The sequence below is a fragment of the Salmo salar genome, chromosome 03 (assembly GCF_965601325.2).
Source record: "Salmo salar chromosome 03, fSalSal1, whole genome shotgun sequence".
Classification (NCBI taxonomy): domain Eukaryota; kingdom Metazoa; phylum Chordata; class Actinopteri; order Salmoniformes; family Salmonidae; genus Salmo; species Salmo salar.
Genome location: NC_138293.1, coordinates 92,677,090 through 92,742,500, shown reverse-complemented (window position 1 = coordinate 92,742,500; position 65,411 = coordinate 92,677,090). Strand labels below are relative to the sequence as shown.

The 65,411-nt window shown below is 43.1% G+C and overlaps 1 protein-coding gene across 2 annotated transcripts; it reads right to left on the bottom strand.

The window, feature by feature from the left end:
* Positions 1–31,407: 31,407 nt before the first annotated feature.
* LOC106595797 (uncharacterized) lies at positions 31,408–64,852 on the bottom strand. Of its 2 annotated transcripts, XM_082972878.1 has the most exons (16): positions 64,717–64,852; positions 63,942–64,040; positions 57,102–57,218; positions 55,705–55,789; positions 55,350–55,578; positions 53,100–54,888; positions 52,635–52,808; positions 50,699–50,872; positions 49,443–49,616; positions 47,735–47,908; positions 46,481–46,654; positions 44,090–44,263; positions 41,387–41,560; positions 38,060–38,233; positions 32,492–32,538; positions 31,408–32,073 (listed from the first exon to the last, which is right to left on the bottom strand). In XM_082972878.1, exons 2-16 carry the CDS (start codon positions 64,022–64,024, stop codon positions 31,523–31,525), a joined length of 4,293 nt encoding a protein of 1,430 aa, XP_082829004.1. In that variant the 5' UTR covers positions 64,025–64,040; positions 64,717–64,852; the 3' UTR covers positions 31,408–31,522. The 2 variants fall into 2 exon arrangements, with proteins under 2 accessions (XP_082829004.1, XP_082829005.1); XM_082972879.1 differs by lacking the exon at positions 41,387–41,560.
* Positions 64,853–65,411: the final 559 nt, after the last annotated feature.

Sequence of the window (65,411 nt, the reverse complement as noted above, 5' to 3'; positions counted from 1 at the left end):
TGTGTGTGTCAGTGTGTGTGTTTCCAGTGTGTGTGTGATTTTCCAGTGTGTGTCCAGTGTGTTTGTCCAGTGTGTGTGTGTGTGTCCAGTGTGTGTGTGTGTGTCCAGTGTGTGTGTGTGTGTGTGTGTGTGTGTCCAGTGTGTGTGTGTGTGTGTCCAGTGTGTGTGTGTGTGTCCAGTGTGTCTGTGTGTCCAGTGTGTCCAGTGTGTGTGTGTGTGTGTGTCCAGCGTCCAGTGTGTGTAAGTGTTTGTCCACTGTGTGTGTCCTGTGTGTGTGTGTGTCCAGTGTGTGTGTGTGTGCGTGTGTCCAGTGTGTGTGTGTGTGTCCAGTGTGTGTGTCCAGTGTGTGTGTGTGTCCAGTGTGTGTCCTGTGTGTGTCCAGTGTGTCCAGTGTGTGTGTGTGTGTGTGTCCAGTGTGTGTGTGTGTGTGTGTGTGTCCAGTGTGTGTGTGTGTGTGTGTGTGTCCAGTGTGTGTGTCCAGTGTGTGTGTGTGTGTCCAGTGTGTGTGTGTATCCAGTGTGTGTGTATCCAGTGTGTGTGTGTGTGTGTCCTGTGTGTGTGTAAGTGTTTGTCCACTGTGTGTGTGTGTGTGTGTCCAGTGTGTGTGTGTGTGTCCAGTGTGTGTGTCCAGTGTGTGTGTGTCCAGTGTCCTGTGTGTGTCCAGTGTGTGTGTGTGTGTGTGTGTGTGTGTCCAGTGTGTGTCCAGCGTCCATTGTGTGTAAGTGTTTGTCCACTGTGTGTGTCCAGTGTGTGTGTCCTGTGTGTGTGTGTGTCCAGTGTGTGTGTGTCCAGTGTGTGTGTCCAGTGTGTGTGTGTGTGTCCAGTGTGTGTGTGTGTGTGTGTGTGTGTGTGTGTGTGTGTGTGTGTGTGTGTCTGTCCAGTGTGTGTGTGTGTGTCCAGTGTGTTTGTCCTGTGTGTTTGTGTGTCCAGTTTTTGTGTGTGTGTGTGTTTGTGTGTGTGAGTGTCCAGTGTGTGTGTCTGTCCAGTGTGTGTGTGTGTCCAGTGTGTGTGTCCAGTGTGTGTGTGTGTGTCCAGTGTGTGTGTCCAGTGTGTGTGTCCAGCGTCCATTGTGTGTAAGTGTTTGTCCACTGTGTGTGTCCAATGTGTGTGTGTCCAGTGTGTGTGTGTCCAATGTCTGTGTGTGTGTGTCCAATGTGTGTGTGTGTGTGTGTGTCTCCAGCGTGTCCAGTGTGTCCCGTGTGTCCAGTGTGTCCCATGTGTCCCGTGTGTGTGTGTCCAGTGTGTGTGTGTGTCCAGTGTGTGTGTGTGTCCCCAGTGTGTGTGTCCCGTGTGTGTGTCCCGTGTGTGTGTGTCCAGTGTGTGTGTGTGTGTCCAGTGTGTGTGTGTGAGGGTCCAGTGTGTGTGTGTGTCCAGTGTGTGTGTGTGTCCAGTGTGTGTGAGGGTCCAGTGTGTGTGTCCAGTGTGTGTGTGTGTCCAGTGTGTGTGTGTCCAGTGTGTGTGTGTCCAGTGTGTGTGTGTCCAATGTGTGTGTGTCCAATGTGTGTGTGTGTGTGTGTGTGTGTGTGCAATGTGTGTGTGTGTGTGTGTGTGTCCAATATGTGTGTGTGTGTGTGTGTGTCCAGTGTGTGTGTGTCCCCAGTGTGTGTGTGTGTGTGTCCCGTGTGTGTGTGTCCAGTGTGTGTGTGTGTCCAGTGTGTGTGTGTGTCCAGTGTGTGTGTGTGTCAAGTGTGTGTGTGTGTCCAATGTGTGTGTGTGTGTGTCCAATGTGTGTGTGTGTGTGTGTGTGTGTGTCCAGTGTGTGTGTGTCCCGTGTGTGTGTGTCCCGTGTGTCTGTGTCCAGTGTGTGTGTGTCCCGTGTGTGTGTGTCCAGTGTGTGTGTGTGTGTGTCCAGTGTGTGTGTGTGTGTGTCCAGTGGTGTGTGTGTGTCCAGTGTGTGTGTGTGTGTCCAGTGTGTGTGTGTGTGTCCAGTGTGTGTGTGTGTGTCCAGTGTGTGTGTGTGTCCAGTGTGTGTGTGTGTGTGTGTTCAATGTGTGTGTGTCCAATGTGTGTGTGTCCAATGTGTGTCCAATGTGTGTGTGTGTGTGTGTGTGTCCAATGTGTGTGTGTGTGTGTCCAATGTGTGTGTGTGTGTGTGTGTGTGTGTGTGTGTGTGTGTGTGTGTGTGTGTGTGTGTGTGTGTGTGTGTCCAATGTGTGTGTCCAGTGTGTGTGTGTGTCCAATGTGTGTGTGTCCAATGTGTGTGTGTCCAATGTGTGTGTGTCCAATGTGTGTGTCCAATGTGTGTGTGTGTGTGTGTGTGTGTGTCCAATGTGTGTGTGTGTGTGTGTGTCCAATGTGTGTGTGTGTGTGTGTGTGTGTGTGTGTCCAATGTGTGCGTGTCCAATGTGTGTGTGTGAGTGTTGTGTGAGTGTCTGTTTTTCCAGTGTGTGTGTGATTTTCCAGTGTGTGTGTGTGTGTGTCCAGTGTGTGTGTCCAGTGTGTGTGTGTGTGTGTGTGTGTCCAGTGTCCAATGGGTGTGTGTGTCCAGTGTGTGTGTGTGTGTGTGTGTGTCCAGTGTCCAATGTGTGTGTGTGTCCAGTGTGTTGTGTGTATGTCCAGTGTGTGTGTGTGTGTGTCAGTGTGTGTATGTCCAGTGTGTGTGTGTGTGTGTCAGTGTGTGTGTTTCCAGTGTGTGTGTGATTTTCCAGTGTGTGTCCAGTGTGTTTGTCCAGTGTGTGTGTGTGTGTCCAGTGTGTGTGTGTGTGTCCAGTGTGTGTGTGTGTGTGTGTGTGTGTGTCCAGTGTGTGTGTGTGTGTGTCCAGTGTGTGTGTGTGTGTCCAGTGTGTCTGTGTGTCCAGTGTGTCCAGTGTGTGTGTGTGTGTGTGTCCAGCGTCCAGTGTGTGTAAGTGTTTGTCCACTGTGTGTGTCCTGTGTGTGTGTGTGTCCAGTGTGTGTGTGTGTGCGTGTGTCCAGTGTGTGTGTGTGTGTCCAGTGTGTGTGTCCAGTGTGTGTGTGTGTCCAGTGTGTGTCCTGTGTGTGTCCAGTGTGTCCAGTGTGTGTGTGTGTGTGTGTCCAGTGTGTGTGTGTGTGTGTGTGTGTGTGTCCAGTGTGTGTGTGTGTGTGTGTGTGTCCAGTGTGTGTGTCCAGTGTGTGTGTGTGTGTCCAGTGTGTGTGTGTATCCAGTGTGTGTGTATCCAGTGTGTGTGTGTGTGTGTCCTGTGTGTGTGTAAGTGTTTGTCCACTGTGTGTGTGTGTGTGTCCAGTGTGTGTGTGTGTGTCCAGTGTGTGTGTCCAGTGTGTGTGTGTCCAGTGTCCTGTGTGTGTCCAGTGTGTGTGTGTGTGTGTGTGTGTGTGTCCAGTGTGTGTCCAGCGTCCATTGTGTGTAAGTGTTTGTCCACTGTGTGTGTCCAGTGTGTGTGTCCTGTGTGTGTGTGTGTCCAGTGTGTGTGTGTCCAGTGTGTGTGTCCAGTGTGTGTGTGTGTGTCCAGTGTGTGTGTGTGTGTGTGTGTGTGTGTGTGTGTGTGTGTGTGTCTGTCCAGTGTGTGTGTGTGTGTCCAGTGTGTTTGTCCTGTGTGATTGTGTGTCCAGTTTTTGTGTGTGTGTGTGTTTGTGTGTGTGAGTGTCCAGTGTGTGTGTCTGTCCAGTGTGTGTGTGTGTCCAGTGTGTGTGTCCAGTGTGTGTGTGTGTGTCCAGTGTGTGTGTCCAGTGTGTGTGTCCAGCGTCCATTGTGTGTAAGTGTTTGTCCACTGTGTGTGTCCAGTGTGTGTGTGTGTGTGTGTGTCCAGTGTGTGTGTGTGTGTCCAGTGTGTGTGTCCAGCGTCCATTGTGTGTAAGTGTTTGTCCACTGTGTGTGTCCAGTGTGTGTGTCCTGTGTGTGTGTGTGTCCAGTGTGTGTGTGTCCAGTGTGTGTGTCCAGTGTGTGTGTGTGTGTCCAGTGTGTGTATGTGTGTCCAGTGTGTGTGTGTGTGTGTGTGTGTGTGTGTGTGTGTGTGTGTGTGTGTGTGTGTGTGTGTGTGTCCAGTGTGTTTGTCCTGTGTGTTTGTGTGTCCAGTTTTTGTGTGTGTGTGTGTTTGTGTGTGTGAGTGTCCAGTGTGTGTGTCTGTCCAGTGTGTGTGTGTGTGTCCAGTGTGTGTGTCCAGTGTGTGTGTGTGTGTCCAGTGTGTGTGTCCAGTGTGTGTGTCCAGCGTCCATTGTGTGTAAGTGTTTGTCCACTGTGTGTGTCCAGTGTGTGTGTGTGTGTGTGTGTGTGTGTGTCCAGTGTGTGTGTGTGTGTCCAGTGTGTGTGTCCAGCGTCCATTGTGTGTAAGTGTTTGTCCACTGTGTGTGTCCAGTGTGTGTGTGTGTGTGTGTGTGTGTGTGTCCAGTGTGTGTGTGTGTGTCCAGTGTGTGTGTCCAGTGTGTGTGTGTGTCCAGTGTGTGTCCTGTGTGTGTCCAGTGTGTGTGTGTGTGTCCAGTGTGTGTGTCTAGTGTGTTTGTCCAGTGTGTGTGTGTGTGTCCAGTGTGTGTGTCCAGTGTGTGTGTGTGTGTGTCCAGTGTGTGTCCTGTGTGTGTCCAGTGTGTGTGTGTGTGTGTCCAGCGTCCAGTGTGTGTGTGTAAGTGTTTGTTCACTGTGTGTATCCAGTGTGTGTGTCCTGTGTGGGGGTGTGTCCAGTGTGTGTGTGTGTGTGTGTGTGTCCAGTGTGTGTGTGTCCAGTGTGTGTGTGTGTGTCCAGTGTGTCTGTGTGTCCAGTGTGTCCAGTGTGTCCAGTGTGTGTGTGTGTGTGTCCAGCGTCCAGTGTGTGTAAGTGTTTGTCCACTGTGTGTGTCCTGTGTGTGTGTGTGTCCAGTGTGTGTGTGTGTGCGTGTGTCCAGTGTGTGTGTGTGTGTCCAGTGTGTGTGTCCAGTGTGTGTGTGTGTCCAGTGTGTGTCCTGTGTGTGTCCAGTGTGTCCAGTGTGTGTATGTGTGTGTCCAGTGTGTGTGTGTGTGTGTGTGTGTGTCCAGTGTGTGTGTGTGTGTGTGTGTGTCCAGTGTGTGTGTGTGTGTGTGTGTGTCCAGTGTGTGTGTCCAGTGTGTGTGTGTGTGTCCAGTGTGTGTGTGTATCCAGTGTGTGTGTATCCAGTGTGTGTGTGTGTGTGTCCTGTGTGTGTGTAAGTGTTTGTCCACTGTGTGTGTGTGTGTGTCCAGTGTGTGTGTGTGTGTCCAGTGTGTGTGTCCAGTGTGTGTGTGTCCAGTGTCCTGTGTGTGTCCAGTGTGTGTGTGTGTGTGTGTGTCCAGTGTGTGTCCAGCGTCCATTGTGTGTAAGTGTTTGTCCACTGTGTGTGTCCAGTGTGTGTGTCCTGTGTGTGTGTGTGTCCAGTGTGTGTGTGTCCAGTGTGTGTGTCCAGTGTGTGTGTGTGTGTCCAGTGTGTGTGTGTGTGTGTGTGTGTGTGTGTGTGTGTGTGTGTGTGTCTGTCCAGTGTGTGTGTGTGTGTCCAGTGTGTTTGTCCTGTGTGTTTGTGTGTCCAGTTTTTGTGTGTGTGTGTGTTTGTGTGTGTGAGTGTCCAGTGTGTGTGTCTGTCCAGTGTGTGTGTGTGTCCAGTGTGTGTGTCCAGTGTGTGTGTGTGTGTCCAGTGTGTGTGTCCAGTGTGTGTGTCCAGCGTCCATTGTGTGTAAGTGTTTGTCCACTGTGTGTGTCCAGTGTGTGTGTGTGTGTGTGTGTCCAGTGTGTGTGTGTGTGTCCAGTGTGTGTGTCCAGCGTCCATTGTGTGTAAGTGTTTGTCCACTGTGTGTGTCCAGTGTGTGTGTCCTGTGTGTGTGTGTGTCCAGTGTGTGTGTGTCCAGTGTGTGTGTGTCCAGTGTGTGTGTGTGTGTCCAGTGTGTGTGTGTGTGTCCAGTGTGTGTGTGTGTGTGTGTGTGTGTGTGTGTGTGTGTGTGTGTGTGTGTGTGTGTGTGTGTGTGTGTGTGTGTGTGTGTGTGTGTGTGTGTGTGCCAGTGTGTTTGTCCTGTGTGTTTGTGTGTCCAGTTTTTGTGTGTGTGTGTGTTTGTGTGTGTGAGTGTCCAGTGTGTGTGTCTGTCCAGTGTGTGTGTGTGTGTCCAGTGTGTGTGTCCAGTGTGTGTGTGTGTGTCCAGTGTGTGTGTCCAGTGTGTGTGTCCAGCGTCCATTGTGTGTAAGTGTTTGTCCACTGTGTGTGTCCAGTGTGTGTGTGTGTGTGTGTGTGTGTGTGTCCAGTGTGTGTGTGTGTGTCCAGTGTGTGTGTCCAGCGTCCATTGTGTGTAAGTGTTTGTCCACTGTGTGTGTCCAGTGTGTGTGTGTGTGTGTGTGTGTGTGTGTGTCCAGTGTGTGTGTGTGTGTCCAGTGTGTGTGTCCAGTGTGTGTGTGTGTCCAGTGTGTGTCCTGTGTGTGTCCAGTGTGTGTGTGTGTGTCCAGTGTGTGTGTCTAGTGTGTTTGTCCAGTGTGTGTGTGTGTGTGTGTGTGTCCAGTGTGTGTGTCCAGTGTGTGTGTGTGTGTCCAGTGTGTGTCCTGTGTGTGTCCAGTGTGTGTGTGTGTGTGTCCAGCGTCCAGTGTGTGTGTGTAAGTGTTTGTTCACTGTGTGTATCCAGTGTGTGTGTCCTGTGTGGGGGTGTGTCCAGTGTGTGTGTGTGTGTGTGTGTGTGTCCAGTGTGTGTGTGTCCAGTGTGTGTGTGTGTGTCCAGTGTGTCTGTGTGTCCAGTGTGTCCAGTGTGTCCAGTGTGTGTGTGTGTGTGTCCAGCGTCCAGTGTGTGTAAGTGTTTGTCCACTGTGTGTGTCCTGTGTGTGTGTGTGTCCAGTGTGTGTGTGTGTGCGTGTGTCCAGTGTGTGTGTGTGTGTCCAGTGTGTGTGTCCAGTGTGTGTGTGTGTCCAGTGTGTGTCCTGTGTGTGTCCAGTGTGTCCAGTGTGTGTATGTGTGTGTCCAGTGTGTGTGTGTGTGTGTGTGTGTCCAGTGTGTGTGTGTGTGTGTGTGTGTCCAGTGTGTGTGTCCAGTGTGTGTGTGTGTGTGTCCAGTGTGTGTGTGTATCCAGTGTGTGTGTATCCAGTGTGTGTGTGTGTGTGTCCTGTGTGTGTGTAAGTGTTTGTCCACTGTGTGTGTGTGTGTGTCCAGTGTGTGTGTGTGTGTCCAGTGTGTGTGTCCAGTGTGTGTGTGTCCAGTGTCCTGTGTGTGTCCAGTGTGTGTGTGTGTGTGTGTGTGTGTGTGTCCAGTGTGTGTGTCCAGCGTCCATTGTGTGTAAGTGTTTGTCCACTGTGTGTGTCCAGTGTGTGTGTCCTGTGTGTGTGTGTGTCCAGTGTGTGTGTGTCCAGTGTGTGTGTCCAGTGTGTGTGTGTGTGTCCAGTGTGTGTGTGTGTGTCCAGTGTGTGTGTGTGTGTCCAGTGTGTGTGTGTGTGTGTCTGTCCAGTGTGTGTGTGTGTGTCCAGTGTGTTTGTCCTGTGTGTTTGTTTGTCCAGTTTTTGTGTGTGTGTGTGTTTGTGTGTGTGAGTGTCCAGTGTGTGTGTCTGTCCAGTGTGTGTGTGTGTGTCCAGTGTGTGTGTCCAGTGTGTGTGTGTGTGTGTGTCCAGTGTGTGTGTCCAGTGTGTGTGTCCAGCGTCCATTGTGTGTAAGTGTTTGTCCACTGTGTGTGTCCAGTGTGTGTGTGTGTGTGTGTGTGTGTGTGTGTGTGTGTGTGTCCAGTGTGTGTGTGTGTGTCCAGTGTGTGTGTCCAGCGTCCATTGTGTGTAAGTGTTTGTCCACTGTGTGTGTCCAGTGTGTGTGTCCTGTGTGTGTGTGTGTGTCCAGTGTGTGTGTGTCCAGTGTGTGTGTGTGTGTGTGTCCAGTGTGTGTGTGTGTGTCCAGTGTGTGTGTGTGTGTGTGTGTGTGTGTGTGTGTGTGTGTGTGTGTGTGTGTGTGTGTGTGTGTCTGTCCAGTGTGTGTGTGTGTGTCCAGTGTGTTTGTCCTGTGTGTTTGTGTGTCCAGTTTTTGTGTGTGTGTGTGTTTGTGTGTGTGAGTGTCCAGTGTGTGTGTCTGTCCAGTGTGTGTGTGTGTGTCCAGTGTGTGTGTCCAGTGTGTGTGTGTGTGTCCAGTGTGTGTGTCCAGTGTGTGTGTCCAGCGTCCATTGTGTGTAAGTGTTTGTCCACTGTGTGTGTCCAGTGTGTGTGTGTGTGTGTGTGTGTGTGTGTGTGTCCAGTGTGTGTGTGTGTGTCCAGTGTGTGTGTGTGTGTCCAGTGTGTGTGTCCAGCGTCCATTGTGTGTAAGTGTTTGTCCACTGTGTGTGTCCAGTGTGTGTGTGTGTGTGTGTGTCCAGTGTGTGTGTGTGTGTCCAGTGTGTGTGTGTGTCCAGTGTGTGTGTGTGTCCAGTGTGTGTCCTGTGTGTGTCCAGTGTGTGTGTGTGTGTCCAGTGTGTGTGTCTAGTGTGTTTGTCCAGTGTGTGTGTGTGTGTGTGTCCAGTGTGTGTGTCCAGTGTGTGTGTGTGTGTCCAGTGTGTGTCCTGTGTGTGTCCAGTGTGTGTGTGTGTGTGTCCAGCGTCCAGTGTGTGTGTGTAAGTGTTTGTTCACTGTGTGTATCCAGTGTGTGTGTCCTGTGTGGGGGTGTGTCCAGTGTGTGTGTGTGTGTGTGTCCAGTGTGTGTGTGTGTGTGTCCAGTTTGTGTGTGTGTCCAGTGTGTGTGTGTGTGTGTCCGGTGTGTGTGTGTGTGTGTCCAGTGTGTGTGTGTGTGTCCAGTGTGTGTGTGTGTGTCCAGTGTGTGTGTGTCCAGTGTGTGTCCTGTGTGTGTGTGTGTGTGTCCAGTGTGTGTCCTGTGTGTGTCCAGTGTGTCCAGTGTGTGTGTCCAGTGTGTGTGTGTCCAGTGTGTGTGTGTCCAGTGTGTGTGTGTGTGTGTGTCCAGCGTCCAGTGTGTGTGTCCTGTGTGTGTGTGTCCAGTGTGTCCAGTGTGAGTGTCCAGTGTGTGTGTGTGTGTGTGTCCAGTGTGTGTGTGTCCAGTGTGTGTGTGTGTGTGTGTGTCCGTGTCCAGTGTGTGTGTGTGTGTGTGTCCTGTGTGTGTGTCCAGCGTCCAGTGTGTGTGCGTGTAAGTGTTTGTTCACTGTGTGTGTGTGTCCAGTGTGTGTGTGTCCAGTGTGTGTGTGTGTGTCTGTCCAATGTGTGTGTGTCCAGTGTGTGTGTGTCCAATGTGTGTGTGTGTCCAGTGTGTGTGTATGTCCAATGTGTGTGTGTGTCCAGTGTGTGTGTGTGTGTGTGTGTGTGTCCAATGTGTGTGTGTGTGTGTCCAATGTGTGTGTGTGTGTGTGTGTGTGTGTGTGTGTGTGTGTGTGTGTGTGTGTCCATTGTGTGTGTGTCCCCAGTGTGTGTGTGTGTGTGTCCAGTGTGTGTGTGTGTCCCGTGTGTGTGTGTGTCCAATGTGTGTGTGTGTGTGTGTGTCCAATGTGTGTGTGTGTGTCCAGTGTGTGTGTGTGTGTCCCCAGCGTGTGTGTGTCCCGTGTGTGTGTGTCCCGTGTGTGTGTGTCCAGTGTGTGTGTGTCCAGTGTGTGTGTGTGTGTGTGTGTCCAGTGTGTGTGTGTGTCCAGTGTGTGTGTGTGTCCAGTGTGTGTGTGTGTCCAGTGTGTGTTTGTCCAGTGTGTGTGTGTGTGTGTGTGTCCAATGTGTGTGTGTGTGTCCAATGTGTGTGTGTGTGTCCAATGTGTGTGTGTGTGTCCAATGTGTGTGTGTGTGTGTGTGTCCAATGTGTGTGTGTGTGTGTGTGTCCAATGTGTGTGTGTGTGTGTGTGTCCAATGTGTGTGTGTGTGTGTGTGTCCAATGTGTGTGTGTGTGTGTGTCCAATGTGTGTGTGTGTGTGTGTGTGTGTGTCCAATGTGTGTGTCCAGTGTGTGTGTGTGTCCAATGTGTGTGTCCAGTGTGTGTGTGTGTCCAATGTGTGTGTCCAGTGTGTGTGTGTGTCCAATGTGTGTGTCCAGTGTGTGTGTGTGTCCAATGTGTGTGTCCAGTGTGTGTGTGTGTCCAATGTGTGTGTCCAGTGTGTGTGTCCAGTGTGTGTGTCCAGTGTGTGTGTCCAGTGTGTGTGTGTGTCCAGTGTGTGTCCTGTGTGTGTCCAGTGTGTCCAGTGTGTCCAGTGTGTGTGTGTGTGTGTCCAGTGTGTGTGTCCAGTGTGTGTGTCCAGTGTGTGTGTGTGTGTCCAGTGTGTGTGTGTATCCAGTGTGTGTGTATCCAGTGTGTGTGTGTGTGTGTCCTGTGTGTGTGTAAGTGTTTGTCCACTGTGTGTGTGTGTGTGTGTGTGTGTGTGTGTCCAGTGTGTGTGTCCAGTGTGTGTGTGTCCAGTGTCCTGTGTGTGTCCAGTGTGTGTGTGTGTGTGTGTGTGTGTGTGTGTGTGTGTGTGTGTCCAGTGTGTGTGTCCAGCGTCCATTGTGTGTAAGTGTTTGTCCACTGTGTGTGTCCAGTGTGTGTGTCCTGTGTGTGTGTGTGTCCAGTGTGTGTGTGTCCAGTGTGTGTGTCCAGTGTGTGTGTGTGTGTCCAGTGTGTGTGTGTGTGTGTGTGTGTTTGTGTCCAGTGTGTGTGTGTGTGTGTGTGTGTGTGTGTGGTGTGTGTGTGTGTGTGTCTGTCCAGTGTGTGTGTGTGTCCAGTGTGTTTGTCCTGTGTGTTTGTGTGTCCAGTTTTTGTGTGTGTGTGTGTTTGTGTGTGTGAGTGTCCAGTGTGTGTGTCTGTCCAGTGTGTGTGTGTGTGTGTCCAGTGTGTGTGTCCAGTGTGTGTGTGTGTGTCCAGTGTGTGTGTCCAGTGTGTGTGTCCAGCGTCCATTGTGTGTAAGTGTTTGTCCACTGTGTGTGTCCAGTGTGTGTGTGTGTGTGTGTGTGTGTCCAGTGTGTGTGTGTGTGTCCAGTGTGTGTGTCCAGCGTCCATTGTGTGTAAGTGTTTGTCCACTGTGTGTGTCCAGTGTGTGTGTGTGTGTGTGTGTGTGTGTGTCCAGTGTGTGTGTGTGTGTCCAGTGTGTGTGTCCAGTGTCCTGTGTGTGTCCAGTGTGTGTGTCCAGTGTGTGTGTCCAGTGTGTTTGTCCAGTGTGGTTGTGTGTGTGTGTGTGTCCAGTGTGTGTGTCCAGTGTGTGTGTGTGTGTCCAGTGTGTGTGTCCAGTGTGTGTGTGTGTGTCCTATGTGGGGGTGTGTCCAGTGTGTGTGTGTGTGTGTGTCCAGTGTGTGTGTGTGTGTGTGTGTGTGTGTGTCCAGTTTGTGTGTGTGTCCAGTGTGTGTTTGTGTTTGTGTCCAGTGTGTGTGTGTGTGTGTCCAGTGTGTGTGTGTGTCCAATGTGTGTGTCCAGTGTGTGTGTGTGTCCAATGTGTGTGTCCAGTGTGTGTGTGTGTCCAATGTGTGTGTCCAGTGTGTGTGTGTGTCCAATGTGTGTGTCCAGTGTGTGTGTGAGTCCAATGTGTGTGTCCAGTGTGTGTGTGTGTCCAATGTGTGTGTCCAGTGTGTGTGTCCAGTGTGTGTGTGTGTCCAGTGTGTGTCCTGTGTGTCCAGTGTGTCCAGTGTGTCCAGTGTGTGTGTGTGTGTCCAGTGTGTGTGTCCAGTGTGTGTGTCCAGTGTGTGTGTGTGTGTCCAGTGTGTGTGTGTATCCAGTGTGTGTGTATCCAGTGTGTGTGTGTGTGTGTCCTGTGTGTGTGTAAGTGTTTGTCCACTGTGTGTGTGTGTGTGTGTGTGTGTGTGTGTGTCCAGTGTGTGTGTCCAGTGTGTGTGTGTCCAGTGTCCTGTGTGTGTCCAGTGTGTGTGTGTGTGTGTGTGTGTGTGTCCAGTGTGTGTGTCCAGCGTCCATTGTGTGTAAGTGTTTGTCCACTGTGTGTGTCCAGTGTGTGTGTCCTGTGTGTGTGTGTGTCCAGTGTGTGTGTGTCCAGTGTGTGTGTGTCCAGTGTGTGTGTGTGTGTCCAGTGTGTGTGTGTGTGTGTGTCCAGTGTGTGTGTGTGTGTGTCCAGTGTGTGTGTGTGTGTGTGTGTGTGTGTGTGTGTGTGTGTGTGTGTGTGTGTGTGTGTGTCTGTCCAGTGTGTGTGTGTGTCCAGTGTGTTTGTCCTGTGTGTTTGTGTGTCCAGTTTTTGTGTGTGTGTGTGTTTGTGTGTGTGAGTGTCCAGTGTGTGTGTCTGTCCAGTGTGTGTGTGTGTGTCCAGTGTGTGTGTCCAGTGTGTGTGTGTGTGTCCAGTGTGTGTGTCCAGTGTGTGTGTCCAGCGTCCATTGTGTGTAAGTGTTTGTCCACTGTGTGTGTCCAGTGTGTGTGTGTGTGTGTGTGTGTGTCCAGTGTGTGTGTGTGTGTCCAGTGTGTGTGTCCAGCGTCCATTGTGTGTAAGTGTTTGTCCACTGTGTGTGTCCAGTGTGTGTGTGTGTGTGTGTGTGTGTGTGTCCAGTGTGTGTGTGTGTGTCCAGTGTGTGTGTCCAGTGTCCTGTGTGTGTCCAGTGTGTGTGTCCAGTGTGTTTGTCCAGTGTGGTTGTGTGTGTGTGTGTGTCCAGTGTGTGTGTCCAGTGTGTGTGTGTGTGTCCAGTGTGTGTGTCCAGTGTGTGTGTGTGTGTCCAGTGTGTGTCCTATGTGGGGGTGTGTCCAGTGTGTGTGTGTGTGTGTGTCCAGTGTGTGTGTGTGTGTGTGTGTGTGTGTGTCCAGTTTGTGTGTGTGTCCAGTGTGTGTTTGTGTTTGTGTCCAGTGTGTGTGTGTGTGTGTCCAGTGTGTGTGTGTGTGTCCAGTGTGTGTGTGTGTGTGTCCAGTGTGTGTGTGTGTGTCCAGTGTGTGTGTGTGTGTCCAGTGTGTGTGTGTCCAGTGTGTTTGTGTCCAGTGTGTGTCCTGTGTGTGTGTGTGTGTGTCCAGTGTGTGTCCTGTGTGTGTCCAGTGTGTCCAGTGTGTGTGTCCAGTGTGTGTGTCCAGTGTGTGTGTGTCCAGTGTGTCCAGTGTGTGTGTCCAGTGTGTGTGTGTGTGTGTGTCCAGTGTGTGTGTGTCCAGTGTGTGTGTGTGTGTGTGTGTGTCCAGTGTGTGTGTGTGTGTCCAGTGTGTGTGTCCAGTGTGTGTGTGTGTCCAGTGTGTGTCCTGTGTGTGTCCAGTGTGTGTGTGTGTGTCCAGTGTGTGTGTCTAGTGTGTTTGTCCAGTGTGTGTGTGTGTGTGTGTGTGTCCAGTGTGTGTGTCCAGTGTGTGTGTGTGTGTCCAGTGTGTGTCCTGTGTGTGTCCAGTGTGTGTGTGTGTGTGTCCAGCGTCCAGTGTGTGTGTGTAAGTGTTTGTTCACTGTGTGTATCCAGTGTGTGTGTCCTGTGTGGGGGTGTGTCCAGTGTGTGTGTGTGTGTGTGTCCAGTGTGTGTGTGTGTGTGTGTGTGTCCAGTTTGTGTGTGTGTCCAGTGTGTGTGTGTGTGTGTCCAGTGTGTGTGTGTGTGTCCAGTGTGTGTGTCTGTGTCCAGTGTGTGTGTGTCCAGTGTGTGTCCTGTGTGTGTGTGTGTGTGTCCAGTGTGTGTCCTGTGTGTGTCCAGTGTGTCCAGTGTGTGTGTCCAGTGTGTGTGTCCAGTGTGTGTGTGTGTGTGTGTCCAGCGTCCAGTGTGTGTGTCCTGTGTGTGTGTGTCCAGTGTGTCCAGTGTGTGTGTCCAGTGTGTGTGTGTGTGTGTGTCCAGTGTGTGTGTGTCCAGTGTGTGTGTGTGTGTGTGTGTCCTGTGTGTGTGTCCAGCGTCCAGTGTGTGTGCGTGTGTCCTGTGTGTGTGTCCAGCGTCCAGTGTGTGTGCGTGTAAGTGTTTGTTCACTGTGTGTGTGTGTCCAGTGTGTGTGTGTCCAGTGTGTGTGTGTGTGTCTGTCCAATGTGTGTCTGTCCAATGTGTGTGTGTCCAGTGTGTGTGTGTCCAAGTGTGTGTGTGTGTGTGTGTGTGTGTGTGTGTGTGTGTGTGTGTGTGTGTCCAATGTGTGTGTGTGTGTCCAATGTGTGTGTGTGTGTCCAATGTGTGTGTGTGTGTGTGTGTGTGTGTGTGTGTGTGTGTGTGTGTGTGTGTGTGTGTGTGTGTGTGTGTGTCCATTGTGTGTGTGTCCCCAGTGTGTGTGTGTGTGTGTCCCGTGTGTGTGTGTGTGTCCCGTGTGTGTGTGTGTGTGTCCAATGTGTGTGTGTGTGTGTGTGTGTGTGTCCAATGTGTGTGTGTGTGTGTGTGTCCAATATGTGTGTGTGTGTCCAGTGTGTGTGTGTGTGTCCCCAGCGTGTGTGTGTCCCGTGTGTGTGTGTGTCCCGTGTGTGTGTGTCCAGTGTGTGTGTGTGTCCAGTGTGTGTGTGTGTGTGTGTGTGTGTCCAGTGTGTGTGTGTGTCCAGTGTGTGTGTGTGTGTCCAGTGTGTGTGTTTGTCCAGTGTGTGTGTGTGTCCAATGTGTGTGTGTGTGTGTGTGTGTGTGTCCAATGTGTGTGTGTGTGTCCAATGTGTGTGTGTGTGTGTGTGTCCAATGTGTGTGTGTGTGTGTGTGTCCAATGTGTGTGTGTGTGTGTGTGTGTCCAATGTGTGTGTGTGTGTGTGTGTCCAATGTGTGTGTGTGTGTGTGTCCAATGTGTGTGTGTGTGTGTGTGTGTCCAATGTGTGTGTGTGTGTGTGTGTGTCCAATGTGTGTGTCCAGTGTGTGTGTGTGTCCAATGTGTGTGTGTGTGTCCAATGTGTGTGTGTGTGTGTGTGTCCAATGTGTGTGTGTGTGTGTGTGTGTCCAATGTGTGTGTGTGTGTGTGTGTGTGTCCAATGTGTGTGTGTGTGTGTTTGTGTCCAATGTGTGTGTGTGTGTGTGTCCAATGTGTGTGTGTGTCCAATGTGTGTGTCCAGTGTGTGTGTCCAATGTGTGTGTCCAGTGTGTGTGTGTGTCCAATGTGTGTGTCCAGTGTGTGTGTGTGTGTGTGTCCAGTGTGTGTGTGTGTGTGTGTCCAGTGTGTGTGTGTGTGTGTGTCCAATGTGTGTGTGTGTGTGTGTCCAATGTGTGTGTGTGTGTGTGTGTGTCCAATGTGTGTGTGTGTGTGTGTGTGTCCAATGTGTGTGTGTGTGTGTGTCCAATGTGTGTGTGTGTGTGTGTCCAATGTGTGTGTGTGTGTGTGTCCAATGTGTGTGTGTGTGTGTGTCCAATGTGTGTGTGTGTGTGTGTCCAATGTGTGTGTGTGTGTGTGTGTGTGTGTGTCCAATGTGTGTGTGTGTGTGTGTGTGTGTCCAATGTGTGTGTCCAGTGTGTGTGTGTGTCCAATGTGTGTGTCCAGTGTGTGTGTGTGTCCAATGTGTGTGTCCAGTGTGTGTGTGTGTCCAATGTGTGTGTCCAGTGTGTGTGTGTGTCCAGTGTGTGTGTCCAGTGTGTGTGTGTGTCCAATGTGTGTGTCCAGTGTGTGTCCAGTGTGTGTGTGTGTCCAGTGTGTGTCCTGTGTGTGTCCAGTGTGTCCAGTGTGTGTGTGTCCAGTGTGTGTGTGTGTGTCTGTCCAATGTGTGTCTGTCCAATGTGTGTGTGTCCAGTGTGTGTGTGTCCAATGTGTGTGTGTGTGTGTGTGTGTGTGTGTGTGTGTGTGTGTCCAATGTTTGTGTGTGTGTCCAATGTGTGTGTGTGTGTGTGTGTGTGTGTGTGTGTGTGTGTGTGTGTGTGTGTGTGTGTGTGTGTGGTGTCCATTGTGTGTGTGTCCCCAGTGTGTGTGTGTGTGTGTCCCGTGTGTGTGTGTGTGTCCCGTGTGTGTGTGTGTGTGTGTCCAATGTGTGTGTGTGTGTGTGTGTGTGTGTGTCCAATGTGTGTGTGTGTGTGTGTGTCCAATATGTGTGTGTGTGTCCAGTGTGTGTGTGTGTGTCCCCAGCGTGTGTGTGTCCCGTGTGTGTGTGTCCCGTGTGTGTGTGTCCAGTGTGTGTGTGTGTCCAGTGTGCGTGTGTGTGTGTGTGTGTGTCCAGTGTGTGTGTGTGTCCAGTGTGTGTGTGTGTGTCCAGTGTGTGTGTGTGTGTCCAGTGTGTGTGTTTGTCCAGTGTGTGTGTGTGTCCAATGTGTGTGTGTGTGTGTGTGTGTGTCCAATGTGTGTGTGTGTGTCCAATGTGTGTGTGTGTGTGTGTGTCCAATGTGTGTGTGTGTGTGTGTGTCCAATGTGTGTGTGTGTGTGTGTGTCCAATGTGTGTGTGTGTGTGTCCAATGTGTGTGTGTGTGTGTGTCCAATGTGTGTGTGTGTGTGTGTGTGTGTCCAATGTGTGTGTCCAGTGTGTGTGTGTGTCCAATGTGTGTGTGTGTGTCCAATGTGTGTGTGTGTGTGTGTGTCCAATGTGTGTGTGTGTGTGTGTGTGTCCAATGTGTGTGTGTGTGTGTGTGTGTCCAATGTGTGTGTGTGTGTGTGTGTCCAATGTGTGTGTGTGTGTGTCCAATGTGTGTGTGTGTGTGTGTCCAATGTGTGTGTGTGTGTGTGTGTGTGTGTGTGTCCAATGTGTGTGTGTGTGTGTGTGTCCAATGTGTGTGTCCAGTGTGTGTGTGTGTGTGTGTGTCCAATGTGTGTGTCCAGTGTGTGTGTGTGTGTGTGTGTCCAATGTGTGTGTGTGTGTGTGTGTGTCCAATGTGTGTGTGTGTGTGTGTGTCCAATGTGTGTGTGTGTGTGTCCAATGTGTGTGTGTGTGTGTCCAATGTGTGTGTGTGTGTGTGTCCAATGTGTGTGTGTGTGTGTGTCCAATGTGTGTGTGTGTGTGTGTGTGTCCAATGTGTGTGTCCAGTGTGTGTGTGTGTCCAATGTGTGTGTCCAGTGTGTGTGTGTGTCCAATGTGTGTGTCCAGTGTGTGTGTGTGTCCAATGTGTGTGTCCAGTGTGTGTGTGTGTCCAGTGTGTGTGTGTGTCCAATGTGTGTGTCCAGTGTGTGTGTGTGTCCAATGTGTGTGTCCAGTGTGTGTCCAGTGTGTGTGTGTGTCCAGTGTGTGTGTGTGTGTGTCCAGTGTGTGTGTGTGTGTGTGTGTGTGTCCAGTGTGTGTGTGTGTGTGTGTCCAGTGTGTGTGTCCAGTGTGTGTGTGTGTGTCCAGTGTGTGTGTGTATCCAGTGTGTGTGTATCCAGTGTGTGTGTGTGTGTGTCCTGTGTGTGTGTAAGTGTTTGTCCACTGTGTGTGTGTGTGTGTGTCCAGTGTGTGTGTGTGTGTCCAGTGTGTGTGTCCAGTGTGTGTGTGTCCAGTGTCCTGTGTGTGTCCAGTGTGTGTGTGTGTGTGTGTGTCCAGTGTGTGTGTCCAGCGTCCATTGTGTGTAAGTGTTTGTCCACTGTGTGTGTCCAGTGTGTGTGTCCTGTGTGTGTGTGTGTCCATTGTGTGTGTGTCCAGTGTGTGTGTCCAGTGTGTGTGTGTGTGTCCAGTGTGTGTGTGTGTGTGTGTGTCCAGTGTGTGTGTGTGTGTCCAGTGTGTGTGTGTGTGTCCAGTGTGTGTGTGTGTGTGTGTGTGTGTGTGTGTGTGTGTGTGTGTCTGTCCAGTGTGTGTGTGTGTGTGTCCAGTGTGTTTGTCCTGTGTGTTTGTGTGTCCAGTTTTTGTGTGTGTGTGTGTTTGTGTGTGTGAGTGTCCAGTGTGTGTGTCTGTCCAGTGTGTGTGTGTGTGTCCAGTGTGTGTGTCCAGTGTGTGTGTCCAGTGTGTGTGTCCAGCGTCCATTGTGTGTAAGTGTTTGTCCACTGTGTGTGTCCAGTGTGTGTGTGTGTGTGTGTGTGTGTGTGTGTGTCCAGTGTGTGTGTGTGTGTCCAGTGTGTGTGTCCAGCGTCCATTGTGTGTAAGTGTTTGTCCACTGTGTGTGTCCAGTGTGTGTGTGTGTGTGTGTGTGTGTTTCCAGTGTGTGTGTGATTTTCCAGTGTGTGTGTCCAGTGTGTTTGTCCAGTGTGTGTGTGTGTGTCCAGTGTGTGTGTGTGTGTGTGTGTGTGTGTCCAGTGTGTGTGTGTGTGTGTCCAGTGTGTGTGTGTGTGTCCAGTGTGTCTGTGTGTCCAGTGTGTCCAGTGTGTGTGTGTGTGTGTGTGTCCAGCGTCCAGTGTGTGTAAGTGTTTGTCCACTGTGTGTGTCCTGTGTGTGTGTGTGTCCAGTGTGTGTGTGTTTTTGTGTGTGTGTTTTTGTGTGTGTTTTTGTGTGTGTGTGTGTGTGTGTGTGTGTTTTTGTGTGTGTGTGTGTGTGTTTTTGTGAGTGTGTGTGTTTTTGTGAATGTGTGTGTTTTTGTGAATGTGTGTGTTTTTGTGAATGTGTGTGTTTTTGTGAATGTGTGTGTTTTTGTGAATGTGTGTGTTTTTGTGAATGTGTGTGTGTGTTTTTGTGAATGTGTGTGTGTTTTTGTGAATGTGTGTGTGTTTTTGTGAATGTGTGTGTGTTTTTGTGAATGTGTGTGTGTTTTTGTGAATGTGTGTGTGTTTTTGTGAGTGTGTGTTTTTGTGAGTTTTTGTGAATGTGTGTGTTTGTGAGTTTTTGTGAATGTGTGTGTTTTTGTGAGTTTTTGTGAATGTGTGTGTGTGTGTTTTTGTGAATGTGTGTGTGTGTGTTTTTGTGAATGTGTGTGTGTGTGTGTTTTTGTGAATGTGTGTGTGTGTGTGTTTTTGTGAATGTGTGTGTGTGTGTGTGTGTTTTTGTGAATGTGTGTGTGTGTGTTTTTGTGAATGTGTGTGTGTGTGTGTGTGTTTTTGTGAATGTGTGTGTGTGAGTGTGTGTTTTTGTGAGTGTGTGTTTTTGTGAATGTGTGTTTTTGTGAATGTGTGTTGTGTGTTTTTGTGAGTGTGTGTTTTTGTGAGTGTGTGTTTTGTGGTGGGTGTGAATGTGTGTGTGTGTGTGTTTTTGTGAATGTGTGTTTTTGTGAATGTGTGTGTGTGTTTTTGTGAATGTGTGTGTGTGTGTTTTTGTGAATGTGTGTGTGTGTGTTTTTGTGAATGTGTGTGTGTGTGTGTTTTTGTGAATGTGTGTGTGTGTTTTTGTGAATGTGTGTGTGTGTTTTTGTGAATGTGTGTGTGTGTGTGTGTTTTGTGAATGTGTGTGTGTGTGTGTTTTTGTGAATGTGTGTGTGTGTGTTTTTGTGAATGTGTGTGTGTTTTTGTGAATGTGTTTTTGTGAATGTGTGTTTTTGTGAATGTGTGTTTTTGTGAATGTGTGTTTTTGTGAATTTGTGTTTTTGTTAATGTGTGTTTTTGTGAATGTGTGAATGTGTGTGTGTGTGTGTTTTTGTGAATGTGTGTGTGTGTGTGTTTTTGTGAATGTGTGTGTGTGTGTTTTTGTGAATGTGTGTGTGTGTGTGTGTGTTTTTGTTAATGTGTGTGTGTGTGTGTGTGTGTGTGTGTGTGTGTGTGTGTGTGTGTGTGTGTGTGTGAATGTGTGTGTGTGTGTGTGTGAATGTGTGTGTGTGTGTGTGTGTGTGTGTTTTTGTGAATGTGTGTGTGTGTGTGTTTTTGTGAATGTGTGTGTGTGTGTGTGTGTGTTTTTGTGAATGTGTGTGTGTGTGTGTTTTTGTGAATGTGTGTGTGTGTGTGTTTTTGTGAATGTGTGTGTGTGTGTGTGTTTTTGTGAATGTGTGTGTGTGTGTGTTTTTGTGAGTGTGTGTGTGTGTGTGTGTTTTTGTGAATGTGTGTGTGTGTGTGTGTTTTTGTGAATGTGTGTTTTTGTGAATGTGTGTGTGTGTGTTATTGTGAGTGTGTGTTTTTGTGAGTTTTTGTGAATGTGTGTGTTTTTGTGAGTTTTTGTGAATGTGTGTGTTTTTGTGAGTTTTTGTGAATGTGTGTGTGTGTGAGTTTTTGTGAATGTGTGTGTGTGTGGTGTGTGGTGTGTGTGGGAATGTGTGTGTGTGTTTTTGTGAATGTGTGTGTGTGTGTGTTTTTGTGAATGTGTGTGTGTGTGTTTTTGTGAATGTGTGTGTGTGTGTTTTTGTGAATGTGTGTGTGTGTGTTTTTGTGAATGTGTGTGTGTGTGTTTTTGTGAATGTGTGTGTGTGTGTTTTTGTGAATGTGTGTGTGTGTGTTTTTGTGAATGTGTGTGTGTGCGTTTTTGTGAATGTGTGTGTGTGCGTTTTTGTGAATGTGTGTGTGTGTGTGTGTGTTTTTGTGAATGTGTGTGTGTGTGTGTGTTTTTGTGAATGTGTGTGTGTGTGTGTGTTTTTGTGAATGTGTGTGTGTGTGTGTGTTTTTGTGAATGTGTGTGTGTGTGTTTTTGTGAATGTGTGTGTGTGTGTTTTTGTGAATGTGTGTGTGTGTGTTTTTGTGAATGTGTGTGTGTGTGTGTGTGTGTTTTTGTGAATGTGTGTGTGTGAGTGTGTGTTTTTGTGAGTGTGTGTTTTTGTGAGTGTGTGTTTTTGTGAGTGTGTGTTTTTGTGAATGTGTGTGTGTGTGTTTTTGTGAATGTGTGTGTGTGTGTTTTTGTGAATGTGTGTGTGTGTGTGTTTTTGTGAATGTGTGTGTGTGTGTTTTTGTGAATGTGTGTGTGTGTGTTTTTGTGAATGTGTGTGTGTGTGTTTTTGTGAATGTGTGTGTGTGTGTGTGTGTTTTTGTGAGTGTGTGTGTGTGAGTGTGTGTTTTTGTGAGTGTGTGTTTTTGTGAGTGTGTGTTTTTGTGAATGTGTGTTTTTGTGAATGTGTGTGTGTGTGTTTTTGTGAATGTGTGTCTGTGTGTTTTTGTGAGTGTGTGTTTTTGTGAGTGTGTGTTTTTGTGAATGTGTGTGTGTGTGTGTTTTGTGAATGTGTGTGTGTGTGTGTTTTTGTGAATGTGTGTGTGTGTGTGTGTTTTTGTGAATGTGTGTGTGTGTGTGTGTTTTGTGAATGTGTGTGTGTGTGTTTTTGTGAATGTGTGTGTGTGTGTGTTTTTGTGAATGTGTGTGTGTGTGTGTTTTTGTGAATGTGTGTGTGTGTGTGTTTTTGTGAATGTGTGTGTGTGTGTGTTTTTGTGAATGTGTGTGTGTGTGTGTGTTTTTGTGAATGTGTGTGTTTTTGTGAATGTGTGTGTTTGTGTGTTTTTGTGAATGTGTGTGTGTGTGTTTTTGTGAATGTGTGTGTGTGTTTTTGTGAATGTGTTTTTGTGAATGTGTGTTTTTGTGAATGTGTGTTTTTGTGAATGTGTGTTTTTGTGAATTTGTGTTTTTGTTAATGTGTGTTTTTGTGAATGTGTGAATGTGTGTTTTTGTGAATGTGTGTTTTTGTGAATGTGTGTGTGTGTGTTTTTGTGAATGTGTGTGTGTGTGTGTGTGTGTTTTTGTTAATGTGTGTGTGTGTGTGTGTGTTTTTTTGAATGTGTGTGTGTGTGTGTGTGTGTTTGTTTTTGTGAATGTGTGTGTGTGTGTGTGTGTGTGTTTTTGTGAATGTGTGTGTGTGTGTGTTTTTGTGAATGTGTGTGTGTGTGTGTGTTTTTGTGAATGTGTGTGTGTGTGTGTGTTTTTGTGAATGTGTGTGTGTGTGTGTTTTTGTGAATGTGTGTGTGTGTTTTTGTGAATGTGTGTGTGTGTTTTTGTGAATGTGTGTGTGTGTGTGTTTTTGTGAATGTGTGTGTGTGTGTGTTTTTGTGAATGTGTGTGTGTGTGTGTTTTTGTGAGTGTGTGTGTGTGTGTGTTTTTGTGAATGTGTGTTTTTGTGAATGTGTGTGTGTGTGTTTTTGTGAATGTGTGTGTGTGTGTTTTTGTGAATGTGTGTGTGTGCGTTTTTGTGAATGTGTGTGTGTGTGTTTTTGTGAATGTGTGTGTGTGTGTTTTTGTGAATGTGTGTGTGTGTGTGTGTTTTTGTGAATGTGTGTTTTTGTGAGTGTGTGTTTTTGTGAGTGTGTGTTTTTGTGAGTGTGTGTTTTTGTGAGTGTGTGTTTTTGTGAGTGTGTGTTTTTGTGAGTGTGTGTTTTTGTGAATGTGTGTTTTTGTGAATGTGTGTGTTTTTGTGAATGTGTGTGTTTGTGTGTTTTTGTGAATGTGTGTGTGTGTGTTTTTGTGAATGTGTGTGTGTGTTTTTGTGAATGTGTTTTTGTGAATGTGTGTTTTTGTGAATGTGTGTTTTTGTGAATGTGTGTTTTTGTGAATTTGTGTTTTTGTTAATGTGTGTTTTTGTGAATGTGTGAATGTGTGTTTTTGTGAATGTGTGTTTTTGTGAATGTGTGTGTGTGTGTTTTTGTGAATGTGTGTGTGTGTGTGTGTGTGTTTTTGTTAATGTGTGTGTGTGTGTGTGTGTTTTTTTGAATGTGTGTGTGTGTGTGTGTGTGTTTGTTTTTGTGAATGTGTGTGTGTGTGTGTGTGTGTGTTTTTGTGAATGTGTGTGTGTGTGTGTTTTTGTGAATGTGTGTGTGTGTGTGTGTTTTTGTGAATGTGTGTGTGTGTGTGTGTTTTTGTGAATGTGTGTGTGTGTGTGTTTTTGTGAATGTGTGTGTGTGTGTGTGTTTTTGTGAATGTGTGTGTGTGTTTTTGTGAATGTGTGTGTGTGTGTGTTTTTGTGAATGTGTGTGTGTGTGTGTTTTTGTGAATGTGTGTGTGTGTGTGTTTTTGTGAGTGTGTGTGTGTGTGTGTTTTTGTGAATGTGTGTGTGTGTGTGTGTTTTTGTGAATGTGTGTTTTTGTGAATGTGTGTGTGTGCGTTTTTGTGAATGTGTGTGTGTGCGTTTTTGTGAATGTGTGTGTGTGTGTGTTTTTGTGAATGTGTGTGTGTGTGTTTTTGTGAATGTGTGTGTGTGTGTGTGTTTTTGTGAATGTGTGTTTTTGTGAGTGTGTGTTTTTGTGAGTGTGTGTTTTTGTGAGTGTGTGTTTTTGTGAGTGTGTGTTTTTGTGAGTGTGTGTTTTTGTGAATGTGTGTTTTTGTGAATGTGTGTGTGTGTGTGTTTTTGTGAATGTGTGTGTGTGTGTTTTTGTGAATGTGTGAGTGTGTGTTTTTGTGAATGTGTGTTTTTGTGAGTGTGTGTTTTTGTGAGTGTGTGTTTTTGTGAGTGTGTGTTTTTGTGAGTGTGTGTTTTTGTGAGTGTGTGTTTTTGTGAGTGTGTGTTTTTGTGAATGTGTGTGTGTGTGTGTTTCTGTGAATGTGTGTGTGTGCGTTTTTGTGAATGTGTGTGTGTGTGTGTTTTTGTGAATGTGTGTTTTTGTGAATGTGTGTTTTTGTGAATGTGTGTTTTTGTGAATGTGTGTTTTTGTGAATGTGTGTTTTTGTGAATGTGTGAATGTGTGTTTTTGTGAATGTGTGTTTTTGTGAGTGTGTGTTTTTGTGAGTGTGTGTTTTTGTGAGTGTGTGTTTTTGTGAGTGTGTGTTTTTGTGAGTGTGTGTTTTTGTGAATGTGTGTGTGTGTGTGTTTTTGTGAATGTGTGTGTGTGTGTTTTTGTGAATGTGTGTGTGTGTGTTTTTGTGAATGTGTGTGTGTGTGTGTTTTTGTGAATGTGTGTGTGTGTGTGTTTTTGTGAATGTGTGTGTGTGTGTTTTTGTGAATGTGTGTGTGTGTGTTTTTGTGAATGTGTGTTTTTGTGAATGTGTGTTTTTGTGAATGTGTGAATGTGTGTTTTTGTGAATGTGTGTGTGTGTGTGTTTTTGTGAATGTGTGTGTGTGTGTTTTTGTGAATGTGTGTGTGTGTGTGTGTTTTTGTGAATGTGTGTGTGTGTGTGTGTTTTTGTGAATGTGTGTGTGTGTGTGTGTTTTGTGAATGTGTGTGTGTGTGTGTTTTTGTGAATGTGTGTGTGTGTGTGTGTGTTTTTGTGAATGTGTGTGTGTGTGTGTGTTTTTGTGAATGTGTGTGTGTGTGTGTGTTTTTGTGAATGTGTGTGTGTGTGTGTGTTTTTGTGAATGTGTGTGTGTGTGTGTGTTTTTGTGAATGTGTGTGTGTGTGTGTTTTTGTGAATGTGTGTGTGTGTGTGTGTGTTTTTGTGAATGTGTGTTTTTGTGAGTGTGTGTTTTTGTGAGTGTGTGTTTTTGTGAGTGTGTGTTTTTGTGAGTGTGTGTTTTTGTGAGTGTGTGTTTTTGTGAATGTGTGTTTTTGTGAATGTGTGTGTGTGTGTTTTTGTGAATGTGTGTGTGTGTTTTTGTGAATGTGTGTGTGTGTTTTTGTGAATGTGTGTGTGTGTTTTTGTGAATGTGTGTTTTTGTGAATGTGTGTTTTTGTGAGTGTGTGTTTTTGTGAATGTGTGTGTGTGTGTGTTTCTGTGAATGTGTGTGTGTGCGTTTTTGTGAATGTGTGTGTGTGTGTGTTTTTGTGAATGTGTGTGTGTGTGTTTTTGTGAATGTGTGTGTGTGTTTTTGTGAATGTGTGTGTGTGTTTTTGTGAATGTGTGTGTGTGAGTGTGTGTTTTTGTGAGTGTGTGTTTTTGTGAGTGTGTGTTTTTGTGAGTGTGTGTTTTTGTGAATGTGTGTGTGTGTGTGTTTCTGTGAATGTGTGTGTGTGCGTTTTTGTGAATGTGTGTGTGTGTGCGTTTTGTGAATGTGTGTGTGTGTGTGTTTTTGTGAATGTGTGTGTGTGTGTTTTTGTGAATGTGTGTGTGTGTTTTTGTGAATGTGTGTGTGTGTTTTTGTGAATGTGTGTTTTTGTGAATGTGTGTTTTTGTGAATGTGTGTTTTTGTGAATGTGTGTTTTTGTGAATGTGTGTTTTTGTGAATGTGTGTTTTTGTGAATGTGTGATGTGTGTTTTGTGAATGTGTGTTTTTGTGAATGTGTGTGTGTGTGTGTTTTTGTGAATGTGTGTGTGTGTGTTTTTGTGAGTGTGTGTTTTTGTGAGTGTGTGTTTTTGTGAGTGTGTGTTTTTGTGAATGTGTGTGTGTGTGTGTTTTTGTGAATGTGTGTGTGTGTGTTTTTGTGAATGTGTGTGTGTGTGTTTTTGTGAATGTGTGTGTGTGTGTGTTTTTGTGAATGTGTGTGTGTGTGTGTTTTTGTGAATGTGTGTGTGTGTGTTTTTGTGAATGTGTGTGTGTGTGTTTTTGTGAATGTGTTTTTGTGAATGTGTGTTTTTGTGAATGTGTGTTTTTGTGAATGTGTGAATGTGTGTTTTTGTGAATGTGTGTTTTTGTGAATGTGTGTGTGTGTGTGTTTTTGTGAATGTGTGTGTGTGTGTTTTTGTGAATGTGTGTGTGTGTGTTTTTGTGAATGTGTGTGTGTGTGTGTGTTTTTGTGAATGTGTGTGTGTGTGTGTGTGTTTTTGTGAATGTGTGTGTGTGTGTGTGTTTTTGTGAATGTGTGTGTGTGTGTGTGTTTTTGTGAATGTGTGTGTGTTTTTGTGAATGTGTGTGTGTGTGTGTGTGTGTTTTTGTGAATGTGTGTGTGTGTGTGTGTGTGTTTTTGTGAATGTGTGTGTGTGTGTTTTTGTGAATGTGTGTGTGTGTGTGTGTTTTTGTGAATGTGTGTGTGTGTGTGTGTTTTTGTGAATGTGTGTGTGTGTGTGTGTGTGTTTTTGTGAATGTGTGTGTGTGTGTGTGTGTGTTTTTGTGAATGTGTGTGTGTGTGTGTGAATGTTTGTGTGAATGTGTGTGTGTTTTTGTGAATGTGTGTGTGTGTGTGTGTGTTTTTGTGAATGTGTGTGTGTGTGTGTGTGTTTTTGTGAATGTGTGTGTGTGTGTGTTTGTGAATGTGTGTGTGTGTGTGTGTGTTTTTGTGAATGTGTGTGTGTGTGTGTGTGTGTGTTTTGTGAATGTGTGTGTGTGTGTGTTTTTGTGAATGTGTGTGTGTGTGTGTGTGTGTGTTTGTGAATGTGTGTGTGTGTGTGTGTGTGTTTTTGTGAATGTGTGTGTGTGTGTGTGTTTTTGTGAATGTGTGTGTGTGTGTGTTTTTGTGAATGTGTGTGTGTGTGTGTTTTTGTGAATGTGTGTGTGTGTGTGTTTTTGTGAATGTGTGTGTGTGTGTGTTTTTGTGAATGTGTGTGTGTGTGTGTGTTTTGTGAATGTGTGTGTGTGTGTGTGTTTTTGTGAATGTGTGTGTGTGTGTGTTTTTGTGAGTGTGTGTGTGTGTGTGTTTTTGTGAATGTGTGTGTGTGTGTTTTTGTGAATGTGTGTTTTTGTGAATGTGTGTGTGTGTGTTTTTGTGAATGTGTGTGTGTGTGTTTTTGTGAATGTGTGTGTGTGCGTTTTTGTGAATGTGTGTGTGTGCGTTTTTGTGAATGTGTGTGTGTGTGTGTGTGTGTTTTTGTGAATGTGTGTGTGTGTGTTTTTGTGAATGTGTTTTTGTGAGTGTGTGTTTTTGTGAGTGTGTGTTTTTGTGAGTGTGTGTTTTTGTGAGTGTGTGTTTTTGTGAGTGTGTGTTTTTGTGAATGTGTGTTTTTGTGAATGTGTGTTTTTGTGAATGTGTGTGTGTGTGTTTTTGTGAATGTGTGTGTGTGTGTTTTTGTGAATGTGTGTGTGTGTGTTTTTGTGAATGTGTGTGTGTGAGTGTGTGTTTTTGTGAATGTGTGTGTGTGAGTGTGTGTTTTTGTGAGTGTGTGTTTTTGTGAGTGTGTGTTTTTGTGAGTGTGTGTTTCTGTGAATGTGTGTGTGTGTGTGTTTCTGTGAATGTGTGTGTGTGCGCGTTTTTGTGAATGTGTGTGTGTGTGTGTTTTTGTGAATGTGTGTGTGTGTGTGTTTTTGTGAATGTGTGTGTGTGTGTTTTTGTGAATGTGTTTTTGTGAATGTGTGTTTTTGTGAATGTGTGTTTTTGTGAATGTGTGTGTGTGTGTGTTTTTGTGAATGTGTGTGTGTGTGTTTTTGTGAGTGTGTGTTTTTGTGAGTGTGTGTTTTTGTGAATGTGTTTGTGTGTGTGTTTTTGTGAATGTGTGTGTGTGTGTTTTTGTGAATGTGTGTGTGTGTGTTTTTGTGAATGTGTGTGTGTGTGTGTTTTTGTGAATGTGTGTTTTTGTGAATGTGTGTTTTTGTGAATGTGTGTTTTTGTGAATGTGTGTTTTTGTGAATGTGTGTTTTTGTGAATGTGTGTTTTTGTGAATGTGTGTTTTTGTGAATGTGTGTTTTTGTGAATGTGTGTGTGTGTGTGTTTTTGTGAATGTGTGTGTGTGTGTTTTTGTGAATGTGTGTGTGTGTGTTTTTGTGAATGTGTGTGTGTGTGTGTGTGTTTTTGTGAATGTGTGTGTGTGTGTGTGTGTTTTTGTGAATGTGTGTGTGTGTGTGTGTTTTTGTGAATGTGTGTGTGTGTGTTTTTGTGAATGTGTGTGTGTGTGTGTTTTTGTGAATGTGTGTGTGTGTGTTTTTGTGAATGTGTGTGTGTGTGTGTTTTTGTGAATGTGTGTGTGTGTGTGTTTTTGTGAATGTGTGTGTGTGTGTGTGTTTTTGTGAATGTGTGTGTGTGTGTGTGTTTTTGTGAATGTGTGTGTGTGTGTGTGTGTTTTTGTGAATGTGTGTGTGTGTGTGTGTTTTTGTGAATGTTTGTGTGTGTGTGTGTTTTTGTGAATGTGTGTGTGTGTGTGTGTGTTTTTGTGAATGTGTGTGTGTGTGTGTGTGTTTTTGTGAATGTGTGTGTGTGTGTGTGTGTTTTTGTGAATGTGTGTGTGTGTGTGTGTGTTTTTGTGAATGTGTGTGTGTATGTGTGTGTGTTTTTGTGAATGTGTGTGTGTGTGTGTGTGTGTGTTTTGTGAATGTGTGTGTGTGAGTGTGTGTTTTTGTGAATGTGTGTTTTTGTGAGTGTGTGTTTTTGTGAGTGTGTGTTTTTGTGAGTTTTTGTGAATGTGTGTGTTTTTGTGAGTTTTTGTGAATGTGTGTGTTTTTGTGAGTTTTTGTGAATGTGTGTGTTTTTGTGAGTTTTTGTGAATGTGTGTGTGTGTGTGTTTTTGTGAATGTGTGTGTGTGTGTGTTTTTGTGAATGTGTGTGTGTGTGTGTTTTTGTGAATGTGTGTGTGTGTGTGTTTTTGTGAATGTGTGTGTGTGTGTTTTTGTGAATGTGTGTGTGTGTGTTTTTGTGAATGTGTGTGTGTGTGTTTTGTGAATGTGTGTGTGTGTGTTTTTGTGAATGTGTGTGTGTGTGTGTTTTTGTGAATGTGTGTGTGTGTGTTTTTGTGAATGTGTGTGTGTGTGTTTTTGTGAATGTGTGTGTGTGTGTGTTTTTGTGAATGTGTGTGTGTGTGTTTTTGTGAATGTGTGTGTGTGTGTGTGTGTTTTTGTGAATGTGTGTGTGTGAGTGTGTGTTTTTGTGAATGTGTGTTTTCGTGAGTGTGTGTTTTTGTGAGTGTGTGTTTTTGTGAATGTGTGTGTGTGTGTTTTTGTGAATGTGTGTGTGTGTGTTTTTGTGAATGTGTGTGTGTGTGTTTTTGTGACTGTGTTTTTGTGAGTGTTTTTGTGAATGTGTGTGAGTGTGTGTTTTTGTGAGTGTGTGTTTTTGTGAGTGTGTGTTTTTGTGAGTGTGTGTTTTTGTGAGTGTGTGTGTGTGTGTGTGTTTTTGTGAGTGTGTTTTTGTGAGTGTGTGTGTTTTTGTGAGTGTGTGTGTTTTTGTGAGTGTGTGTGTTTTTGTGAGTGTGTGTTTTTGTGAGTGTGTGTTTTTGTGAGTGTGTGTTTTTGTGAGTGTGTGTTTTTGTGTGTGTGTGTTTTTGTGTGTGTGTGTTTTTGTGTGTGTGTGTGTTTTTATGAGTGTGTGTGTGTTTGTGTGAGTGTGTGTGTTTTTGTGAGTGTGTGTGTTTTTGTGAGTGTGTGTGTTTTTGTGAGTGTGTGTGTTTTTGTGAGTGTGTGTGTGTGTGTTTTTGTGAGTGTGTGTGTGTGTGTTTTTGTGAGTGTGTGTGTGTGTGTTTTTGTGAGTGTGTGTGTGTGTGTTTTTGTGAGTGTGTGTGTGTGTGTTTTGTGAGTGTGTGTTTTTGTGTGTGTGTGTTTTTGTGTGTGTGTGTGTGTTTTTGTGTGTGTGTGTTTTTGTGTGTGTGTGTGTGTTTTTGTGTGTGTGTGTGTGTGTGTGTGTGTGTGTTTGTGAATGTGTGTGTTTTTGTGAATGTGTGTGTTTTTGTGAATGTGTGTGTGTGTGTGTGTTTTTGTGAATGTGTGTGTGTGTGTGTGTTTTTGTGAATGTGTGTGTGTGTGTTTTGTGTGTGTGTGTGTGTTTGTGTGTGTCCAGCATGTCCAGTGTGTGTGTGTGTGTGGTGTTTGTATGTGTGTGTCCAGTGTGTGTGTCCAGTGTGTTTTGTATGTGTGTGTCCAGTGTGTGTGTGTGTGTGTCCTGTGTGTGTGTGTGTGTCCTGTGTGTGTGTGTGTGTGTCCTGTGTGTGTGTGTGTGTGTCCTGTGTGTGTGTGTCCAGTGTGTGTGTGTCCAGTGTGTGTGTGTGTCCAGTGTGTGTGCGTCGAGTTTGTGTGCGTGTGCGTCCAGTATGTGTCCAGTATGTGTGCGTGTGTGTGTGTCCAGTGTGTGTGTGTCCAGTGTGTGTGTGTGTCCAGTGTGTGTGTGTGTGTGTCCAGTGTGTGTGTGTGTGTGTCCAGTGTGTGTGTGTGTGTCCAGTGTGTGTGTGTGTGTGTGTGTGTGTGTGTGTCCAGTGTGTGTGTGTGTGTGTGTGTCCAGTGTGTGTGTGTGTGTGTGTGTCCAGTGTGTGTGTGTGTGTGTGTGTGTGTGTGTCCAGTGTGTGTGTGTGTCCAGTGTGTGTGTGTGTGTGTGTGTGTGTCCAGTGTGTGTGTGTGTGTCCAGTGTGTGTGTGTGTGTCCAGTGTGTGTCCAGTGTGTGTGTGTCCTGTGTGTGTGTGTCCTGTGTGTGTGTGTCCTGTGTGTGTGTGTCCTGTGTGTGTGTGTTTGTGTGTGTCCAGCATGTCCAGTGTGTGGGTGTGTGTCTAGTGTGTGTGTGTGTGTATGTCCAGTGTGTGTGTGTCCAGCATGTCCAGTGTGCGTGTGAGTGTGTGTCCAGCATGTCCAGTGTGCGTGTGAGTGTGTGTCCAGTGTCAAGTGTGCGTGTGAGTGTGTGTCCAGTGTCAAGTGTGCGTTTGTGTGTGTGCGTGTGTGTGAATGTGTGTGTGTGCGTGTGTGTGTGTGTGTGTGTCCAGTGTGTGTGTGTGTGTGTGTGTCCAGTGTGTGTGTGTGTGTGTGTGTGTGTGTGTGTGTGTCCAGTGTGTATGTGTGTGTGTGTGTGTATATGAGTGTGTGTGTGTCCAGTGTGTGTGTGTGTCCAGTGTGTGTGTGTGTATGTGTGTGTGTGTGTCCAGTGTGTGTGTCCAGTGTGTGTGTGTGTCCAGTGTGTGTGTCCAGTGTGTGTGTGTGTCCAGTGTGTGTCCAGTGTGTGTGTGTGTCTAGTGTGTGTGTGTGTCCAGTGTGTGTCCAGTGTGTGTGTGTGAGTGAGTGTGAGTGTGAGTGTGTGTGTTTCCAGTGTGTGTGTGTGTGTCCAGTGTGTGTGTCCAGTGTGTGTGTGTGTGTCCAGTGTGTGTGTGTGTGTCCAGTGTGTGTGTGTGTGTGTGTGTGTGTCCAGTGTGTGTGTGTGTGTGTGTGAGTCCAGTGTGTGTGTGTGTATGTGAGTGTCCAGTGTGTGTGTGTGTATGTGTGTGTGTGTGTTTCCAGTGTGTGTGTGTGTCCAGTGTGTGTGTCCAGTGTGTGTGTCCAGTGTGTGTGTGTCCAGTGTGTGTGTCCAGTGTGTGTGTCCAGTGTGTGTGTCCAGTGTGTGTGTGTGTCCAGTGTGTGTGTCCAGTGTGTGTGTCCAGTGTGTGTCCAGTGTGTGTCCAGTGTGTGTGTGTGTGTCCAGTGTGTGTGTGTGTGTGTCTAGTGTGTGTGTGTGTCCAGTGTGTGTCCAGTGTGTGTGAGTGTGAGTGTGAGTGTGAGTGTTTCCAGTGTGTGTGTGTGTCCAGTGTGTGTGTCCAGTGTGTGTGTCCAGTGTGTGTGTCCAGTGTGTGTGTGTGTGTGTCCAGTGTGTGTGTGTGTGTCCAGTGTGTGTGTGTGTGTCCAGTGTGTGTGTGTGTGTCCAGTGTGTGTGTGTGTGTCCAGTGTGTGTGTGTGTGTGTCCAGTGTGTGTGTGTGTGTGTCCAGTGTGTGTGTGTGTGTCCAGTGTGTTTGTGTGTCCAGTGTGTGTGTGTGTCCAGTGTGTGTGTGTGTCCAGTGTGTGTGTGTGTGTCCAGTGTGTGTGTGTGTCCAGTGTGTGTGTGTGTGTGTCCAGTGTGTGTGTGTGTGTGTCCAGTGTGTTGGTGAGAGTGTGTGTGTCCAGTGTGTTGGTGAGTGTGTATGTGTCCAGTGTGTTGGTGAGTGTGTATGTGTCCAGTATGTGTGTGTGTGTGTGTCCTGTGTGTGTGTGTGTGTGTGTGTCCTGTGTGTGTGTCCTGTGTGTGTGTGTGTGTGTCCATTATGTGTGTGTGTGTCCAGTGTGTGTGTGTGTGTCCAGTGTGTGTGTGTGTGTGATTTTCCAGTGTGTTTTCCAGTGTGTGTGTGTGTGTGTGTGATTTTCCAGTGTGTGTGTGTGTGTGTGTGTGTGTGTGTGTGTGTGTGTGTGTGTGTGTGTGTGTGTGTGTGTGTGTGTGTGTGTGTGTGTGTGTTCAGTGTCTGTGTGACCTGTCCAGTGTTTTTGTGTGTATGTGCCCAGTATGTATCAAGTGTTTGTGTGTGTCCAGTGTGTCTGTGTGTCCAGTGTGTGTGTGTGTGTGTGTGTGTGTCCAGTGTGTGTGTGTGTGTTTTTGTGTCCAGTGTCCAGTGTGTGTGTGTGTGTGCGCGAGCGCGTCCAGCGTCCAGTGCGTGTGTGTGCGCGTGTGTGTGTGTGTGCGTGCATCTGAACCATTCTCACAGGGTTCAGGATCACGGAAAGAGACAGAGTTACCATGGTTTTTATTTACAGGAATAAACTGTTCCAACCTGGTGTGTTACTCCATGTATTTAAATGCCATATTCTGATCAAACATAAAACACATGATTAGAGTGAAACGTCATGTTGTGTTTGACACAGGTACCACCTGACACAGGAACACTGAGGATTCATAAACATAAAACCCTGGATAGAGGGGCTCAGTGAATGTAGTGTGGAATGTGTACAGGTGGGTCAGTGTGTCAGAGGAGACTCTGTAGAAGGACAGAGTGCCGGCTGGCCAGTCCAGATACACTCCTACTCTGTGGGAGCTGGAGGAGGGGAAGTCTATGGCAGTGTGATTATTATTGTGCACAGTCATGTAAATGTTGTCAGAACAGAACAGATTCCAGGACTTGTCATTGAACCCAATCAGAGAGTCCTTACCCTTTCCTGTCCTGCTGATTCCTTTATATGTCACTCCTATATCAGCCTCACTCCCACTCCACTCTACCTCCCAGTAACAGCGCCCAGTCAGACCCTCTCTACACAGCACCTGTCCACGGTCCTCAAATCTCTCTGGGTGAACAGGATACGGCTGCTCGTCTCTCCCACGCGTTACCTTTCTGTTCTCCTCAGACAGAGAGAGGTGTCTGTTTACTGTATTTGGGTCCAGTGTGAGATCACAGGCATCTGATGGATGAAACCAGACACATTATTAGAAATCATCATCATTCACATTAGAATGTTAACTCACATTTCACTCATTCATTTAATGTAAATGTTTCTAGGTATCAAATGGAGAAGTTAAGGTAACTTGAGACTTGTTGAATGATCATATGTTATCCTGTAAGGTAATATAAAACACACTTATTCTGATTAATTACACAAACACATTTCTAATGTAATAGAAATACGCCACACACAAACACAGACACACACATTGTCAAAGCAAGTCTTTGTAAACGTTGGTGTTCCTGATTTCTGCTTCTGTAGAACTACAGCTGATATTTAATATGACCAAGTAAGTAATGATGGTGGTCTTTGACTTTGACTTAACTTGAATTAAGACTTATTCTTAGTTATATTCTTCACAGCAGTCAACACTCACATTTTCTAAGCCCAGGTTTCATTGTGTTCTCTCCACCATGTTCCACACTGTGTATAGGTAAGCAGAACATCAGACACTCATTGAGTGATACATGTTAACACACACACACACACACAGTTGAAGTCGGAAGTTTACATACACTTAGGTTGGCGTCATTAAAACTTGTTTTCAACCACTCCACAAATTTCTTGTTAACCTCCCTGGGCAAGGTGGGACGTTTGCGTCAACAGCCAGTGGAATCGTGTGGCGTGAAATACAAATACCTCATAAATGCTATAACATCAATTTCTCAAACATATGACTATTTTACACCATTTTAAAGACAAGACTCTCGTTAATCTAACCACACTGTCCGATTTCAAAAAGGCTTTACAACGAAAACAAAACATTAGATTATGTCAGGAGAGTACCCTGCCAAAAATAATCACACAGCCATTTTCAAAGCATGCATATATGTCACAAAAACCAAAACCACAGCTAAATGCAGCAATAACCTTTGATGATCTTCATCAGATGACACTCCTAGGACATTATTTTATACAATACATGCATGTTTTGTTCAATCAAGTTCATATTTATATCAAAAAACAGCTTTTTACATTAGCATGTGATGTTCAGAACTAGCATACCCACTGCAAACTTCCGGTGAATTTACTAAATTACTCACGATTAACGTTCACAAAATATATAATTATTTTAAGAATTATAGATACAGAACTGCTTTATGCAATCGCGGTGTCAGATTTTAAAATAGCTTTTCGGCGAAAGCACATTTTGCAATATTCGGAGGAGATAGCCCGGCCATCACGGCTAGCTAATTTGACACCCACCAAGTTTGGCCCTCACCAAACTCAGATTTACTATTAGAAAAATTGGATTACCTTTGCTGTTCTTCGTCAGAATGCACTCCCAGGACTTCTACTTCAACAACAAATGTTGTTTTGGTTCAAAATAATCCATAGCTATATTGAAATAACTCTATTTTGTTCGTGCGTTGAGGTCAGTATCTGAAGGATGATGCGCGGGCGGAATTCGTGACAAAATTTCAAAATATTCCATTACCGTACTTCGAAGCATGTCAAACGCTGTTTAAAATCAATTTTTATGCAATTTCTCTCATAAAATTGTGATAATATTCCAACCGGGCGACGTTGTATTTGTTTAAAAAGAGAAACAAAAAAATGTAGTCCTCTCGTGCAAGCGCGCTCCAGTGTCAGTGTTCCCTCCCTGACCACTCACAAACACTCCTGCTGTTTTTCGCCCAGAGACTGCAGAGCTCTCATCCCACTTCTGGCGCCTTCATAGAGCCAATGGAAGCCTTAGAAAATGTCACGTTACAGCAGAGATGCTGTATTTTTGATAGAGATGCCCTAGAAGGACAACAAATTGTCAGACAGGGCACTTCCTGCATGAAATCTTCTCAGGTTTTGGCCTGCCATATGAGTTCTGTTATACACAGACACCATTCAAACAGTTTTAGAAACTTTAGAGTGTTTTCTATCCAAATCTACTAATTATATGCATATTCTTGTTTCTGGGTAAGAGTAGTAACCAGTTTAAAATCGGGTACGTTTTTTATCCGGCCGTGAAAATACTGCCCCCTAGCCCCAACAGGTTAAAGACAGGAAGTTATGCTTAATTTTGATGTATGATACTAGTATTGTCATGAATGTTAAATATTTATATTTCTGTCATTTGAATTTGGCGCTCTGCCATTTCACCGGATGTTGGCGAGGTGGTACGTTAGCGGCACGCCTAGCCCAAAGAGGTTTTAAAACAAACATTCTTATCACCACTTGGACAGTTACAGTTGAAGTCGGATGTTTACATACACCTTAGCCAAATACATTTAACCTCAGTTTTTCACAATTCCTGACATTTAATCCTAGTTAAAATTCCATGTCTTAGGTCAGTTAGGATCACCACTTTATTTTAAGAATGTGAAATGTCAGAATAATAATAGAGAGAAAGATTTCAGCTTTTATTTCTTTCATCACATTCCCAGTGGGGCAGAAGTTTATTTGGAAGACCCATTTGCGACCAATCTTTAACTTCCTGACTGATGTCTTGAGATGTTGCTTCAATGTATCCACATAATTTTCTTTCCTCATGATGTCATCTATTTTGTGAAGTGCACCAGTCCCTCCTACAGCAAAGCAACCCACATGCTGCCACCCCTGTGCTTCACGGTTGGGATGGTGTTCTTTGGCTTTTAAGCCTCCCCCTTTTTCCTCCAAACATAATGGTCATTATGGCCAAACAGTTCTATTTTTGTTTCATCAGACCAGAGGACATTTCTCCAAAAAGTACGATCTTTATCCCCATGTGCAGTTGCAAACCGTAGTCTGCCTTTTTTTAATGGAGGTTTTGTAGCAGTGGCTTCTTTCTTGCTTAGCGGCCTTTCAGTTTATGTCGATATAGGACTCGTTTTACTGTGAAAATAGATACTTTTGTTCCTGTTTCCTCCAGAATCTTCACAAGGTCCTTTGCTGCTGTTCTGGGATTGATTTGCACTTATCGCACCAAAGTACGCTCATCTCTAGGAGACAGAACGCGTCTCCTTCCTGAGCGGTATGACGACTGCGTGGTCCCATGGTGTTTATACTTGCATACTATTGTTTGTACAGATGAACGTGGTACCTTCAACCATTTGGAAATTGCTCCCAAGGATAAACCAGAGTTGTGGAGGTTTACAATTTCTGAGGTCTTGGCTGATTTCTTTTGATTCTCCTATGATGTCATGCAAAGAAGCCCTGAGTTTGAAGGTAGGCCTTGAAATACATCCACAGATACACCTCCAATTGACTCAAATGATGTCAATTAACCTATCAGAAGCTTCTAAAGCCATGACATAATTTTCTGTAATTTTCCAAGTTGTTTAAAGGCACAGTCAACTTAGTGTATTTAAACTTCTGACCCACTGGAAATGTTATGCAGTGAAATGTAAGTGAAATAATCTGCCTGTAAATAATTGTTGGAAAAATGACTTGTGTCATACACAAAGTAGATGTCCTAACCGACGTGCCAAAACTTTTGTTTGTTAATCCAGCCGATGTGTCAGATTTCAAAAAGGCTTTACGGCGAAAGTATACCATGCAATTATCTGAGGACAGCGCCCCGCACACAAAAGCAATACATTCATTTTCAATCCAAGCAGAGCCAACACGAAAGTCATAAATAGCGATAAAACTAATCACTTACCTTTGAAGATCTTCAGCTGATTGCAATCATAAGAGTCACAGAAACATCACAAATGGTCCTTTTGTTCAATAAAGTCCTTCTTTATATCTAAAAAAAAGTCAGTTTAGCTGGCGCGCTTGACTCAGTAATCCAACGGTTTCCCTCGTTGGAAAATTCAGGCAAAGAAGTTCTAAAAGCTTTGTCAAAACTTTGTCAAAACAAGTCAAACAACGTGTCAATATCATCCTCAGGTTGTCTAAAATGTAAATAAAGTAAACTGCTAAAAAAAAATAAAGGGAACACTTAAACAACACAATGTAACTCCAAGTCAATCACACTTCTGTGAAATCAAACTGTCCACTTAGGAAGCAACACTGATTGACAATACATTTCACATGCTGTTGTGCAAATGAAATAGACAACAGGTGGAAATTATAGGCAATTAGCAAGACACCCCCAATAAAGGAGTGGTTCTGCAGGTGGGGACCACAGACCACTTCTCAGTTCCTATGCTTTCTGGCTGATGTTTTGGTCACTTTTGAATGCTGGCGGTGCTTTCACTCTAGTGGTAGCATGAGACGGAGTCTACAACCCACACAAGTTGCTCAGGTAGTGCAGCTCATCCAGGACGGCACATCAATGCGAGCTGTGGCAAGAAGGTTTGCTGTGTCTGTCAACGTAGTGTCCAGAGCATGGAGGCGCAACCAGGAGACAGGCCAGTACATCAGGAGACGTGGAGGAGGCCGTAGGAGGGCAACAACCCAGCAGCAGGACCACTACCTCCGCTTTTGTGCAAGGAGGAGCACTGCCAGAGCCCTGCAAAATGACCTCCAGCAGGCCACAAATGTGCATGTGTCTGCTCAAACGGTCAGAAACAGACTCCATGAGGGTGGTATGAGGGCCCGACGTCCACAGGTGGGGGTTGTGCATACAGCCCAACACCGTGCAGGACGTTTGGCATTTGCCAGAGAACACCAAGATTGGCAAATTCGCCACTGGCGCCCTGTGCTCTTCACAGATGAAAGCAGGTTCACACTGAGCACGTGACAGATGTGACAGAGTCTGGAGACGCCGTGGAGAACGTTCTGCTGCCTGCAACATCCTCCAGCATGACCGGTTTGGCGGTGGGTCAGTCATGGTGTGGGGTGGCATTTCTTTGGGGGGCCGCACAGCCCTCCATGTGCTCGCCAGAGGTAGCCTGACTGCCATTAGGTACCGAGATGAGATCCTCAGACCCCTTGTGAGACCATATGCAGGTGCGGTTGGCCCTGGGTTCCTCCTAATGCAAGACAATGCTAGACCTCATGTGGCTGGAGTGTGTCAGCAGTTCCTGCAAGAGGAAGGCATTGATGCTATGGACTGGCCCACCCGTTCCCCAGACCTGAATCCAATTGAGCACATCTGGGACATCATGTCTCGCTCCATCCACCATTGCCACGTTGCACCACAGACTGTCCAGGAGTTGGCGGATGCTTTAGTCCAGGTCTTGGAGGAGATCCCTCAGGAGACCATCCGCCACCTCATCAGGAGCATGCCCAGGTGTTGTAGGGAGGTCATACAGGCACGTGGAGGCCACACACACTACTGAGCCTCATTTTGACTTGTTTTAAGGACATTACATCAAAGTTGGATCAGCCTGTAGTGTGGTTTTCCACTTTAATTTTGAGTGTGACTCCAAATCCAGACCTCCATGGGTTGATAAATTGGATTTCCATTGATTATTTTTGTGTGATTTTGTTGTCAGCACATTCAACTATGTAAAGAAAAAAGTATTTAATAAGATTATTTATTTAATTCAGATCTAGGATGTGTTGTTTAAGTGTTCCCTTAATTTTTTTGAGCAGTATATAATATTTCATACGAAAAGGACTGTGTTCAATTTAAACGCCAAATTAGCAGGAGCGCACTTTTCTATTGCGCGGAAAAGCACTGATGTGAAACTAGCAATCAACACACTCCAAGACAAAATATTAATTCATTTTTCAAAATAAAAGCCTCAAAACATTGAATAAAGACGGTTGACATCTAGTAGAAGCTATATGAATTGCAATCGGGTGGACGGACTTAGGGGTTTTCTATAGCTTTACAAAATAAAAGCCTGTGATTGAATAAAAAAAAATTTGTGTAGGATTTTCTTTGGGTTTTTGCTTGCCAAATCAGTTCTGTTATACTCACAGACAATACTTTGACAGTTTTGGACACTGTAGAGTGTTGTCTATCCAAATCTACCAATTATATGCATATCCTAGCTTCTGGGCCTGAGAAACATGCAGTTTACTATGGCACGTCTTTCATCCGGACATCAAAATACTGCCCACTAGCCCAAAGAGGTTAGCCTGATAACTCAAACATGTCTGATGTGAACATTGACATAAGCCCTCTACATACTTGAGTTTCTCCAGTCTGCAGTGTGGATCCTCCAGTCCAGCAGAGAGCAGTCTGACTCCTGAGTCTCCTGGGTGATTGTAGCTCAGGTCCAGCTCTCTCAGGTGTGAGGGGTTTGACCTCAGAGCTGAGACCAGAAAAGCGCAGCCTTCCTCTGTGACTTGACAGCCTGAAAGCCTGCAAAGAGCAAAATCATTTTAAAATTACACTGCTATTCTTGGTGGTGAAGATAGTGGCAGTATATTTTTTCAACACATTCAGATATATCAGTGTCCTGAAACATGGCAATCTATTAATAAATTAATGTATCATTATTAGAAATAACAAATTATCAAAGTCTTGCCTGTAGAGAGAAAAATATCAAATACAAATATTTGAGTAGACTGACCAGACCAGATTAAAAAGCAGTATCAGTCAAAAGACAGACAGTGAGGTAACATTTTGATTGTATTGAGTATACAGTCCACACCATATCTAATTTGACATTGAAGCTAACATTTTAAATATGGCTCTATACTCCAGCATTTTGGATTTGAGATCAAATGTTTAACTTCCCTGGGCAAGGTGGGACGCTTGAAATACAAATACCTCAAAAATGCTATAACTTCAATTTCTCAAACATATTACTATTTTACACCATTTTAAAGACAAGTCTCTCGTTAATCTAACCACATTGTCCGATTTCAAAAAGGCTTTACAGCGAAAGCAAAACATTAGATTATGTCAGGAGAGTACCCTGCCAAAAATAATCACACAGCCATTTTCAAAGCAAGCATATATGTTACAAAAACCAAAACCACAGCTAAATGCAGTACTAACCTTTGATGATCTTCATCAGATGACACTCCTAGGACATTATGTTATACAATACATGCATGTTTTGTTCAATCAAGTTCATATTTATATCAAAAACCAGATTTTTACATTAGCATGTGATGTTCAGAACTAGCATACCCACCGCAAACTTCCGGTGAATTTACTAAATTGCTCACGATTACCGTTCACAAAATACAGAACAATTATTTTAAGAATTACAGATACAGAACTCCTTTATGCAATCGCGGTGTCAGATTTTAAAATAGCTTTTTTGGCGAAAGCACATTTTGCAATATTCTGAGTAGATAGCTCGGCCATCACAGGCTAGCTAATTTGACACCCACCAAGTTTGGCGCTCGCTAAACTCAGAATTACTATTAGAAAAATTGGATTACCTTTGCTGTTCTTCGTCAGAATGCACTCCCAGGACTTCTACTTCAACAACAAATGTTGTTTTGGTTCCAAATAATCCATAGTTATATTCAAATAGCTCCATTTTGTTTGTGCGTTCAGGTCTTTATCCGACATGCGAGCGCATTTTGTGACAAAATTTCAAAATATTCCATTACCGTACTTCGAAGCATGTCAAACGCTGTTTAAAATCAATTTTTATGCAATTTTTCTCGTAAAATAGCGATAATATGCCAACCGGGCGCCATTGTATTCATTGAAAGACTGAAAGAAAAAAAAATAGAATTCTCATGAACGCGCATCTCCAGTGTCACTGTTCCCAGCCTGACCACTCACAAAATCTCCTGCTGTTCTTCGCCCAGAGACAGGAGACACATCATTCCACTTTCTGGCGCCTTCTGAGAGCCAATGGAAGCCTTAGAAAATGTCACGTTACAGCAGAGATGCTGTTTTTGCGATAGAGATGCAACAGAAGGACAAGAAATTGTCAGACAGGGCACTTCCTGTATGGAATCTTCTCAGGTTTTGGCCTGCCATATGAGTTCTGTTATACACAGACACCATTCAAACAGTTTTAGAAACTTTAGAGTGTTTTCTATCCAAATCTACTAATTATATGCATATTCTTGTTTCTGGGTAAGAGTAGTAACCAGTTTAAATCGGGTACGTTTTTTATCCGGCCGTGCAAATACTGCCCCCTAGCCCCAACAGGTTAATATGGGTTGAGTATAATGTCACCTTTAATTTGAGGGGATTTTCATACATATCTGTTTCACCTTTCAGAAATGAAACACTTTATGTGTCTTCCATTTGAAGAAGTCATAAGTATTCTGACAATTTCCCTTATAGTGTATTAAAGTAGTCAAAGTGTAGTATTTGGTTCCAAACTCGTTGGTTGCATTTGCAGTTTGTTGTGGTTGTGTTTTCGTTTATATTTTGCCTAATAGTAACTGAATGGTGGATGATGACTGCATTAATCTTCTGTCTAAGTGAGTAGATAACATGTTTCTAAACACTAATAGATGAATCCTGATGATGCCATGATTAAGAAAAATTATGAATGAGAAAGTTACAGAGGGTACAACAAAACAGCTAACCTCTCACCATTACAAATAACAGAGGGGGTATGATATTTGTTCCTCTGTAACTTTCTCATTCATCATCATTCATTGATTCATTCATGATTATGCATAGTCATGGTACCATCCACATGAATGTAGAAGTGTTCCGAAACATCTTCTATTCTTACAATACAAGTGATTACACAATGACACAGGACATTATTCACCATTTAGTTTCTATTGGGAAAAACATACTCCAAAACCCAACCAAAAAAAACCAGCAAATGCATTCAACAAGTCTGTAGAGTCACAAGCTTGATGAAATCACTGCAGGCAAAGAATATGGGACCAAATATGAAAACATAATACATTCACATTGTCTGTTTTTCTGAGAGGCAACACAATAGGGGTTTTAAAACTCTCATGTGTCTGTGTGAACTGAGATGAGCCTCTGAGATTTAGTATTGACAATAGATTTACGATGGTTTGGTAATAAGACAACATACCATTCCATGATTAGTGTTTGTGTGCCTGTCTGTCGGTGGCAGCGAGACCCAATCTCCAGTTTATTTATCCCAAATGGAAGATGAACACTGGACTTAATCATTTGAGGGAATGACCTAGTGTCCTAGGTCACATTAGTATTTCTGTATAAACAAGTAGTAAATGATCTAGAGACAGATATTTGGCACCATGTAAATCTTGATGTCTTTTGTATGAGAGCAAAATGTACCTTTGTATAATTTCTATATCTGTTCTTCATCACTCAGGAAGAGTTGTAACCTAACCTTGTTTATCTAGGTTCTAACTCTACACCACTGGGTGACCGTTAACACTCCATTACCGCAGTAATTCATCAATAATAAAGTTACATTGTTTTGAAGATATTTAAAAGTCTCTCTCCTTTGGTTAGAATAATTACCAATTTAAAACTGGAAGCTTCATTGTCCATACACATATGGTGTGGACTCTGTGTGCCTGGTAAATGCATGTGGATCTGGTGAACAGTTATCAATTGTTAACCAAATACAGGAATACTGACCTCAGAGTCTTCAGTTTACAGTCGGGATGCCCCAGTCCAGCAGAGAGAAGTTTCACTCCTGAATCTTTCAGGTCATTGTTACTCAGATCCATCTCTCTCAGGTGAGAGAGGTTTGACCTCAGAGCTGAGGCCAGAGAAGCACAGCCTTCCTCTGTAACTCCACAGCCTGACAACCTGACAGAGAGATCATCATGATGTCACAAAAGTATCTATATCCACAGTAAAACGAGTCCTATATTGACATTAACTGAAAGGTCGCTCAGCAAGGAAGAAGCCACTGCTACAAAACCTCCATAAAAAGGCAGACTACGGTTTGCAACTGCACATGGGGACAAAGATCGTAATTTTTGGAGAAATGTCCTCTGGTCTGATGAAACAAAAATAGAACTGTTTGGCCATAATGACCATTGTTATGTTTGGAGGAAAAAGGGGGAGGCTTGCAAGCCAAAGAACACCATTCCAACCGTGAAACACGGGGGTGGCAGCATCATGTTGTGGGGATGCTTTGCTGCAGGAGGGACTGGTGCACTTCACAAAATAGATGGCATCATGAGGGAAAAAATTATGTGGATACATTGAAGCAACATCTCAAGACATCAGTCAGGAAGTTAAAGCTTCGTCGCAAATGGGTCTTCCAAATGGACAATGACCCCAAGCATACTTCCAAAGTTGTGGCAAAACGGCGTAAGGACAACAAAGTCAAGGTATTGGATTGGCCATCACAAAGCCCTGACCTCAATCCTATAGAAGATTTGTGGGCAGAACTGAAAAAGTGTGTGCGTCCAAGGAAGCCTACAAACCTGACTCAGTTACACCAGCTCTGACAGGAGGAATGGGACAAAATTCACCCAATTTATTGTGGGAAGCTTGTGGAAGGCTACCCAAAACGTTTGACCCAAGTTAAGCAATTTAAAGGCAATGCTACCAAATACTAATTGAGTGCATGTAAACTTCTGACCCACTGGGAATGTGATGAAAGAAATAAAAGCTGAAATAAATAATTCTCTATTATTATTCTGACATTTCACGTTCTTAAAATAAAGTGGGGATCCTAACTGACCTAAGAAATTGCATTTTTACTAGGATTAAATGTCAGGAATTGTGAAAAACTGAGTTTAAACGTATTTGGCTAAGGTGTATGTAAACTTCCGACTTCAACTGTAACTGTCCAAGTGGTGATAAGAATGTTTGTCTTAACATCTATGGGCTACGTGGGACATTAGCGTCCCACCTGCGGGACACAGCCAGTGAAATATCAGGGCGGCAAATTCAAAAACAGCAAAATGTCATATTTCAACTTTCTCAAACATACAACTATTTTACACCATTTTAAAGATATTCTTCTCCTTGATGTAACCACATTGTCCGATTTCAAAAATGCTTTACAGTGAAAGCAAACCATTAGATTATGTTAGGAGAGTACATAGACAAAAATAATCACACAGCCATTTTCCAAGCAAGGACATGTGTCAATAAAAACCCAAAACAGGTAAATGAAGCACTAACCTTTGACGATCTTCATCAGATGACACTCCTAGGACATTATGTTACACAGTACATGTATGTTTTGTTCGATAAAGTTCATATTTATATCCAAAAACAGCATTTTACATTGGCGCGTGATGTTCAGGAAATGTATTCCCACCAAAACCCTCTGGTTAATGTGCACATCAATTTACAAAAATACTCATCATAAACGTTGACAAAATATATAACAATTATTTAAAGAATTATAGATGGACTACCCCTGGATGCAACCGCTGTGTCAGATTTTAAAATAGCTTTACGGAGAATGCACATTTTTCAATATTCTGAGTATATAGCTCAGCCATCACAGCGAGCTATACAGACACCCACCAAGTTCGGGGCAACCTAAACTCAGAATTAGTATTAGAAATATTGTCTTACCTTTGCTGATCTTCATCAGAATGCACTCCCAGGACTGCTACTTCCACAAGAAATGTTGTTTTTGTTCTAAATACTCCATATTTATGTCCAAATACCTCTGTTTTGTTCATGCGTTCAGGTCACTATCCAAAGCCATACCGCGCAAGCGCGGTACCAGAGACGAAATGTCAAAATGTTCCATTACCGTACTTAGAAGCATGTCAAACGCTGTTTAAAATCAACCTTTATGGTATTTTTAACGTAGAATTGCGATTAATATTCCAACCGGACAATAGCATATTCATTCAAGAAGAAAAAGAAGGAACGGCGTGCTCGCGTGACTGCGCATATCCAATCCCTTTGTTGCCAGGCAGTCCACTCAGTAACTGAGCTCCTATTATCTGCCCAGTGACAGGAGAATGCTCAAACCACTTTCTGAAGGCTGTTCACAGCCAATGGAAGCCTTAGGAAGTGCAACGTCACCCCACAGACACTGTAGTTTCGATAGAGAATCAAAAGAAGAACTACAATTCTCAGACTTTCCACTTCTTGCTTGGATTTTTCTCAGGTTTTTGCCTGACAAATGGGTTCTGTTATACTCAGACACCATTCAAACAGTTTTAGAAACTTCAGTGTTTCTATCCAAATCCATCAATAATATGCATATTCTAGTTTCTGGGCCAGAGTAGTAACCTGTTAAAATCAGGTACGTTTTTCATCGGCCGTGAAAATACTGCCCCCCACACCCCAACAGGTTAACTAGCCTGATCACTCAAACATGTCTGATGTGAACATTGACATAAGCCCTCTACATACATAAGTTTCTCCAGTCTGCAGTGTGGATCCTCCAGTCCAGCAGAGAGCAGTCTGACTCCTGAGTCTCCTGGGTGATTGTAGCTCAGGTCCAGCTCTCTCAGGTGTGAGGGGTTTGACCTCAGAGCTGAGACCAGAGAAGCACAGCCTTCCTCTGTGACTTGACAGCCTGAAAGCCTGCAAAGAGTAAAATAATTTTAAAATCACACTGCTATTCTTGGTGGTGAAGATAGTGGCAGTATATTTCTCAACATATACAGATATATCAGTGTTCTGAAACCTGGAAATCTATTAATAAATTAATGTAGCATTAATAGAAATAACAAATTATCAAAGTATTGACTGTAGAGAGAAAAATATCAAATACAAATGTTTGAGTAGACTGACCAGACCAAAAAGCAGTATCAGTCAAAAGACACAGTGAGGTAACATATTTAGATTGTATTGAGTATACATTTCACACCATATCTATTTTGACATTAAAGCTAACATTTTAAATACGGCTCTATACTCCAGCATTTTGGATTTGAGCTCAAATGTTTAATATGAGTTGAGTATAATGTCACCTTTAATTTGAGGGGATTTTTCATATCTGTTTCACCTATTTAGAAATGAAACACTATGCATCTAGTCCCCCCATTTGAAGAAGTCATAAGTATTCTGACAATTTCACTTATAGTGTATTAAAGTATTCAAAGTATACTATTTGTTTCCAAACTCTGGTTGCATTTGCAGTTTGTTGTGGTTGTGTTTTGGTTTATATTTTGCCTAATAGTAACTGAATGGTGGATGATGACTGGATTAATCCTCTGTCTAAGTGAGTAGATAACATGTTTCTTAACACTAATAAAGGAATCCTGATGATGCCATGATTAAGAAAAATTATGAATGAGAAAGTTACATAGGGTACAACAAAACAGCTAACCTCTCACCATTACCAATAAGAGAGGGGGTATGATATTTGTTCCTCTGTAACATTCTCATTCATCATCATTCATTGATTAATTCATGATTATGCATAGTCATGGTACCATCCACATGAATGTAGAAGTGTTCCGAAACATCTTCTATTCTTACAATACAAGTGACTACACAATGACACAGGACATTATTCACCATTCAGTTTCTATTTGGAAAAACATAATCCAAAACACGACCCAAAAAAACAGCAAATGCATTCAACCATTCTGTAGAGTCACAAGCCTGATGAAATCACTGCAGGCAAAGAATATGGGACCAAATATGAAAACATAATACATTCACACTGTCTGTTTTTCTGAGAGGCAACCCAATAGGGTTTTTAAAACTCTCATGTGTCTGTGTGAACTGAGATGAGCCTCTGAGATTTAGTATTGACAATAGATTTACGATGGCTTGGTAATAAGACAACATACCATTCCATGATTAGTGTTTGTGTGCCTGTCTGTCGGTGGCAGTGAGACCCAATCTCCAGTTTATTTATCCCAAATGGAAGATGAACACTGGACTTAATCATTTGAGGGAATGACCTAGTGTCCTAGGTTACATTAGTATTTCTGTATAAACAAGTAGTAAATGATCTAGAGACAGATATTTGGCACCATGTAAATCTTGATGTCTTTTATAGGAGAGCAAAATGTATGTAACGGTTGTCGTCGGGAATGGAGGACCAAAACGCAGCAGGAATGTGGATGCTCATCTTGTATTTTATTTTAAACCAAGAAAACACCAAAATAACAAAATGAAGAACGAACGATCAACAAAACAGTCTTGTCATTCTCACACACGCAAAACAAGAAACAATCTCCCACAAACACTAAACCAAACACAAACCCATAAATAGGACTCCCAATCAGAGGCAACGAGAAAACACCTGCCTCCAATTGAGAGTCCAACCCCAATAAACCAGACATAGAAATACAAAAGGCCAGAGACCACATAGAAATACAAATATAGAACATTAGCCAAAAACCCGGAAATAATAAATCAAACGCCATACTAAATAAACCACCACCCTAAACCACATAAATCAAATACCCTCTGCCACGTCCTGACCAAACTACAATAACAAATAACCCTTATACTGGTCAGGACGTGACAATGTACCTTTGTATAATTTCTATATCTGTTCTTCATCACTCAGGAAGAGTTGTAACCTAACCTTGTTTATTTGGGCTCTAACTCTACACCACTGGGTGACCGTTAACGCTCCATTACCGCAGTAATTCATCAATAATAAAGTTACATTGTTTTGAAGATATTTAAAAGTCTCTCTCCTTTGGTTAGAATAATTACCAATTTAAAACTGTAAGCTTCATTGTCCATACTCATATGGTGTGGACTCTGTGTGCCTGGTAAATGCATGTGGATCTGGTGAACAGTTATCAATTGTTAACAAAATACAGGAATACTGACCTCAGAGTCTTCAGTTTACAGTCGGGATTCTCCAGTCCAGCAGAGAGAAGTTTCACTCCTGAATCTTTCAGGTCATTGTTACTCAGATCCATCTCTCTCAGGTGAGAAAGGTTTGACCTCAGAGCTGAGGCCAGAGAAGCACAGCCTTCCTCTGTGACTCTACAGCCTGACAGCCTGACAGAGAGATCATCATGATGTCACAAAAGTATCTATATCCACAGTAAAACGAGTCCTATATTGACAAACTGAAAGGCCGCTTAGCAAGGAAGAAGCAAGCCACTGCTACAAAACCTCCATAAAAAGCCAGACTACGGTTTGCAATTGCACATGGGCACAAAGATCGTACTTTTTGGAGAAATGTCCTCTGGTCTGATGAAACAAAAATAGAACTGTTTGGCCATAATGACCATTGCTATGTTTGGAGGAAAAAGGGAGGCTTGCAAGCCAAAGAACACCATCCCAACCGTGAAGCGAAGGGGTGGCAGCATCATGTTGTGGGGGTGCTTTGCTGCAGGAGGGCCTGGTGCACTTCACAAAATAGATGGCTTCATGAGGAAAGAAAATTACGTGGATACATTGAAGCAACATCTCAAGACATCAGTCAGGAAGTTAAAGCTTCATCGCAAATGGGTCTTAAAATGGAAAATGACACCAAGCTTACTTCCAAAGTTATGGCAAAATGGCATAAGGGCAACAAAGTCAAGGTATTGGAGTGGCCATCACAAAGCCCTGACCTCAATCCTATAGAAGATTTGTGGGCAGAACTGAAAAAGTGTGTGCGTGCAAGGAAGCCTACAAACCTGACTCAGTTACACCAGCTCTGACAGGAGGAATGGGACAAAATTCACCCAATTTATTGTGGGAAGCTTGTGGAAGGCTACCCAAAACGTTTGACCCAAGTTAAGCAATTTAAAGGCAATGTTACCAAATACTAATTGAGTGTATGTAAACTTCTGACCCACTGGGAATGTGATGAAAGAAATAAAAGCTGAAATAAATAATTCTCTATTATTATTCTGACATTTCACATTCTTAAAATAAAGTGGGGATCCTAACTGACCTAAGACATGGAATTTTTACTAGGATTAAATGTCAGGAATTGTGAAAAACTGTGTTTAAATCTATTTGGCTAAGGTGTATGTAAACTTCCGACTTCAACTGTAACTGTCCAAGTGGTGATAAGAATGTTTGTCTTAACTAGCCTGATAACTCAAACATGTCTGATGTGAACATTGACATAAGCCCTCTACATACTTGAGTTTCTCCAGTCTGCAGTGTGGATCCTCCAGTCCAGCAGAGAGCAGTCTGACTCCTGAGTCTCCTGGGTGATTGTAGCTCAGGTCCAGCTCTCTCAGGTGTGAGGGGTTTGACCTCAGAGCTGAGACCAGAGAAGCACAGCCTTGCTCTGTGACTTGACAGCCTGAAAGCCTGCAAATAGTAAAATCATTTTAAAATCACACTGCTATTCTTGGTGAAGATAGTGGCAGTATATTTTTTCAACATATTCAGATAAATCAGTGTTCTGAAACCTGGAAATCTATTAATAAATTAATGTATCATTAATAGAAATAACAAATTATCAAAGTATTGCCTGTAGAAAGAAAAATATCAAATACAAATGTTTGAGTAGACTGACCAGACCAGATCAAAAAGCAGTATCAGTCAAAAGACAGACAGTGAGTGTAACGGCCGTCGGGAGAGAGAGTAGACCAAGGTGCAGCGGAGTTAGTGTTCATCATTATTTTTATTTACTAAAGAACACTACACAAAACAAAATGAGAAAACTGACAGCCAAACAGTCCTGTCAGGTGCAAAACACTCAACAGAAACAATTACCCACAAAACCCAAAGGAAAAACATGCTCCTTATGTGTGACTCCCAATCAGCAACAACGAGCTTCAGCTGTGCCTGATTGGGAGCCACACACGGCCCAAAACAAAGAAATACAAAAACATAGAGAAAGGAACATAGAACGCCCACCCAATGTAACACCCTGGCCTAACCAAAATAAAGAACAAAAAAACCCTCTCTATGGCCAGGGCGTTACAGTGAGGAAACAAATGTAGATTGTATTGAGTATACAGTCCACACCATATCTATTTTGACATTGAAGCTAACATTTTAAATACGGCTCTATACTCCAGCATTTTGGATTTGAGATCAAATGTTTAATATGGGTTGAGTATAATGTCACCTTTATTTTGAGGGGATTTTCATTCATATCTGTTTCACCGTTTAGAAATGAAAAACTTTATGTATCTAGTCCACCCATTTGAAGAAGTCATAAGTATTCTGACAATTTCAATTATAGTGTATTAAAGTAGTCAAAGTTTACTATTTGGTTCCAAAGTCGTTGGTTGCATTTGCAGTTTGTTGTGGTTGTGTTTTGGTTTATATTTTGCTTAATAGTAACTGAATGGTGGATGATGACTGCATTAATCTTCTGTCTAAGTGAGTAGATAACATGTTTCTAAACTCTAATAAATCAATCCTGATGATGCCATGATTAAGAAAAATTATGAATGAGAAAGTTACAGAGGTTACAGCAAAACAGCTAACCTGTAATTCTGTATTAACAAGTAGTAAATGATCTAGAGACAGATATTTGGCACCATGTAAATCTTGATGTCTTTTGTATGAGAGCAAAATGTACCTTTGTATAATTTCTATATCTGTTCTTCATCACTCAGGAAGAGTTGTAACCTAACCTTGTTTATTTGGGCTCTAACTCTACACCACTGGGTGACCGTTAACGCTCCATTACCGCAGTAATTCATCAATAATAAAGTTACATTGTTTTGAAGATATTTAAAAGTCTCTCTCCTTTGGTTAGAATAATTACCAATTTAAAACTGTAAGCTTCATTGTCCATACTCATATGGTGTGGACTCTGTGTGCCTGGTAAATGCATGTGGATCTGGTGAACAGTTATCAATTGTTGACCAAATACAGGAATACTAACCTCAGAGTCTTCAGTTTACGGTCGGGATTCTCCAGTCCAGCAGAGAGAAGTTTCACTCCTGAATCTTTCAGGTTATTGTTACTCAGATCCATCTCTCTCAGGTGAGAGAGGTTTGACCTCAGAGCTGAGGCTAGAGAAGCACAGCCTTCCTCTGTGACTCCACAGCCTGACAGCCTGACAGAGAGATCATCATGATGTCACAAAAGTATCGATATCCACAGTAAAACGAGTCCTATATTGACATAAACTGAAAGGTCGCTCAGCAAGGAAGAAGCCACTGCTACAAAACCTCCATAAAAAGGCAGACTACGGTTTGCAACTGCACATGGGGACAAAGATCATAATTTTTGGAGAAATGTCCTCTGGTCTGATGAAACAAAAATAGAACTGTTTGGCCATAATGACCATTGTTATGTTTGGAGGAAAAAAGGGGAGGCTTGCAAGCCAAAGAACACCATCCCAACCGTGAATCACAAGGGTGGCAGCATCATGTTGTGGGGATGCTTTGCTGCAGGAGGGCCTGGTGCACTTCACAAAATAGATGGCATCATGAGGGAAAAAATTATGTGGATACATTGAAGCAACATCTCAAGACATCAGTCAGGAAGTTAATGATTGGTCGCAAATGGGTCTTCCAAATGGAAAATGACCCCAAGCATACTTCCAAAGTTGTGGCAAAATGGTGTAAGGACAACAAAGTCAAAGTATTGGAGTTGCCTTCACCAAGCCCTGACCTCAATCCTATAGAAGATTTGTGGGCAGAACTGAAAAAGTGTGTGCGTGCAAGGAAGCCTACAAACCTGACTCAGTTACACCAGCTCTAACAGGAGGAATGGGACAAAATTCACCCAATTTATTGTGGGAAGCTTGTGGAAGGCTACCCAAAAAGTTTGACCCAAGTTAAGCAATTTAAAGGCAATGCTACCAAATACTAATTGAGTGTATGTAAACTTCTGATCCACTGGAAATGTGATGAAAGAAATAAAAGCTGAAATAAATCATTCTCTCTACTATTATTCTGACATTTCAAGTTCTTAAAATAAAGTGGCGACCCTAACTGACCTAAGACATGGCATTTTTACTAGGATTAAATGTCAGGAATTGTGAAAAACTGTGTTTAAATCTATTTGGCTAAGGTGTATGTAAACTTCCGATTTCAACTGTAACTGTCCAAGTGGTGATAAGAATGTTTGTCTTAACTAGCCTGATAACTCAAACATGTCTGATGTGAACATTGACATTAGCCCTCTACATACTTGAGTTTCTCCAGTCTGCAGTGTGGATCCTCCAGTCCAGCAGAGAGCAGTCTGACTCCTGAGTCTCCTGGGTGATTGTAGCTCAGGTCCAGCTCTCTCAGGTGTGAGGGGTTTGACCTCAGAGCTGAGACCAGAGAAGCACAGCCTTGCTCTGTGACTTGACAGCCTGAAAGCCTGCAAAAAGTAAAATCATTTTAAAATCACACTGCTATTCTTGGTGAAGATAGTGGCAGTATATTTTTTCAACATATTCAGATAAATCAGTGTTCTGAAACCTGGAAATCTATTAATAAATTAATGTATCATTAATAGAAATAACAAATGATCAAAGTATTGCCTGTAGAAAGAAAAATATCAAATACAAATGTTTGAGTAGACTGACCAGACCAGATTAAAAAGCAGTATCAGTCAAAAGACAGACAGTGAGGTAACATTTTGATTGTATTGAGTATACAGTCCACACTATATCTAATTTGACATTGAAGCTAACATTTTAAATACGGCTCTATACTTCAGCATTTTGGATTTGAGATCAAATGTTTAATATGAGTTGAGTATAATGTCACCTTTAATATGAGGGGATTTTCATTCATATCTGTTTCACCGTTTAGAAATGAAACACTTTATGTATCTAGTCCCCCCATTTGAAGAAGTCATAAGTATTCTGACAATTTCACTTATAGTGTATTAAAGTATTCAAAGTTTACTATTTGGTTCCAAACTCGTTGGTTGCATTTGCAGTTTGTTGTGGTTGTGTTTTGGGTTATGTTTTGCCTAATAGTAACTGAATGGTAGATGATGACTGGATTAATCTTCTGTCTAAGTGAGTAGATAACATGTTTCTAAACACTAGTAAATGAATCCTGATGATGCCATGATTAAGAAAAATTATGAATGACAAAGTTACAGAGGGTACAACAAAACAGCTAACCTCTCACCATTACCAATAACAGAGGGGGTATGATCTTTGTTCCTCTGTAACTTTCTCATTCATCACAATTCATTGATTAATTCATGATTATGCATAGTCATGGTACCATCCACATGAATGTAGACGTGTTCCGAAACATCTTCTATTCTTACAATACAAGTGACTACACAATGACACAGGACATTATTCACCATTCAGTTTCTATTGGGAAAAACATAATCCAAAACACGACCCAAAAAAACAGCAAATGCATTCAACAAGTCTGTAGAGTCACAAGCTTGATGAAATCACTGCAGGCAAAGAATATGGGACCAAATATGAAAACATAATACATTCACACTGTCTGTTTTTCTGAGAGGCAACCCAATAGGGTTTTTAAAACTCTCATGTGTCTGTGTGAACTGAGATGAGCCTCTGAGATTTAGTATTGACAATAGATTTACGATGGCTTGGTAATAAGACAACATACCATTCCATGATTAGTGTTTGTGTGCCTGTCTGTCGGTGGCGGCGAGACCCAATCTCCAGTTTATTTATCCCAAATGGAAGATGAACACTGGACTTAATCATTTGAGGGAATGACCTAGTGTCCTAGGTTACATTAGTATTTCTGTATAAACAAGTAGTAAATGATCTAGAGACAGATATTTGGCACCATGTAAATCTTGATGTCTTTTGTATGAGAGCAAAATGTACCTTTGTATAATTTCTATATCTGTTCTTCATCACTCAGGAAGAGTTGTAACCTAACCTTGTTTATCTAGGCTCTAACTCTACACCACTGGGTGACCGTTAACGCTCCATTACCGCAGTAATTCATCAATAATAAAGTTACATTGTTTTGAAGATATTTAAAAGTCTCTCTCCTTTGATTAGAATAATTACCAATTTAAAAATGTAAGCTTCATTGTCCAAACACATATGGTGTGGACTCTGTGTGCCTGGTAAATGCATGTGGATCTGGTGAACAGTTATCAATTGTTAACCAAATACAGGAATACTGACCTCAGAGTCTTCAGTTTACAGTCGGGATTCTCCAGTCCAGCAGAGAGAAGTTTCACTCCTGAATCTTTCAGTTCATTGTTACTCAGATCCATCTCTCTCAGGTGAGAGAGGTTTGACCTCAGAGCTGAGGCCAGAGAAGCACAGCCTTCCTCTGTGACTCCACAGCCTGACAGCCTGACAGAGAGATCATCATGATGTCACAAACACATTGTTAATTTAACACATGGTATAGAAGGATAATTACAGATGCATTTGGCGTATTTTTCCAAACAAAATAAAGATTAATGTTCCGTCTCCTAGAATTGTATGGTCCTATTGTTATACTAATGTGAACATCAATGCATTGATTCAATAGGTTTTTCAATATTTTACAATATATGATATACGAATTATGATACATATTTTTCTCTAAACTGAATATTTCTTCCTGATGATTAGTACTTAAATGTCATTTCATGTACTCACAGAGCAACTCTGGAGGCTTTGACCACTGGCAGCAGCCTCAGAAGACCTTCCTCTGATCTGGAGTATTTCTTCAGGTCAAACACATCCAGCTCCTTTTCTGAAGTCAGCAACACAAAGACCAGAGCTGACCACTGTGCAGGTGACAGTTTGGCTTCTGAGAGACTTCCTGAGATCAGGTAGCTTTGGATCTCCTCCACTAGAGAATGGTCATTCAGTTCATTCAGACAGTGGAACAGATTGATGCACCTCTCTGGAGAGGGATTCTCCCTGATCTTCTCCTTGATGTACTTGACTATTTCTTCATGGCTCTGTGAGCAGCTTCTTGTTGTTGTCAGTAGACCTCGTAAGTGCTTCTGATTGGACTCCAGTGAGAGGCCCAGAAGGAATCGGAGGAAAAGGTCCAGGTTTCCCGTCTCACTTTGTAAGGCTTTATCCACAGCACTCTTGTAGACAGTTACTTCAGGCTTCAGCGCAAAATAGTTTCTGGATGTTGAATGCAGTTCGGCTATTCGATTCTCATTGTTGTTGATGAATGAGAGGAACACATATACAGCAGCCAGAAACTCCTGAATGCTCAGATGCACGAAGCAGTACACCTTGTCCTTGTAGAGCCCACATTCCTCTTTAAAGATCTGTGTGCACAATCCTGAGTACACTGAGGCTTCATTGACATCAATGCCAGCCTGTTTCAGGTCTTCTTCATAGAAAATCAGATTGCCAATCACAAGCTGTTGAAAAGCCAGTTTTCCCAGTGACAGAATGCTCTCTTTATTCCAGTGTGGATCTGTCTCTTCTTTCCCAAGATACTTTTCATTCTTCTTTATGGTATGAAACACCACAAGGTGTGTGTACATCTCAGTCAGAGTCTTGGGCACCTCTTCTCTCTTATGTTTCAACATGTGTTCAAGGACTATTGCAGAAATCCAACAGAAGACTGGAATGTGGCACATGATGTGAAGGCTCCTTGAGGTCTTTATGTGTGAGATGATTCTGCTGGCCAGGTCCTCATCACTGAATCTCTTCCTGAAGTACTCCTCCTTCTGTGGGTCATTAAACCCTCGTACCTCTGTCACCTGGTCAACACACACTGAAGGGATCTTATTGGCTGCTGCAGGTCGGGTAGTTATCCAGAGGAGAGCAGAGGGAAGCAGATTTCCCTTGATGAGATTTGTCAGCAGAACATCCACTGAGGTTGACTGTGTGACATCACAACATATCTTGTTCGTGTGGAAGTCTAGGGGCAGTCGGCACTCATCCAGACCATCAAAGATTAACAGAACTTTGTACTTGTTGTGGTTGGAGAATTTTAATTTTTTGGTTTCCATTGAGAAATGATTGAGAAGTTCAATCAAAGTGTGTTTTTCCCCTTTCATCAAATTCAGCTCCCGAAAAGGGAATGAAAATACAAATTGAACATCCTGATTTGCTTTACCTTCAGCCCAGTCCAGGATGAACTTCTGCACAGAGACTGTTTTTCCAATACCAGCGATTCCCTTTGTCAGCACAGTTCTGATAAGTTTGTCTTGTCCAGTTAAGGGTTTGAAGATGTCGTTACATTTGATTGCAGTCCCGGGTCTTGCTTGTTTCCTGGTTGTTGTCTCAATCTGTCTCAGCTCATGTTCATTATTGACCTCTCCTGTTCCACCCTCTGTGATGTAGAGCTCTGTGTAGATCTTATTGAGAAGTGTTGGGTTTCCTTGTTTAGCGATCCCCTCAAATACACATTGAAACTTCTTCTTTAGAATAGATTTGAGTTCATGTTGGCAAATCACAGCAAGATCATCTGAGTCTAGAAATAACACAGAGGATATTCACATTATGTCTGTTCATATTACGTCATATTACAGTATTGTAGGACTGTGTTTTAAAGTTGTACATTATAATAATTTATTCTCTTAACTGACTGTATAAATGTGTAAATGTTTTCATAATGCATTACACACTGTAGTGACTGATTATATTGTATTATATTCTTATTAATGATGGCATCATTAATGTTGTCTCTCTCACTCAATTCAATTCAATTTAAGGGCTTTACTGACATGGGAAACATAATAAACAAAAGTGAAATAAACAATAACAAATTAACAGTAAACATTTCACTCACAAAAGTTCCAAAATAATTATGATATTTCAGATGTCCTATTATGTCTATATACAGTGTTGTAATTATGTGCAAATTCTCTCTAGCTATAGTGTTTAAATATTTGTTACAAAAAAAGCATTCAACATGAGGCAGACAGCTCTTACTTTTCTCCAGTGTGTCAGCAAGCTCCTTCTGGTTCATTTTCCTCAGGACATGCAGTGTAATCTTCAGAGCCCCCTCTCTGGCACTGCTCTCCTGTTTCTCATCTTCAGCGTTCACCACTTCCTCATCCTGCTTCTGACTCTCAAAGCCTTGTGAGAGTTCTGGATTAAGAATCCTCTTGAACTTCTTCAGCTCATTCTTCACAAATGTCATAATATTCTCTTCAAGCAACTTGAAATAAATTAAGTAAATAAGTTAAGAGAAGAAATGCTTTCTCATTAACACATTAATGAATGATTGACAGATTAACTTTAGTTGAGGTAAACCAAAACAAATGTACATAACAGGACCACATACACTGAATATGAAGGCCAGGTCTGTTTGATGACTCTGGGAAGACTGACCACTGAGAATCTCTGACTCTGATCTCTCCTGTTGGTTTCTGTGGACAAAACATGAGATTACATCTCCTCATCCAGGGAGTGCACACTCACACACACACACACACACACACACACACACACACACACACACACACACAGGGAGGGAATGTTGTGTATACTTTTGTAAAAAAAATATATATATACATTATTGAATATTAAAACATTCAATCTGCTTGCAGTGAAGCCGCTCAATATTTACAATACATTCAGTTATCTAACAGACTCCCATCTAGAGCGACCCACAGAAGCAACCAGGGTCAATGCCCTGCTCAACGGCATGTCGACAAATCTCCCACAAGGTCAAAACGGGGACCCAAACCAGCGACATATCAGCCACCGGCCCAAGCTCCCAACCGCCAGGCCACCAGCCCTCCAAGATTACCCCACAATTCCTCGAGAGCTGCTCTTCAACCATCCGAGACCCCCCTACCAAGCCACCATCCCCAAGCCACCGTCCCCCAAGCCACCGTCCCCGAAGCCACCGTCTCCCAAGCCCCGGACCCCCAAGCCACCGTTCACCAAGCCACCCTCCCCCAAGCCACCGTCTCCCAAGCCCCAGACCCCCAAGCCATTGTCCCCCAAGCCACCGTCCCCCAAGCCACCGTCTCCCAAGCCCCGGACCCCCAAGCCACCATCCACCGAGCCACCGTCTCCCAAGCCATAGTCCCCCAAGCCACCGTCCCCCAAGCCACCGTCTCCCAAGCCCCGGACCCCCAAGCCACCGTCCACCAAGCCACCGTCCCCCAAGCCACCGTCTCCCAAGCCCCGGACCCCCAAGCCACCGTCCACCAAGCCACCGTCCCCCAAGCCACCGTCTCCCAAGCCCCGGTCCCCCTAGCCACCGCCCCCGATGCCACTGTCCCACCAACCAACAAAACGAACAAAGAAAAAAAGAGAAAGACTAAGGAAAACAGAAAACATAAAAAAACTATGTATATTAAGGACAACAACAATTACAACAGCAAGGCCAACTGAATACGTCTAAGTGCATGTGTGGCATTATTTGCATGTGTGGATGTGTGTCCGTCTATGTGTACATGTGTGCGTTTGAATGCGAGTGTGTGTATATGCATGTGTACACGTGTACAAACACCAGTGCGGCATCAGCCTCAGGCAAACAGGCATTAGATGTAACAATGTTGCCCCTCAGTGTCATTCAAACGTTTGTTTAATATTGTTTTAGGACTATGAAAATGGAAAAAAGGATTAGCATATGGATTGTGAAAACAACCAAAAGAAATGGGAAAATTGGGGAGATGACTAGAGACAGTGTTGTTTAACTCATTGACAATGACCATGAGTTCTTCTTACCTTTGTTCAGCAGAAACGTATCCCTCTCTAAACATTATAGGATGATCCATAGACTCATCACTCTTCATAGACACAAAACTGGGTACAGGGGAGGCTGGTCTCTCCTGCTTGATTGGACTTCAACACAACAGAGACAAACATTACATCTCTCATCTACTCTGAGCTCAGATGGGAAACCATAAGAAGAGTTTCATTCCAAAATGCTATATTGCCATTTTCAGAAATGTTGGTGAATTTTTTAAGAAATTATGAATCATGAAGAGATTGGTGTATTTTGTTCACTAGCTAAATGACAGACATTTATTTGTTCAAAATCTATCAGTTAATGGTCTCATTTCAGAGAGACAAATAATCATGTTTTTTTTCTAAATGCTATATATCTGCCTCACTCTTAGAGAAAAAAGTACTACTGCTAGGTTTTACACAGTCAAATGTAACAAATAACTAAACATGTTTATGAAGAACTGTACAGATGATACATTTGTGACATAAATATCTAAATATTTCAAAATAATAATTCAATAGAGTAATACAGTGAGGGAAAAAAGTATTTGATCCCCTGCTTATTTTGTACGTTTGCCCACTGACAAAGAAATGATCAGTCTATAATTTTAATGGTAGGTTTATTTGAACAGTGAGAGACAGAATAACAACAAAAAAATTCAGAAAAACGCATGTCAGAAATGTTATAAAATTATTAGCATTTTAATGAGGAAAAAAAATATTTGACCCCTCTGCAAAACATGACTTAGTACTTGGTGGCAAAACCCTTATTGGCAATCACAGAGGTCAGACGTTTCTTGTAGTTGGCCACCAGGTTTGCACACATCTCAGGAGGGATTTTGTCCCAGTTCTCTTTGCAGATCTTCTCCAAGTTATTAAGGTTTCGAGGGTGACGTTTGGCAACTCGAACATTCAGCTCCCTCTACAGATTTTTTATGGGATTATTAAGGTCCGGAGACTGGCTAGGCCACTCCAGGACCTTAATGTGCTTCTTCTTGAGCCACTCCTTTGTTGCCATGGCCGTGTGTTTTGGGTCATTGTCATGCTGGAATACCCACCCATGACCCATTTTCAATGCCCTGGCTGAGGGAAGGATGTTCTCACCCAAGATTTGACGGTACATGGCCCCGTCCATCGTCCCTTTGATGCGGTGAAGTTGTCCTGTCCCCTTAGCAGAAAAACACCCCCAAAGCATAATGTTTCCACCTCCATGTTTGACGGTGGGGATGGTGTTCTTGGGGTCACAGGCAGCATTCCTCCTCCTCCAAACACGGCGAGTTGAGTTGATGCCAAAGAGCTCCATTTTGGTCTCATCTGACCACAACACTTTCACCCAGTTGTCCTCTGAATCATTCAGATGTTCATTGGCAAACTTCAGATGGCCATGTATATGTGCTTTCTTGAGCAGGGGGACCTTGCGGGCGCTGCAGGATTTCAGTCCTTCACGGCGTAGTGTGTTACCAATTGTTTTCTTGGTGACTATGGTCCCAGCTGCCTTGAGATCATTGACAAGATCCTCCCGTGTAGTTCTGGGCTGATTCCTCACCGTTCTCATGATCATTGCAACTCCACGAGGTGAGATCTTGCACCAGTCCCTCCTGCAGCAAAGCACCCCCACAACATGATGCTGCCACCCCCATGCTTCATGGTTGGGATGGTGTTCTTTGGCTTGCAAGCCTCCCCCTTTTTCCTCCAAACATAACAATGGTCATTATGGCCAAACAGTTCTATTTTTGTTTCATCAGACCAGAGGACATTTCTCCAAAAAGTACTATCTTTGTCCCCATGTGCAGTTGCAAACCGTAGTCTGGCTTTTTAATGGCGGTTTTGTAGCAGTGGCTTCTTCCTTGCTGAGCGGCCTTTCAGTTTATGTCGATATAGGACTCGTTTTACTGTGGATATAGATACTTTTGTGCCTGTTTCCTCCAGCATCTTCACAAGGTCCTTTGCTGTATTTCTGGGATTGATTTGCACTTTTCGCACCAAAGTACGTTCATTTCTAGGAGACAGAAAGCGTCTCCTTCCTGAGCGGTATGACATCTGCGTGGTCCCATGTTGTTTATACTTGTGTACTATTGTTTGTACAGATGGACGTGGTACCTTCAGGCATTTGGAAATTGCTCTTAAGGATGAACCACACTTGTGGAGATCTACAATTTATTTTCTGAGGTCTTGGCTGATTTCTTTTGATTTTCCCATGATGTCAAGCAAAGAGGCACTGAGTTTGAAGGTTGGCCTTGAAATACATCCACAGATACACCTCCAATTGACTCAAATGATGTCAATTAGCCTATCAGAAGCTTCTAAAGCCATGACATAATTTTCTGGAATTTTCCAAGCTGTTTAAAGGCACAGTCAACTTAGTGTATGTAAACTTCTGACCCACTGGAATTGTGATACAGTGAATTATAAGTGAAATAATCTACCTGTAAACAATTGTTGGAAAAATGACTTGTGTCATGCAGAAAGGAGATGTCCTATCCGACTTGCCAAAACTGTGGTTTGTTAAGGGGGCAGTATTTGCACGGCTGGATAAAAAAAATGTACCCGATTTAATCTGGTTACTAATCCTACCCAGTAACTAGAATATGCATATACTTATTATATATGGATAGAAAACACTCTAAAGTTTCTAAAACTGTTTGAATGGTGTCTGTGAGTATAACAGAACTCATTTGGCAGGCAAAACCCTGAGACATTTTCTGACAGGAAGTGGATACCTGATGTGTTGTATTACCTTTAAACCTATCCCATTGAAAAACACAGGGGCTGAGGAATATTTTGGCACTTCCTATTGCTTCCACTAGATGTCACCAGCCTTTACAAAGTGTTTTGAGTCTTCTGGAGGGAGATCTGACCGAACAAGAGCCATGGAACGATGATGGCCCATTAGACACCTGGCGCGCGAGTTCATGTTGGGTACCCTCGTTCCAATACGTTATAAAAGAGTATGCATTCGTCCACCTTGAATATTATTCATGTTCTGGTTAAAAAAGGCCCTAATGATTTATGCTATACAACGTTTGACATGTTTGAACGAACGTAAATATATTTTTTCCCCTCGTTCATGACGAGAAGTCCGGCTGGCTTAGATCATGTGCTAACAAGACGGAGATTTTTGGACATAAATGATGAGCTTTTTTGAACAAAACTACATTCGTTATGGACCTGTGATACCTGGAAGTGACATCTGATGAAGAGAATCAAAGGTAATGGATTATTTACATAGTATTTTCGATTTTAGATCTCCCCAACATGACGTCTAGTCTGTATCGCAACGCGTATTTTTCTGGGCGCAGTGCTCAGATTATTGCAAAGTGTGATTTCCCAGTAAGGTTATTTTTAAATCTGGCAAGTTGATTGCGTTCAAGAGATGTAAATCTATAATTCTTTAAATGACAATATAATATTTTACCAATGTTTTCTAATTTTAATTATTTAATTTGTGACGCTGACTTGACTGCCGGTTATTGGAGGGAAACGATTTCCTCAACATCAATGCCATAGTAAAACGCTGTTTTTGGATATAAATATGAACTTGATAGAACTAAAAATGCATGCATTGTCTAACATAATGTCCTAGGAGTGTCATGTGATGGAGATTGTAAAAGGTTAGTGCATCATTTTAGCTGGTTTTATGGTTTTGGTGACCCTGTCTTTGAATTGACAAAACATTACACACAACTCTTGTAAATGTACTGTCCTAACATACTCTAAATTTATGCTTTCGCCGTAAAACCTTTTTGAAATCGTAAAACGTGGTTAGATTAAGGAGATGTTTATCTTTCAAAGGGTGTAAAATAGTTGTATGTTTGGAAAATTTGAATTTTGACATTTATTTGGATTCAAATTTGCCGCTCTTGAAATGCACCTGCTGTTGATGGAGTGCACCACGGGTGGGACGCTAGCCCATAGAGGCTAACAATACATTTGTGGAGTGGTTGAAAAACAAGTTTTAATGACTCCAACCTAAGTGTATGTAAACTTCCGACTTCAACTGTATCTGGTTAAAGACCAAGTCCATATTGTGGCAAAAACAGCTAAAATAAGCAATCAGAAATCACAATCCATCATTACTTTAAGACATGAAGGTCGGTCAATACAGAATATTTCAAGAACTTTGAAAGTTTCTTCAAGTGTACGTAGTCGTAAAAACCATCATGCAAGATACCAGCCTCAGAAATTGCAGCCCAAATAAATGCTTCACAGAGTTTAAGTAACAGACACATCTCTGTTCAGAGGAGACTGCGTGAAGCAGGCCTTCATGGTCGATTTGCTGCTAATAAACCACTATTAAAGGACACCAATAATAAGAAGAAACATGTTTGGGCCAAGAAAGACTAGCAATGGAAATTAGGCTGGTGGAAATCTGTCCTTTGGTCTAATGAGTCCAAATTTGAGATTTTTGGTTCCAACCGCCATGTTTTGTGAGACGCAGAGTAGGGGAAAGAATTATCTCTCCATGTTTGGTTCCCACCGTAAAGCATGGAGGAGGAGGTGTGATGGTGTGGTGGTGCTTTGCTGGTGACACTGTCAGGGATTTCTTTAGAATTCAAGGCACACTTAAGCAGCATGGCTACCACAGCATTCTGCAGCGATACGCCATCCCATCTGGTTTGCGCTTAGTGGGACTATGATTTGTTTTTTAACAGAACAATGACCCAGCACACCTCCAGGCTGTGTAAGGGCTATTTGACAAAGAGGGAGAGTGATGGAGTGTTGCATCACATGACCTGGCCTCAACAATCACCTGACATCAACCCAATTGAGATGGTTTGGGATGAGTTGGACTGCAGAGTGAAGGAAAAGCAGCCAACAAGTGCTCAGCATATGTGGAAACTCCTTCCAGACTGTTGGAAAAGCATTCCTCATGAAGCTGGTTGAGAGAATGCCAAGAGCGTGCAAAGCTGTCATCAAGGCAAAGGGTGGCTACGTTGAAGAATCTCAAATATAAAATATATTTTGATTTGTTTAACATTTTTTGGTTACTACATGATTCCATATGTGTTATTTCATAGTTTTGATGTCTTCACTATTATTCTACAATAAGTCTGGTACTGTAAGTCAAAACTGTAGGGAACATTCACTGGTTTCTTGGTAAGCAACTCCAGTGCAAATTTGGCCTTACGTCTTAGGTTATTTTTCTGCTGAAAGTTGAATTCTTCTTCCAGTGTCTGGTGGAAAGCAGACTGAACCAGGTTTTCCTCTAGAATTTGGCCTGTAGTAGGCTCCATTCCTTTTCTTTTTAAGCCTGAAAAACTCCACGTCATTAACAATTACAAGCATACCCATGACATGATGAAGCCACCACTGTGCTTGAAAATATGGAGAGTGGTACACAGTAATGTGTTGTATTGGATTTGCCCCAAACATAACACATTGTATTCAGGACAAAAAGTTAATTGTTTTGCAACATCTTTTGCCTTCTTGTAAACAGGATGCATGTTTTGGCATATTTTAATTCTGTACAGGCTTCCTTCTTTTCACTCTGTCAATTAGGTTAGTATTGTTGAGTAACTACAATGCTGTTGATCCATCCTCAGTTTTCTCCTATCACAGTCATTAAACTCTGGAACTGTTTTAAAGTCACCATTGGCCTCATGTTGAAATCCCTGAGTGGTTTCCTTCCTCTCTGGCAACTGAGTTAGGAAGGATGCCTGTATCTTTGTATTGACTGGGTGTATGGATACGCCATCCTAAATGTAATTAATAACTTCACCATGCTCAAAGGGATACTCATTGTCAGCTTTCTATTACCCATCTACCAATAGGTGCCCTTTTCTTTACCCCTTTTTCGTGGTATCCAATTGGTAGTTACAGTCTTGTCTCATCGTTGCAACTCCCGTATGGACTTGGGAGAGGCAAAGGTCGAGAGCCGCGCTTCCTCCGAAACACAACCCAACCAAGCCGCACTGCTTCTTGACACAATGCCCACTTAACCCGGAAGCCAGCCATACCAATGTGTCAGAGGAAACATCGTACACCTGGCGACCATGTCAGTGTGCACTGCGCCCGGCCCACCACAGGAGTCGCTAGTGCGTAATGGGACAAGGATACACCTGCCAGCCAAACCCTCCCCTAATCTGGGCGATGCTGGGTCTCCCGGTTCTTTGCGAGGCATTGGGAAACCTCACTGGTTTGTGTGGTTGAATCTGTGTTTGAAATTCACTGTGGGACCTTACATATAATTGTATGTGTGGGGTACAGTGATGAGGTAGCTAGTCATTCAAAAATCATGTTAAACACTGTTGTTGCACACAGAGTCCATGTGACTTGTTAAGCACATTTTTACTACTGAACCTTTTTTTATATTTTTTTTATATTTAATATTGTATTAAATTATATTCTTAGGTAAAAATGTTACTATTTAATAGTAGTAGCCATAATTCATAAATTGCACCATGCAGGGTTCTATATGGAACCATTTTGGTTCAATGAAGAAGAACCTCCAGAGGTCTGACCTATAAAAGGGTTCTATATAGAACATGAAGTGATTCCATATATTAAGCAAGATAGAACCCTTTTTGGTTTAAACAGGAGTGAAGAGTGTGTTGATATAACGGTAATATTGTCAAAATTCTGTCTTTATTAACAACATTCAGAATTGGTAAAAAAAAAAAAAGGTTAGGCAATAATTAAGAGTAGGCAAAGTGGTCGTGTCAAGCTAAAATTATATCAAATGTTTTACATTTCAACGAGTACAGTCAGGGCCTTTACTAGTCCTGAATTAGTGGACCGACATAGCCGTCTGTACTGTTGGCCAAAAAAGCATTTCTGATGCATAGCATTTTGGGAAAAAAACTCTTTATAAATTCTTAAACAACATTGTCATCTCACCTCTTAGCTTTGGTATCATGTTCCCCAGAGAGTCTCATTTTAGAGGCAGGTCCCCCCTCCTCTCTCTCCCCAGAGAGACTCATTTCCGAGCACTGAGCCCTAAACAGAGATCCAACATGTTGGTTGTGGTTAACACATTGACAACTTATTATTGAAGGTCAATTGTTCTCTTTTATTCATTATCTCTTAGAAATTAAACATTTACTAACAGACACATCCAAACAGTCAGGTGAATTAACCGATTCACATGAACATGTAGTCGTGACTGATATTTTTCACCTCTTCTCCATGTAGTGGAGCTATTAATAATAATGATGATCATTATAATAATAATGTCTCACTGTGTATTTTAATAATTTCACTCATTCTAGTGTTTTGCTTTGTACAATATATATGCTATTATTTAATTGAATTCATAATAGCAATGCTAAGAAAAGTAAGTTCAGTGGTTTCATACCAAATTACACAGAAAGCAGGAGCTCATTGTAATTTTGAAAATTTATAACTATGACACAATGATACATTAAAATGTTTACAAATAGTAAAATAACCACGATACACGAATCGTATAATACGATATATGAACAATGTGTTTTGGAATTTGAATGGCCTATGCCCAGTTAGCGCCATTTTGTATGATTGAACTGTCACGTACCTGTCCCAGGTGAAATGTACTGTTACATCTGACTGTTTTACTGTCGTTCACTATACTAAAATAACACCATACCTTTAATGTCCCTACACACTTTACAATAATCCCTGGCAAGAGTCTTACCTTGTAGCCTGAATTCACAATCAGAACATGTCAAGTCATTGAGATACTTTCCGTTCTGCTGAGAGAGCACCTTCCTGATGACAAGTATCTCTGTATCTATGTTCCATGTACAGTTGATCTTTGGATGCAATAATATCTGGTCAAAGTCTAGTGACTCCACACCATAGTATAGCATAGACATTACAGTAGTTTAACCTTTGGCCAGTAAAGACCGTGGCATACTATAAAATGTTGAATCATTATGATGGATCCAATTTCAACATATCTCTAACTTTGAAGTATACAGTGCGGTCCGAAATTATCGACACCCTTAATAAAGAATAGCAGGAATGACTGTATAAAAAAATTATTCAAATACTGAGCTATATGGTATGCTCAAACAAAAGGGGGAAATTATATTATTTTACACTAATACAATTGCTCAGAGAAAGAGATTTTGTTAAAAAAGTAAGACATTTATTTTCAGGGGGGTCAAAATTGACGGCTCTGTTTACAATAAATTTCATTACCTCACCTTGCGAGGATAACGTCACTGAGCCTTTTTCTAAACTGTTTAATGAGTTGGAGAACACATTGTGGGTGATCACAGACCATTCCTCCATACAGAATCCAGCACAAGTAATGGATAGCGCTTATGGACTGCCCTTTACAATTCAAACCACAGGTTTTCAATGGGTTTCAAGTCCGGAAACTGA

Coding starts and splice junctions, on each gene's coding strand:
- LOC106595797 (XM_082972878.1), bottom strand. CDS start 64,024: ATGAGTCTCTCTGGGGAGAGAGAGGAGGGGGGACCTGCCTCTAAAATG. Junction 52,809..53,099: donor AAAGCCTCCAGAGTTGCTCT/GTGAGTACATGA, acceptor TCTCTCTGTCAG/GCTGTCAGGCTGTGGAGTCA. Junction 50,873..52,634: donor TGTAAACTGAAGACTCTGAG/GTCAGTATTCCT, acceptor TACTTTTTGCAG/GCTTTCAGGCTGTCAAGTCA.